At 39.7% G+C, this 72,089-nt stretch overlaps 3 protein-coding genes across 7 annotated transcripts in view; all 3 read left to right on the top strand.

Annotated features, from left to right (window-relative positions):
• LOC141611677 (putative CoA ligase CCL7) overlaps positions 1-2,803 on the top strand; it is a 4,553-nt gene extending 1,750 nt beyond the window's left edge. The window contains exons 2-6 of the mRNA XM_074430265.1: positions 897-1,086; positions 1,488-1,633; positions 2,017-2,084; positions 2,251-2,353; positions 2,526-2,803. Of these exons, the coding sequence (XP_074286366.1) occupies positions 897-1,086; positions 1,488-1,633; positions 2,017-2,084; positions 2,251-2,353; positions 2,526-2,639 (621 nt within the window). The 3' untranslated portion in view covers positions 2,640-2,803. The remainder of the gene's footprint in view (positions 1-896; positions 1,087-1,487; positions 1,634-2,016; positions 2,085-2,250; positions 2,354-2,525) is intronic.
• Positions 2,804-19,812: 17,009 nt separating this feature from the next.
• On the top strand, positions 19,813-37,929 carry LOC141613470 (uncharacterized). Its single transcript, XM_074432207.1, has 6 exons — positions 19,813-20,343; positions 20,699-20,974; positions 35,676-35,921; positions 36,527-36,636; positions 37,200-37,649; positions 37,749-37,929. Exons 1-6 carry the CDS (start codon positions 19,813-19,815, stop codon positions 37,927-37,929), a joined length of 1,794 nt encoding a protein of 597 aa, XP_074288308.1.
• Positions 37,930-45,928: 7,999 nt separating this feature from the next.
• Positions 45,929-49,341, top strand: LOC141611676 (uncharacterized). 5 transcript variants are annotated; one of them, XR_012528687.1, is made up of 4 exons: positions 45,943-46,437; positions 46,897-48,121; positions 48,223-48,965; positions 49,147-49,341. XR_012528687.1 is itself a non-coding variant. In XM_074430263.1 (2 exons), exons 1-2 carry the CDS (start codon positions 46,028-46,030, stop codon positions 47,939-47,941), a joined length of 1,455 nt encoding a protein of 484 aa, XP_074286364.1. In that variant the 5' UTR covers positions 45,929-46,027; the 3' UTR covers positions 47,942-48,186. The 5 variants fall into 5 exon arrangements, 2 of the variants coding, with proteins under 2 accessions (XP_074286364.1, XP_074286365.1); XR_012528686.1 differs by having other exon boundaries at positions 48,210-48,965; XR_012528688.1 differs by having other exon boundaries at positions 45,960-46,437; positions 47,052-48,121; positions 48,210-48,965.
• Positions 49,342-72,089: the final 22,748 nt, after the last annotated feature.

Here is a 72,089-nt window from a genome sequence, read left to right as displayed (position 1 = left end):
ATGATGGATGAATTGTCCTGAACATTTGACCAATGTTGTTAATGTGTATGCTTTGAAAATTTAGTGCTATGAATTGTGTCTTATTTTATGGGCTGATATAGTGTATCCCCTCCCCCTCGCCCCTTCCCCCACCTATCGGGTTCATATTACTTGTACTCATTTTGTGTCTTCCTTGGGGTCCTATCATCATTATCATCATCATCATCAGTTCATCACCCCTTGCATGCATGACCGTGTTAGGTTGATTTTGGTTTCTTCTGGACTGTTGTTCTTCTAGGGGTGTCTTTTGAGTCTCAGTGTGCCTCTGATTTTGTCGCTGCTGTTTGTCGAGTCTTTGTTCGTTTTTGAAGGGTTTGGAGGAACTCCTTTTCTTCTTTATTTTAAGTGGGTTGTATTGGTCAATTTGGTATAATTTTGTTGATGAGTGAATTGGGTTGGTTTGAGTTGAGTTCGAGCCTCGAGGTGGTGATGGTTGGATTGGGTGTTGTGGTTTTCTACCGTAATTCCATCCCGCTTACTCTTAGTTTATTATATTTTCTGTTCTTGAAAATAATTCCCTTTCATGGGAATATTCGATTTTGTGGAGAGGGGTTGGTGTCCATGTGCCAGACCTATGTTGGTTCTATCCTGCAATGGTCTTTTGTGGTGATTATGGCAAGGGGATTGGTTGAGACGAGTTCTTCGTTATTGTTTGTCTACTGGATGGGTTCCTTGGGCTGCTATTTTTTTGTCTGTCATGTTCGATGGCCGAGATGTATGAGAATGTTCTCCACTAGAAACAGGTCCTATCGGCTTGCATTCCACCTTTCATTTCTATGTTCTTATGGCGTTAAGTGTATCTTGTTCTTGTCACTCGTCAATGGTTCAAACTGATAATCTGTACATAACAAATCTAGGGATATGGAATGACGGAAACATGCGCAATCGTGGCCAAAGAACACCCAAAGCTCGGTGGTAGGCATTCAGGTGCAGCCGGAATATTAGCCTCAGGTGTCGAAACCCGAATAGTGGCAGTTGATACATTGAAGCCTCTTCCTCCAAATCAACTTGGTGAAATATGGGTTCGTGGGCCTAATATGATGAAAGGTGATGTACAAGTCTTTTGCTGGCCTGTCTGATAGTGATATTTGATATCGCATGTTATATGCCTTCTTTTTACTAGAACATTAGCTTTATAGCTTGTTCTATGATCTAGAACTGAAGTGGATCTTCTCTGCTCTCTCCATCTTGACATTCCTGCACACGGAATTCCAGCCTTGGGTATAATCCTCCAATGCTCAAGTCAGATATACTCAATTTTAGGGTTTTTGAGATATCTTATGAATGAAAAACCCTTGTAATTATCTTTCATTTTTAGGCTTTTGAGCTAATATATTAGCAGCACACGAAGAACCTTGTCGGGCTAAAATTGCTGTAGATGTACTTGATCAAAATTTAGAGTCTTTATTTTAGCAGAAATAAGAATCAAAGTATTTAAATGTGTGCAGGTTACTTGGGTAATCCCCAAGCCACCAAATCGACAATCGATAGGGCAGGTTGGGTGCACACAGGAGATATTGGCTACTTCGATGATGAAGGGAGACTCTTTGTGGTGGATAGGCTTAAAGAACTTATCAAATACAAGGGGTTTCAGGTATTCGACATAGAAATTTATTGTTCATGTTGAGTGTTTATGTTTTATTGCATCTCCTTTGCGTTAATAACTCCAGAGAAATTGTTGAGGGATGACCGTTACGATTATCGCCTTCTGAATTGAAGCAAATGACTTATTTCAAATTTCAAATTAAAAATGAACACAGTTGATTTAGTGAATCATTTTGTTTTATTACATCATAGTCGAAAACAGGCCAAAAAGCAGGTATTTCTTTGTTCTGTGAGAGCACATTCGTAACACAGCTCACTGGATGGGCTTAAATGGCAATCAATTCACCCTTTTAAAATTGACAGTATCAAACTCTGGTTTAAAACTTACTGATGCTTGAGAATGACTCGACTTTTGTTGTTGTTTTTTGTAAGGTTGCTCCAGCTGAGCTTGAAGCCATTCTCACATCGCACCCTGAAATAACAGACGCAGCTGTAATACCGTAAGTTTATCTAATCACTAATTAGGTACATAACACAGACACGGCAAAATTAACCTAGCAGGAATAGGCTAACGCGTGACCAAAAAAGATCTGTGTATGACTTAAAACGTGAATTGGGATTGCTTCCTTGTTGTTACTGACAGTATGACCGTTTGTGCATGGTCAGTCTTCCTGATGATGAAGCAGGTGAAGTTCCGATTGCTTATGTTGTTCGATCACCTGGGAGTTCCTTGAAGGAAGCAGATGTCATGAAATTTGTTGCTGATCAGGTTAGTAAATAGTAACCCACTATGCCTTAAAATGGCGGTCAAGAGATGGTTTAGTTATAGATTTGATGTAGTAATTCACTAATTCAGTACAACTAATGTTAATCAACAAGTCTACTACTCGTTATAACTTATAACATGATTCACTTTGTTATGAACCTATTTATTTTTCCAGGTTGCGCCATACAAGAGATTGAAGAAGGTGATTTATATAAGCAGCATCCCAAAATCGGCCTCAGGAAAAATTCTTAGGCGAGAGCTCCTACAGAAATCACGGTCCAAGTTATAAGGTCATAGCGTCACATTGCAACACTTGTATTGATTATATGTATATCTCATTTGTTTTACAGGACTATGTTCAAATTTTGTAAAGGCATGATACAAATCTCGAGAAAATAAATTTATCCTATGAAAAATACCATATAATAAAAGTTAGCTCATTTTAATGGCTTAGCATCGGTCAGTTAGCTCATCATCGAGTGACAGGTCGAATCGAGTTGTGATCGAGTCAGGTTATGAATATTATTGTATCTTATGTATCTAATTCTGAATTGATAATTACGTGTTGGGTTCATGTGAGAATCACCAACTGGGTGGGAACCTTGAGAACTCAACCTCACAAAATTTATTTTTAAAATTATGTACCAAAAAAAAAAATTATTTTTAAAATTAACGACATATTTGGCTTCGACGTAGAAGTTATGCCTATAAAACATACTCCGTACTCTATTTGTTAGTGAAAAAAAAATAAGCTAGTGACGAAAACGAAGACAAAATATATTTCATTAATATTAAGCCGTTTTTTCGACTTTTTAATCAACTCAATTGAATCGAATGGGGTAATCAATCAATTGAATTGAATCAATCAATCAATCGAATCGAATGGAAATGAATCAACTAAAGGCGATTGAGTGAAATTAATCAACCAAAATAATAATAACAATAACAACAACAATAACAACAACAACAACAACAACAACAACAACAACAATAACAATAACAACAACAACAACAACAATAATAATAATAATAATAACAACAATAATAACAATAATAATAATAATAATAATAATAATAATAATAATAATAACAATAATAATAATAATAATAATAATAATAATAATAATAATAATAATAGATCCGTATTTCATGGGGAAGGAGGTTGATATCGGTTTGGTTGATGGGCATGGTGGCTCTCTTCGTCCTGCGGATTTATTGCTTTATTCTTGGGACGGGGGCGTGATGTGTGCGTCGACCGACGGGTTCTTCACCTTTGACTCGATCAAGGTTAGCGGATTTTGTGTTGGGCCGGGTTGTCGGCCGATCTTTGCTCAAATGAAAGTGTGCTAAGTATGGGGATTTGTGCGCCGTAGCGGGTTATGGTTTCCTACCTTTCTCTTTCTCTTCACTTGGGAGTTGAGTTCGGATCTTTGTTGCCTTGCTCAAGCGGATCCGAAATTCTCGGTATCTCGGATCTTTGGGGCTCGGGTAGCCGCTTACATTTTTACTCGTATTAGCTTTACTATTGCTAAGGGTGTGGGAGCCCAGCTTGTTTCTCGGCTCCCCACCAATTTCATGTAAACCTTTTATTTTTTTATTTTTTTTATAATGAAAGCTGCGCGCATAATAATAATAATAATAATAATAATAATAAATAAAAATAAAAGAAAAAAATTTAAAAAAAAGGAAAAATAAAAAAAAAAATAAAAAAAAAATAATAAAATAATAATAATAATAATAATAATATTTATTAATATTAATATTATTACTATTATTATATTACAATTATTACTATTATTACTACTGCTACTACTATTGTTATTGTTATTTTTATTTTTATTTTTATTGTTATTATTATTATTATTATTATTATTATTATAAGAAGAAGAAGAAGAAGAAGAAGAAGAAGAAGAAGATTAATAATAATAATAATATATATATACTAGGAGTAATAATTATACTAATTTGAGTGTTTAGGTAGCTATCACAAACCACCTTCTATCCTAATCTATAAAATCTTATTAAAAGGCTAGTCTCAAAAGGCCACGCAGACAATGCCACGTAGGATGAGGAAAAGCCACGTATGCACACCTATTAAATGTCACGTAGACATCGACTAAAAGCCACCTAAGATTATAAATGTCACGTAGACATCGACTAAAAGCCACTTAACAATAAATTATTTTTTAATCCACTCTTTTTTCCTTCTTTAAAAAAAAAACCAAAATCGGATTAGCAATCCCTGTTCTTTTACTCCACCCACATATGAATCAACTACATATATACAATTTTCAAAATATCATCTTCCCCAATTTTTTTGCCAAAATGCCTTTGGATTGTCGATGTCCGCTTTGAAATATATTTCTATTTATACAATATAGTTAAATGACTAGCTAAATCATCTATAAGATACCATTAAAAGACTAACTTGAGTAGTATTTAATTGCCATGTGACAACTCTCAAAAACCTCCTAATAAATATGATATAATATTTCATGTCTAATTAAGTTCTAATAATAATAATAATAATAATAATAATAATAATAATAATAATAATAATAATAATAATAATAATAATAATAATAATAATAATAATAATAATAATAATAATAATAATAATAATAATAATAATAATAATAATAATAATAACACATTCAAGATGTTTTTATTATACATTTACTCCACTTTTGTTTTTCCTCTTCTCTCATTCATTGTAAGTTCGTAACCTAATTTCAACCTTTCATCTTCCTCTTGAATTCTTAATCTTAATGAATGTTATAACAATTTATATATATATATATATATATATATATATATATATATATATATATATATAGATAGAGAGAGAGAGAGAGAGAGAGAGAGAGAGAGGATCATGTAAGTCCACCTTTTTTGGTTGAGTCCATAAGTCTTAATCTAAGCCTTTGGATGAGAAAGATAAAGGGCTGAGATTAGATCTAAGAAAGTGAATGAATGGCTCAGATTATAATAAAATATGTGGACTACAATAACCCTATATAAAGAAAAAAACCCTATTTTTTTCCTCATTTCCTGCCTCCCTCTTTCTCACTCATCTCTCTCTAAACCTTCTCCTCTCTACAAACCCTAATCTCTCCTCCCCCAACCGCCTCCTGCCACGACACCACCGCCCCCTGCCACGACACAATCACAAATATCCACACCCACGGCTGACATCCGCCCCCTGCCGCTTTCGGCCACCACCCGACACCGCCAATACTCCTCTTCTGCCGCCGCCATTCAGCCGCCTCTTTCCATTCCCTTTTTTTTTTGTGTTTTTCAGATCTGAGAAAAGGTGGTGATGCCGAGGTGGGTGGTGGGTCAGGCCGCCGCCGCCGCCTTTCTTTTTCTTTTTTTCAGATTTGTTTTTTTTTCGTGTTGGTGGTGGTGGTGGTCAGAGAAGGACCGTGGTGGTGGTGTTGGCAGCCGCGGTCGTGGGTGTGGGTAGGTAGGTGGTGGGTTTTATTTTTTTATTTAGTCTACTGTTTTTTTTTTCCTGATTTCCTCCATTGGTTGTGGTGGCTCAGGGTGGATGTTTGTGATGGCGGCACGATCTGTTTTGTTTTTTTTTTGTTTTTTTTTTAATTTACGGTTGGTGGTGGCGGTCACAGGTGGTTTTACGACGGGTTAGGTGGTAGTGGTCCTTATTCAATAAAGTTACAACGCTAAATGTCTAAAGTTACGCTTATATGGACTGGAGTTACAATCATAACATGATAAAATTACACCTATATTGATTAAACTTTCACCCCCATGCTAAAGTTACATTCTTGAAGGGCAAAAGTTACACTTTAAAGGACTAAAGTTACAATAATAATGTATATTAATTCAAGTTTCTACCTACAAACCACCATATAACTAAAGTTACGACTTCAACGACTAAAGTTACACTTAAAAGGAGTAAAGTTACACTAGTAAAAATATATAAATTCAAATTTATGCATAGAAATCATCCTACGACTAAAGTTACACTCACAATGACTAAAGTTACACTTGTAAGGCAGTATAGTTACACTCCTAAAATTATATAAATTCAAATTTATTTATTTAAAATATTATTTTTATAACATAAATTTAAATTTTTGTGAATAAAATGTTTTGAAAAGGTTAAAGTTACACTCTAAAAGTTAAAGTTACACTAAAAAGTCATTAAATGAATAAAGTTACACTCATAATGCAGTAGAGTTACACTCAAAAAATATGTGGCTGAGAATAGGACTTAGGGACTCAACCAAAATGAGGGACTTACACAACATATATATATATATATATATATATATATATATATATATATATATATATATATATATATATATATATATATATAAACTTCATCTCTTAAAGTGAAATTATATATCTTTTGTGTATATCTTGGTATTGATTTTTTTTTTATGGTTTTTATTAACATTTCTATTAGTAAATTAAGTCTAACCTCTTTATTTTGTTGTGTTTTATAGGATTCAATGTCATAATCTTCTTTGATGTGAACGCTTTATTGTTATGTTGTAAGTTACTACTTTCATTCGCCTATTGTTTTATTTTTCCATTTTTTTAATTTGTTTAACCCTTTAATTTTCATATTGTATAGTTTCTATTCTTACCAGCTTTGAGTTCAACATGACAAACAAAACCTTATATTTCACCTCATTCATAAATTTTTAATAAAAATTAAAAAATATAAGTTGCAAACACACACAAAAAAAATTGATGCAAACCTTTTATCTCCCTCCCATAACTTTGTGTTCCGGGTGTAATTTCGGAGCAGTGTTTTGTGACCACGTAAGCTTGTGGAATGATGTCGTTGCTTGTCTCTTCCTTTCGCTCTCTCCTGTAAAAGATGAACAAACTGAGGGCTCGGTTTGGTACCGAGCGTACTCACTCCGACGCTCAAGTCAGTAAACTTAAAGAGATAAGTTGTATGTTACTTGGCCAAGTATATTGTAGAGAGATAAGGGAGTTTATACCAGATTATGAGATGTTTAGGTTATATTTTCGGATGAATTGTGGATTATTGGATCGTTTTCTCAATGAGGATTGAGGAGTATTTATAAACTTTCACCTTTTGTCACGTAGTGGCCAAGTGGCAGAGCAGGTGGAAAGACTGTTCTACCCTCGGCCGAGGGACCCATGGCAGGCCGGCTGGCCTGGTTGACTCCATGCCGAGGGGACTGGATGTGAGTACGCGGATATGTCTCCCGGCTGGCTAGTTGCAAAGCCGAGACCCAAGTGACAGACCGATAGGCTGCGTCGGTTAGGCTGTCAAATACGTTGACTTGTTGTCTATTAGCTTTGACCTTCCTCAATATGTTGACTCGGTCAGCGGGTGCAGAATATGCCCCATCAATTTGCCCCCAGCGTAGTCTATGCCGTGGTATGGACCTTCGATGAGTGTTGAGCGTATTCTGCGCAAGTTGGACTTCTTCTCCGGCTTCTTCTTCCTCAGCTTGGTTTTGTTCAGGCCGTACCATATCCCCCCTCCACATGGATGTGTAATGGACATCAAATGTGGAAAAGAAAAAGGCGTTGGCCGAGACCAAGGTTGAGGGCCGTGTGCTTTTGATTGCCCCCGGCCGGTGTTGCCAAGCTTGGTTGATCGGCTGGCCGTTGGTAAGTAGATACCAGGAAGCGTGTCAAAGAAGAGTGGTTACTGTGTGTCGATTGACATTTCGTGGCTGCATGCTTGACACGTGGCTTGGCATTGATTGGTGGACGTTTCATGGGCTTTGCCCTGATTGGTCCGCCTCATGGGCTTTGCTCTATAAATAGAGCAGTGTGCCCCCTTTTTTGGCCATCAAACTTCATTTTCTCAAAAAAAAAAAAAAAAAAAAAAAATTCCTCTCTCTTAGTTTTTCGAAGAAACTTCTCTCTAACTTCCGAAGCGTTACTCGGCGTAACACTTATTTCCAAGGTAAACAAACAAATTTTTCCAACTTTTAATGGTTAAGTATTTGTTATCATGTCTTCTGCTGATGCTGGACCCAGTACCTCTGCGCCGGGGGGAGAACCGTCGCATCCTTATGAAGAGGAGCCACTGGTTGTCACCCCGATAGGGTTTGGGGGTCCCAAGTCGTCTTCTCCTGAAATTGATGAGCAATTTTTGGAGGGTATTGATGATGATGATGAGGAAAGGACTCATTCTGATGAGGAGAGGCCGCATCTCTTGGATCACGGCGACGCCTGTTCAATCAGTCCTGATCGTGCTTGGACGAATAAGTTCGCTAGTTGCTCCGGTCCTGATCTTTTTGAAGACCATTACTCCTTCGGTATGGGGTATAAAATTGTTATCCCTGAGGATGGTCAGGCGGTCTGTTGCCCCCCCGAGGGCTGTATCGGCGTATACATCAGACACCTGGAGTATGGGCTCCGGTTTCCTCTGAATGAATACGTTGCTGCCATAATTAAGGCTATGAACGTCGTCGTGGCACAACTGCATCCGTTGGCCATCAGGACGATTGTTGGCTTTGTATGGTTGTGTCTTTTTAAAGGGGAGGCCCCAACGGTGAACCTCTTCCGCCGGCTTCATCATCTTCGGCCGTCTACCCTCGACGGCACGGGGTGGTACAGCGTGCAGACGGAGCCGGGTTATGTTACCGTTTCCAAGCTGACATCCTGCAAGGACTGGAAGGGGCGGTGGGTATACGTCGAGGTTCCGGAGGATTATCCACTGCCCCGGTCCTTCCAAAGCTGCGTCAATTTGCGGTGCGAGAATAAGGGGGAGCATGACAAATATGTCTCCCGGAGTAAGCTTAAGATGGACGCCCAGAAGGTCTATCTTAATGAGGATGAAAAGCGGGCAATGCAGCTGTTTGAGGCTGAGAAGGATGGCACGCCGAAGGGATGGATGCCCCCGACGCAGATCATTCTTCAGGATGAGGTGCTCTGCCACGTCGGCCTCATACCGGCCCTCAGCCAGGGTGAGTGGGGTCGGTATGAGGCCCATATTTGCTTTTTATGTTTCTGTATTTTGAACTTGGCTTATTTCTTTTGCTTAACTCCTACTTCGTTTCTTTTGCAGACCGATTTGGCCCGGAACTGTCTGCCTCCGTCCTCAAGAGGTTGGGACTTGACGAGAACGGGAGAGTTCTTGAGTTGCATCCTAAGGCCTTGCCACGTGATCGCAGACCGACTCCTCACGAACTTATGGAGCAGCAGTTGAAGGCACTGGATGTGACGGCGGCTCAGGCGCAGATTGCCGGTAACGTGCCGCGCCGGAGACCAAAGACAACGTCTGCGGCGGCGACAGCGTCAACTCCGGCTCAGTCTTCAATCCCCGTGGTCCAAAAGGAGCAGGTGGTCGTCGTCGACGTTGAAGAGGAGGTCACCGTTGTGGAGGGTCCTCCTCCTTCAAATAAGAGAAAAGAGGCCGAGTCTGCCACCGCTGCTGTTACCGAGGCCCGGAAAGAAAAGGGGCCAGTCGGCCCTCTGTCTAAGAAGGCCAGGACCGGTACGGATCTAACCCAGGGCTCGGATTTAGCGGGCTCTTTAGGCATTCCTTATGACAGGCTCTCTGATATGTCAATGAATGTTGACATAGATGCTTTGTCTGAATTTTTTGTAGATCAACCGCCGCCGGCTGTGGCTCTTACTGAACGGCAGTTGGGGAAGAAGCCTGTGCAGACGGGCAATCAAAATGTCACCGCCGACTCCTCATCCCTGAAGGTTTCCCCCGCTCAGATTGCGGCGGAGGGTGCAAGGTTGTCCAAGAGGCTGGCGAAGTGGACTGAAATAGCCGGCGCTCACATTATGGAGCAAGAAAAGCTCATGGCTGAGGCTGCCCCTGCGCTTGAACGGCTTAAGCTCGAGCTTGCCGCTGCTAAGAAGGAAGCCGAGAGGTCGAGGGAGGCCGCCACGAAGGACCTCCTCGCTGAGCGAAAACTTAGGGAGGACGCTGAAAAGGCGGTCCTAGCCGAGAGAGCCAAGGCCGAGGTCGCGGTGGGCCGACGCCGCTAAGCTTTGGAGGAGAAAGCCAAATTTGAGGGCGGCTATAATGCCGTGGTCGAGCAGAAGGAGAGGTGGAAGACTCTGCATTCGGCTGAGGCGAAGGAGCATAGGAACACCAAGGCTGTCCTTGCTCAGAGGGAGAAGGACATTGAGACGCTCCAAACTGTCATCATCCCTGACATGTGTGCTCAGTACCGGGACCAGGCTGAGGATGCTACCAGGGATGTAATTAAAGAGCTCTTTCCTGAAGGCTCCTTCCCGTGGCAAAAATTTGACCGGCTTCTTGATGAGAAGGCGGCTGCTGCGGAGGCGAAGGCTGCGGAGGAGGCAAAGGCGGCGAAGGCCGCTGAGGAGGCTGCGGCCAAGGCGGCCCATGCCGAAAAGGTGAAGGCGGCCAGGGAGGAAGCTGAGAGGGCGAAGGCAGGTGAGGCTGCCAAGTCGGCTTCTGGGCCGTCCACTGATGGTGATGCTGCTACTGCTGCCGGTGGCGAGCAGAAACAGGCATAGGGAGACGGGCGGTCGTCACCAGATTCACCCGGCCCTTCAGACAGCTTCAGCTGTTCGGGGGCCAACTATTGAGCCTTTCCTCCCTGCCATCCTTTTGGCGCTTCAAATCTTATGTCTGTAACCTTTTGTTGTACTTTTTGTTAAACTTTTGGTAGGTTGTGTTTAGGCTATCCCTATGGGGATGGCCGTCGCCTTTGTTTTGCCTCATCCTGTAAACATTTTTTTTCAATAAAGTTTGTTTTATTTCGCCTCCATTAAGTTGTCTTCTTACGTTTCAACATATTGAGTGCTTTTTCGTTTTTACTTCCGGCTTGGCCGAGGCAGTTAGAAGGCGCATCTCAATTGTACTTAAACGTTTAAACATGTTGGCATGTCGGTCGCTTCCTCCACCACCCCCGGCCTTAGCCGAGGCGGTCAGATTTACGCTTCCCAACCGCCGTTGTGAACATGTTAGCGTATCGGTCGTTGTGTCCTCGTCGCCCCCAGCTTTGGCCGAGGTAAAATGAGGTTACGGCTCGACAGCGTTCGTATCTGTAGACATATTGATCGCTTCCTCTGCCGGGCCTTCGGTTGGCCGAGGCGGCTAGATTTGCGTCTCAACTATACTTATACGTTCCTATTAGCGTATCGGTCGTTGTGTCCCCGTCACTCCCGGCTTTGGCCGAGGCAATCGAGGTTACGGCTCGACAGCGTTCGTATCTGTAGACATATTGATCGCTTCCTCTGTCTAGCCTTCGGTTGGCCGAGGCGGCTAGATTTGCGTCTCAACTGTACTTATACGTTCCTAAGCATGTCGGTCGCTTTCGCGAGTATCAACTGCATTTGGCGTGGCTGCCCGGCTTTGGCCGTGGCGTCTATTCTGGCATGACTATGGAGGGGACAAGTATTTTGATGGAAAACTTGGATTATTCTTCATAAGGTATAACCAAGCGTTGGGGTGCCCACAATGGTTTCGGACACCTCCGCCGCTATACAAAGTATTTCCTTAAGTTGTCCGTGTTCCAGTGGCTCATTAAAGGAACACCCTCCATGTCTGTCAGTCGGTATGTCCCCGGCCTCATTTCTTCAACCACTTTGTAGGGTCCTTCCCAGTTGGCCGTCATTTTACCATGGATGTTTCCTTTGTTTGTGGCGGCCGACTTTCTTAGGACTAGATCTCCTACTCTTAAGTCCCTTTTGTGGACCCTACGGTTGTATGCTCTTCTCATTCGGTTTTGATAAACTGCCAAGTTAAGCCGTGCCGTGTCTCGACTTTCTTCGACCAGGTCTAGGGAGGCTCTTAGGCCTTCCTCATTTTCGACTGGGTCAAAAGTTTGCGTTCTGAATGTCGGCACCGTTACTTCAATTGGCAAGACGGCCTCAGACTCATAGACTAGGTGGAATGGACTGTACCCCGTTGCTTCTTTCTCCGTGGTTCTAAGGGACCACAGGACGCCGGGTAGTTCATCGGCCCACCTTCCCTTTAGATTTTCAACCTTCTTTTTCAGCCCGTTCAGGATTGTTTTATTAGCTGCTTCCGCCTGCCCGTTGCTCTGAGGGTGGCAGACGGAGGAATATGCAAATTTGATACCGAACTCCTCCAACCAATTCATCACCATGTCACTCCAAAACTCTCGGCCGTGGTCAAATACCATGACTTGGGGTAGCCCGAAACGAGTTATGACGTTCTCCCAAATCACTTTTCTTACGGACGCCGTGGTCTTGGCAGGTACCGCGACAGCTTCGACCCATTTGGTGAAGTAGTCAACGGCGACAATCAGGTACTTTCTTCCTCCGGAGGCCGTCGGAAATGGCCCTAATAAATCCATCCCCCACTGTGCAAAAGGAAGGGGACTAAGCACCGGTTGCAGGTCTCGGGAAGGTGCATGTATCACCGGAGCATGCATCTGACAATTCTTGCACTTCTTGGTCTTAGTTCTGGAATCCTCAAGCATGGTAGGCCAGAAGTAGCCGGCTCGGAGAGCTTTGTGGGCTAACGTTCTTGCCCCCATGTGATGTCCACAGATGCCTTCGTGAATCTCTGTCAGTATTAGCTCCGCGTCGGCTGGGCCGACACATTTCAAAAGTGGTCTTATCACGGACCTTCTGTATAGTTCTCCTTCGAACACTGAGTACCTTGCGGCGATCCTCTTTATCTTCTGTGAGAGACTGCGGTCCTCCGGCAACTCATTTGTTAGTTTGTATTTCATTATCGGAGTCATCCACGTCGTCTCGGCTTCGATGTCGCCCACCATGCCGACGGTCTCAGTGATGCTTTTAGCATTCCTGATATCCACCAGCACGGTTCGACTGACATTCTTGATGCTTGAACTGGCAAGTTTTGAGAGAGCGTCGGCTCGGTTGTTCTCAGACCTGGGGATGCACTGTATTTGGAAAGATTTCAATTTTGCAATGTCGGCTTTTACCCTTTCCAGGTATCTCACCATCCCGTCGTCTCGAGCCTCATTCTCTCCTCTGATTTGATTAGTGACTAAGAGTGAATCTGTTTTCACCACAACATGCTCCGCCCCGGCAGCTCTGGCTAACTCGACTCCAGTTATCCCCGCCTCATATTCGGATTCGTTATTTGAGGCCGAGAAGGTAAACTTCAAGGCGTACTCAAACTCGTCCCCGTTAGGGCTGATGATAAGGATGCCGGCTCCTGAGCTGTTTGCCGTGGAGGACCCGTCGGTGTATACCTCCCATACACCGGGATGTGATTCTTCTTGGTATGTGCACTCGGCTAAGAAGTCTGCAAGTGCTTGCCCCTTTATCGAAGGCCTTGGTTTGTACTGAATGCCGAAGCCGGATAGCTCCACTGCCCATTTGATAAGTCTGCCTGATTTTTCGAATTTTTCTAAGGCTTTCTCCAATGGCTGGTCGGTTAAGACCGTCACGGGATGTGCGTCGAAGTAAGGTTTTAACTTCCTTGCGGCAACGACGACGGCGAAAGCCGCTTTTTCAATCAGTGGGTAATTTCTTTCGGCGGGCAGCAGCGTATGGCTGATAAAGTAGATTGGGTGTTGCTGCTTGTTTTCTTCTCTGACGATTACGGCACTGACCGTGGCCGAGGTAACTGCTAAATATAGGTATAGCGTCTCCCCCAGCATCGGCCTGGATAGGGTCGGGAGTTTTAGAAGGTGGGCTTTCAGTTGCTTGAAAGCCGCACTCTGTTCCTCCCCCCAGCAAAAGTCTTTATTCCCCGTCAATACTTTAAAGAATGGGGTGCTCTTGTCGGCCGACCGAGAGATGAAGCGGGCGAGAGCCGCCATCCTCCCGGTCAGCATCATAACCTCTTTTCGATTCCTCGGCTCCGACAGGTCTAATATTGCTTGGACTTTCTCTGGATTGGCATCAATTCCCCTGGCGCTGACAAGCACGCCGAGGAACTTGTCGGCCCGGACACCGAAGTTGCATTTCATTGGGTTAAACTTCATCTTATATTTCCTTAGTGAACAAAATGTTTCGCTCAAATCGGCCAAGTGCTCGCTGTCAGACTTGCTTTTTACAATAGCATCGTCGACGTAAGCCTCGATGTTTCGCCCTTTTTGATCTTGAAACACTTTGTCCACGAGCCTAGTGTAAGTTGCGCCAGCGTTTTTCAAACCGAACGGTTTATACATATATGTGTCGTGTATGGTGATGAATGCACACTTAGGCATGTCTTCCTCGGCCATGAATACCTGATGGTACCCTGAGAAGGAGTCGAGCAGGCTCAGCATAGTGTAGTCTGTCGTTGCGTCAATTAAAATATCTATTCGAGGCAAGGGATAGCAATCTTTGGGGCATGCTTTATTAAGATTTGTAAAATCAACACACATCCTCCACCCCCCTGATGACTTCTTTACCATTACAACATTTGCTAGCCACCCAGGGTAGGTACAAGGCATGATAAAGCCCGCCTCTAATAATTTGTCTACCTCGGCCTTGATGGCCTCATCCTTTTCGGCCGAGGAGTTCCTCATCTTCTACTTGACAGGGCGAGCAGTGGAGAGTACGTTCAGCTTGTGAACGATCACTTCCCGGCTCACGCCTGGCATCTCGGCGGCTGAGTACGCGAAGACGTCTTTGTTCTTCCTCAGCAGGTCTACGAGATCGGCTCTGAATTTTGGCTCCAGACCGACACCGATAGTTACGGTGCGCCCTGGGTCAATTTCCACTTCCTCGGTCTTGGCTCCTTCGACCATGCCGACGTTGTTGGTGCTCATCGGATCACCCTCCTTTTGTAAGGATGGGCTCTTCCCTTTCTCTGATTTTTTCGCCACTTTGAGGGATTGCATGTTGCACCCTCTGGCAGATACTTGGATGTTAACGATTTCATCTCTCTCGTCCTTTGAGATGAGCTTTTTTGCTTCCCCCCGGTCCAAGACATACATCAATGTCAGGGCCCGGTTGGACATCACAGCATCGGCCTCGCTCAAAGTGACCCGGCCTATAAGAACATTGTAGGCAGACGAACCGTCGATCACCACAAACTCAGATAGAACATTTTTAGCCGCATCGTCTTGGCCGAACATCACCGGCAGTCTGATTGACCCCAGGGGTACCAGGCCGGCCCCAGAGAAGATGTACAGCGGGTTAGTGCAGGGGTTCAGGTCTTCAATCATCAGACCGAGATTGAGAAAGCATTCCCTGAACATGATGTTCGTGTACGCGCCTGTATCAATTAGGCACCTCTTGACCAAGTGGTTGGCTATGTCTAAGTGGACTACCAGTGGGTCGCTGTGCGGGGCAACGACTCCTTCGTAGTCCTTCTTTCCGATGGTTATATCGGGGACGGTGGAAGCGGGGATCGCTGTGGTGGGCACAAAGTTGATGGCTTGGTAAAGCTCATTTAGGTGCCGTTTGTGCCCATTAGCTGACCCGTCGTTCTCGTTTCCTCCGATGACAACCTGGATCACTCCCATCCTCTGGAATACTGATTTTCTGTTCGCCCCGTCGGAGCTTGTTTCTAGGCCTCCAGCTACATACTTGCTGAGGGCCCCCTTTCGGATCAGCTCCTCGATGGCGTTCCTCAGATGCCGACAGTTGTCGGTCTTATGGCCGGGTTGGCCGTGGTAGTCGCAGAACTGGCTGAGGTCGCCGTCCCCCCTCGCCTTGGGGGGCCTTGCCCATTTCTGCCCTTCGTTCCTGCGTAGGGCAAAGACCTCGGCCGGTGATTTGACCAGGGGGGTGAGACCGCTGTACCTCTTCGGGGTGTATGGTCCCGAACTCCCCCCGGCGCCCGCCGAGTTCTGTTTCCTATTAAATCTTTCAGGCCGTGACCTATTCATGTCACGGCGTCCTTCGTCTACGTTGTCCCGGCGGCTCCTCCTTTCTGGGTGCCCAGCTTCACTGTGGCCTACCCAGGTCTTGTGATAGTCCTCCACCTTTATGGCTCGGTCGGCCATCTTTCTGGCGGAGTCTAGGTTGAGGTCCTCGCACTTGATGAGCTCATTTTTGAACTCGCCTTTCGGCAGGCCTTTCATTAGTGCGAAGGCCGCCAGCTCGGCTTTCAGCTCACGAATCTGCTGAACCTTAGCGTCGAATCTCTTGACGTAGCTCCGGAGGGACTCGTCCTCCGCCTGTCGGATAGTCAGGAGATCTGATGTCTCCACGGCCCTTCGCTTGTTGCAAGCGTATTGGGCTATGAAATTGTCCCTTAGGTCGGCATAACAGTACACCGAGCCATTAGGTAGCCCCTTGTACCAACTCTGAGACATGCCATGGAGGGTCGTTGGGAAGACTCGGCACCACACCTCATCAAGTTGCTCCCATACCGACATGTACGACTCGAAAGCCTCGGTATGGTTGGTCGGGTCGCTCTCCTCTTTGTATGATAGGGGTGGCAGCTTCATTTTGGTCGGCACCAGGACTTCGAGGACAAAGGCATTGAGGGGCTGTCTGACCACGTGCCGAATGACACGCGGCGATCGGCTCCTCGCAATCCTAGTCCGGCTTCTCTCCCCGTGGCGGGAAGGGCTTCTTGTTGTCCGACTTTGGAGAGTCGGACTTCTTTCTTCATTTCTTCGGGGGTGGCCTCGTTGTTGCCGCGGCGACGCTGTCCTCCCACGGGTGGGGGAAGGACTTTGGTCTGCCACTGGCAACACGGGCACCGCCGGCGTCCTTGCATGCCCTGCTCCTTGTAATACTCCGGTCAAGTTAGTCGGAGTCACTTTGTGGGCCCTGGTCACCAGTGGAGGCGCTGCCGCCCCTGTCGCCGTGACAGGGGTAACTGGCGTACCCCCCATCAGGTCCAGGAATAGCTTCAGTTTGGCTGCATCGACCACATGTCCCATGACAGTGACTTGGCCGGTCGGCAGCGGTGTTTCTGGCTCTCTTGGCATCCCGTACTTCACCGGCTCAATCACTCGGCCGGTGGGGGACTGCCCGATCTCAGAATTAGGGAATGTCTCATCCTGGTATAATTCAGTTTCTACACTCACAAGTTCTGGCTGTTTTGACATCTTCTTAGCTCTTTGAATGGTTTTTTTGGTTGTTTTTTCTTTTGTAAGGGAGGTGACTAGCTTTTAGTATCTTTTTCCGACAGACGGCGCCAATCGTTCCGGGTGTAATTTCGGAGCAGTGTTTTGTGACCACGTAAGCTTGTGGAATGATGTCGTTGCTTGTCTCTTCCTTTCGCTCTCTCCTGTAAAAGATGAACAAACTGAGGGCTCGGCTTGGTACCGAGCGTACTCACTCCGACGCTCAAGTCAGTAAACTTAAAGAGATAAGTTGTATGTTACTTAACCAAGTATATTGTAGAGAGGTAAGGGAGTTTATACCAGATTATGAGATGTTTAGGTTATATTTTTAGATGAATTGTGGATTATTGGATCGTTTTCTCAATGAGGATTGATGCGTGCATTTTACATAGACTTTTACGGTCTCTTTTGGCACGCATCTATGTATTTGAGTGATATTATGTCATTTTATACCCCGAATAGTCTACTTTGTTTTGTTTTGCATTATTTGCAGGTACGAACCGGAATGACTGGAAATCAGCCTAATTGTGGTCCTCCAAGCTTACTTAAGAGAGTCGGCGTGAAATCTTACCGTCTTGAGATGCGTGAAGGCATCCAAAGGAATAAGAGAATACTCAAGAAGTTAAGACCTTTCGATCGAACTCCCAAATTAGCTCGATCGAGAGGCATGAGTGTCAAGAACCCCTCGATCGAGATGTACTGTTCTAGATTGAGTGAACGCAAAGGCGAAGGCCTCGATCGAGATGTCCTGTTCTCGATCGATGGATATACTTAGAGAAATCTCTCGATCGAGTAACTGTGGAGCTCGATCGAGAGGCCACGCGCTGATAGGCTTTGGATTGGCTGTGTTGTTATTTTATACGCCTTGTTTCTTTACTGTTGTTTTGATATAAATAGGCAAGAAATACTAGAGACCTAATTATCAGATTGAGGACATAAAAACGGAGACTGTTGCTTTAGTTTTTGGATGGGAAATACTTTTCATTGCCATTTCTCAATTCTTCCTTCATTGAACTCGGTATTATCTTTAATATAGTTTCAGTTCAGTTTCATTTATTATGTTATCTATTGTCATTTGTTTGCCATTATTGTCCTCTATTTCGATTATGAGTAGCTAATCGCATTGCTAGGATTTAGGGTAGCTATGGCGTAGGAAGGACGAATTAATTAGAATACACGTAGTCTAGTTGTATGCATCTGCTGCTTTAATATCTTTTAAGTGTTTGACTCGACGCACTCAATTAACTGTCTCGATATCCCCTTCTCCTAGATCGAAAGGTTGGAAAAGGAGTAGTTCTGCAGCGTTTCATTAGGACCTTTGCTAGCTAGGGCGAAAGCTAAACTAGTATTGCCTAGGGCGAACTAAGGACCGAAAGGTGACGTTTATTACCCACAGCGTGAACTTAGGGCATTTACGATTTAGTCCAGACTTTAGAAGCCATGGTGAACCGACAATCCTAGTATCTTTCTCTCTTATTCATCTCTACTTTATTTCTTTCTCGTTCCTTTTACTCTCTCCCATGCTCGTAGTTTCTAGAAAAACAAACCACAAACCCCCCATTTTGGTTACTTTCGACAGACTTAGTTGACTATAGGATTCCCATCTCCCTGTGGATTCGACCCGACTTCCCTAGCTATTTATAGTATAGGCTTGTTGGCATTTATCTTTGGTGTTGAACGACACGCATCAAATTTTGGCGCCGTTGCCGGGGAGACGGTGCAATTTTATAGTTTCTTTGTTTGTCTTTTGTCTCAGGGAATTTATTCCTTGAGACAGTTCTTATTCTTGGCCCGAGTGTTTTTGTGCTTACAGGTTATAGTTCAGCCATGGAGGTATTTTGTGGAAGATGTGGCGAATGGGGACACAATCCCTTTTCATGTATGGCTACGTCCGAAAGCGTTCTAGCCTATCGGAAGATTAGGCAAGGAGGCTCTTTCCTCGAGCTTTATGATGACAATGTTCAGGTCGAGCACAACCTAAAGGCCGCCATTCACACGCAACATCTTGAGCAGGAATCTGGTGCGGATTTCTTCCGTAAACTGCTCGAAAAGTGTGAGTCAATGTGCTTAGAGGAAGACCCGGTCAATGCAATAAGTTTGAGGAGTGGTCGCACTTATGACGGACCAGAACATACTCCAGAAAGTTCAAACGCCGAGGCAAGGATCACTGCAAAGCAAAATGACGAAGAATTGCTAAAAGGTGGTCGATCGAGTGAACTTACCTCTCGATCAACCAATGCTGAGGAAGCAACCACTCGATCGAGAGACGGTACCTCTCGATCGAGTAACCTGCACGATGAAACCTCTCGATCGAGAGAGGTTAGCAAGAAAAGCTCTCGATCGAGCACTTCTGAGCCTCGATCGAGAGAAGCTGAGCATGCGGACACGCATTCTAATGCTGACCGTAGTGGGGTACCCTCCTGTGCTGCGAGGGTGTCGAGAACTGATAAAAGAAAAGAGAAAGAAGAGGACCCACTTCCTATGGTTAAGGTCCCTTACCCGAGTCGATTACGCGACACAAAGACGGAGAGACAATTCAGCAAATTCGCAGATATGGTAAGAAACATTCAGGTAACTATTCCTTTTGCTGGGTTAATTACCCAAATACCTCCTTACGCAAAATTTATGAAAGATATTATTACGCGTAAGAGGGAATTTGGAGAAACAGCTACTGTCGCTTTCATGGAAGAGTCTAGTAGTCTAATTTCAGGAAAGTCTCCCCCTAAACTGAAGGACCCGGGTAGTTTCTCTATTTCTTGTGTTATAGGAGATGTGGTGATAAATAGGGCGCTGTGTGACCTTGGAGCTAGTGTCAGTGTCATGCCCTATTCTATCTTTTCTAAGCTTAAATTGGGTCACCTAAAAATGACCAATATCACCCTACAGATGGCCGACAGATCTGTTAGACGGCCCTTAGGTATCTTAGAGGATGTGCCCGTTAAGGTGGGAAAATTCTTTATCCCAGTGGACTTTATTGTATTAGATATTGCTGAGGATACCCGTACCCAGATTATTCTGGGTAGACCGTTTTTGTGTACAGCTGGAGCCATTATCGACGTCAAACTCGGGCGGTTGACCCTAGAGGTAGGGGATGATGTGATTACGTTTAGTCTGCCCGAGACCTTGTCTAGACCGATGATAGAGGATACTTGTTACTCTGTTGACATTATTGATGAGTCTCGCTTTAATTTTGGTCGGATTCCTTAGTTAAGGATCCGCATGAGTCTTTGATGTTTCTAGATGAGTATGCGGATTTTTCGGATGACGAGGATGATGTCGAGGAGCTGCTTGGAATTACTACGATCGAGATAGAGTCATCGACGTTCACCGAACAGTAGAGAACTTGGCACACACTTTGTGCTCAGTCGAGGTAAAGGTCCCCGAGCGTAAAGCTCTTCCCTCTCACCTTAAGTATGCCTTTCTTGATGATACTGAGCAGTTCCCAGTGATTGTGAGCGCTAAGCTCAACGACGAACAGTTAACTGCTTTATTGACTGTTCTTAAGAGAAATAGGAAGGCGATGGGATATTCGTTGGATGACCTTAAGGGCATCAGCCCTGATGTCTGCATGCATAGGATTGAGTTAGAGGATGATCACAAACCTTGCAGACAGGGTCAGCGAAAGCTGAATCCGAAGATGGAGGAAGTTGTGACGGCTGAGGTTATGAAACTACTCGACGCAGGTATTGTTTATTCAGTTGGGAACTCTAAATGGGTAATGTAATACTCCGTATTTATGAGTCTTTGGGTACTCTATCGAGTAGGCCTTACTCTGTCGAGTAAGGGTGAGTTGCGTTTTAAAATAGTTTCTGACCTGTTGGGTACTCGATCGAGTAACTAGGATACTCGATCGAGTAAGGGGGCACTCGATCGAGTACCTTAGCTACTCGATCGAGTAGCTCGGTTAGCGGGTGATCATTCGACGGGTTTTGTTAATAACACGGATTAATATATAAATCTTTCCGTCACTTTCATAATACACTTTTACAAACCTAATAACATTAAAAGGGAGATTCAAGTTACGTTCTTCGCATTCATCCTTGTTGTTGACAAATCCCGGAGCTTGAGAGGTCGGATTCCATCGTTCTTTATACCTTTGTGATCCTTGCGTCGAGGGTAAGATCTACATACCAATTTTATAGTATTTCGTCAAGTTTCGTTAAACCCTAATTTTGGGATTGGGGGTTTTGTTGTAGATAATGATTGGTAGTGATTATGTGTATGTATGATAGGAGAAGGATTTGTAGAAGAGGCTTTTTTATACAGCTGTTGAGACCGTCTGATTGTGTTGCTGTTCCAGGTAGGATTTCTGATGTGAACATTATTTGCGCACATTTAGTCCCCTAATTGAGCCTATTTTGCATACTATTATAACATTCTATGGCCATTCTATCCGTCAAAACCTTCCTATTTGCTTTTCTATCGCATTTCATATGTTTTGTAGAAAAGAAGATAATAAGGCGGAAATTCCCGTCTTTCGTGCGTACTCGGAAGCTACTTGACGATACTAGATGGACTAGTATGAAGAGGAAAGCAAGGACTAAAGATCAATCCCACAAGAATAAAACGGAAGTGAACAAAAGGGAAGAAAAGAAGAAGTATCATTGCTGAAGAACAATCCGAGCGGATTGTCTCCAATCCGCCCGTCTCCTCACAACACAATCCGAGCGGATTTCCACAAAAGACGCTCGGATTGCCCCGCCAGAATCCGCCCGGATTCCATCAATTCCGCTCGGATTCCAACGCCATAATCCGCCCGTCCCGACCCTATTCCGCCCGGATTCCAGCACAGCACGGATTGTCTTCTCCAAGCTACGAAGAAAGAAGCCCTTCTCTCGGAAAATACCGGCTCCTCCTTGCTCAATCTAAAAAGTGTAATTACTAGTTTAGCCCTTAGTTAACCCTAATGCATCCACCTAATTTCCACTATAAATACCCCATCTTTGTAATTAATCAAGGGGGGTGGTTTTGAGGAGGAAATTCTCTTAGATTAGATTAGGAGTAGATTAGAATAAATTATCATTTAATCTTTCCATAAATTACACATTAATCTCTCCTTAATTATTATTCAAGTTTATTATTCAAGTTTATTATTGGGTAATTGAAGATTATTGGGTTATTGGAGGATTGACAACCCTTCATCAATCAATCAAGTTTCTTCTTTTATTCTTGCTTTATTATTTGGATCACCTCAAGTTTGGTATAATTCCTTTACCCTTTTATCTTTATTGTTCATTTCTTCATTCTATTATCATGTTTATACTTGTTGTGATGTTTGACACCATTAATGACATGTTTCCCATGATAATGAGTGAGTAGTTACTTAGCTAGGATTAGTGGGTAATTAGGGGAAACCAACATGGGATTGATTCATGCTTAATCTAATATGTTCACATGATTAAATTGCTTGCTTGTTGTGATGTCAACTTTATGCACATGTTATGTTTGATGAAATGCTAAGCCTATGAATCCTTGCATTTTTACCATCTCTTATCTACTCAACTTGACTTGTAATATATAAACCAACTCGAGTCTTGTTAGACCATGCATAGAGGTTGAATAGGAGGAAAGTAAGTCGACTTGTAGGTGTCGTACAATCTAATCGATTCGGCTCCGGGACCCAACTCTTCCTATGAACCGTAAGACATAACCCAACTCGGTTCCTCCACAACACTAATTGCTTGCATATAATTGTAAACATGTTTGTATGATCATTACCACGAATCCCCTATGACCCCATGATATCCTAGCACTTTTAATCATTTGTTTACATCTTTTCCTTTATTGCTTGTTTTACCTTGTTGTTTGCATTAGTCTAGACACAACTACAAACCCAAACAAATTATGACACTAGCATAAATTGAGATAGATAGACTTTGAACCCAAAGCACACCGTCCCATGGATCGACCTCGACTTACCGCTAACTAGTAGTTTGTTGAGTATTATAAATGTGTTTGATGGATGTGTGACGACCAACTCTTGTCCCATCAAAATGGCGCCGTTGCCGGGGATGGTGCTATGTAATTAAGTTCTTACTTGTTTGTCTATTTTTATTTGTGCTTTAACCTTGAGGAACTTGTTCCCCAAGGTTTGTTTTTTCCGTTTTCTTGTAGTTTCCATGTTTATAGTTGTATCTTTATCTTGACCATAATGATGCAAGACTTGACATATGGAGTATGTGGTGGATCTTTTGAGTATGACTATGGGTATGGGGAGTTTGAGGAGCAAGTCAACACAGACCTACCTTACAACTCATACAATGAAAATCTTAACTACTACCCCAACTTTCCAAACCAAAATAACCACATCCAATACCCACAACAACCAACCACCCAAAACTCACTTTACAACCAATTCCAAATGCCACAATATGAGCACTTTTACACCCACCCACAACAAAAAGATGAGCCCAACTTTGACATTCAAGACATGGTTCTCCAAATGATGGGAGACCAAGAAAACTTCTTCAAACAAGTGCTAGAGGAGAGCCAAAATAGAAACGATGTTCTCCAAAGCATTGTTACCCATGGTGAGGAGTTGGTAATTCAAATTGCCCAATTGAAAGCAACCCAAGAAACAACCCAAACAAACACTCCCCACCAATCCTTGAGCATTGAACATGAATATGAATTTGAGGCAATGACCTTTGTTGAAGAAGTTGAGAAGTGGGAAGAGCCAATCTTCTTGAGCTCTTGTGAATATGAAAGTGTGGTATTTGATGATGAAGATATGAGGTTGAGTAAGCCAAATACTCTTAACCTTTGTGAGTATGAGGGTGTATCATTTGATGTGAATGTTGAGGTGTTGGAGAAAGAGTTGGTGAAGAAGAGTGAAGCTCCCATTTATGATTCTTATGGAGATAGCGATGATGATGAGCCTAAGGGATGGACTTGTAATATCACCTTCCTTGAGGAACCTATCCTTGAGACCTTTGAGATATCCTATCATGAAGGTGAATGTCCTTTCCCTATCTCCCATGAAGACTACTTGACACCTACCATGGAGCCAATGATTGTTGAAGAGGATATGGTGGACCTTCTTCAAAAGGTCAAGGCATCATACAAGAGCTACTTGGTAGCAAAGCTAAAAGAGAAACTTGCACGTGAAGCTACTTGTGGAAATTTGGCATCCACAATGCCAACTTCTAAGGAGCTTGATCATCAATGTTATGAAAATTCTCCTTCTACCTTGGAAGGATTGAATAATCAAAATACTATCATCGTCACCAAAATTGAAGAAGAAGGTGGTAAGTGGAAGTCTTCGGATGGACATGAACCATACTTCATACCTAGTGTTGATAAGAATCATGGGCTTATTGGTTTAAAGCATTCGGAAAGCTCTAGTGCCAAGGACAAGGTGAAACAAAGAACTTATGGCAAGCTTCCTTGGCCTAATTTCACGTTTAAATGGAGCAACCCATACTTATGCTTGTTTGGAGCTTGTTCACAAGCTTTTGATCTTCTACTAAGAGCCTTGAGCTCTATGGACAAGAATTTCTACAATTTGAACTAGTTTGGTGGAGTCCTATCTCAAACCACCATTTGTATGATACCAATCTTTCCCTCTCTCTTTTGTATATACATGGCATTTAGTGTAGTGTTCGCATGCATTTGTATTATATTCCATATTGCATTTGCAATAGTTAGTTCATATAGTATAGTTTGCATTATATTTATCTCACATGATTCGTGTAGATAGTTGCATATAGATTAGAATTCATGCATAGTCACTAATGACCAATCCTATTCTTTTCTACACTAGAGATAGTGTTTAAATCGGTTTGGGGAGGTTTGATCATAAGTGACCATAGTTTAAATCATGCATAGTTTAGATTGCATTCATTTGTTATATATGTCATATAGAATTGCATTTAGTTAGAGCATGCATTCATTCATATCATATCATTGCATTTGTACTTTATTCCAAAAAATTCAAAAATCCAAAAAACACGTACTTTCTTTTTTATTCCTACTCCTACATGTACATTGAGGACAATGTCCAAAATAAAGTGGGGGATGGGAATTTATATTCCAAAATGCATAAAAATTGAAAATTTTCGAAAAATCACAAAAATATGTCTTTTAATTTCATAAAAACAAAAACCATAAAAATTTGAAAAATTGAAAAATCCAAAAACAAGTTCATTTCCTTTGTAGTGTAGACTTGTATATATTGTTTTGTATACATTGTGTTTGTTCATCCTTTTTCACATTGATTGACTACGCCACATCCGAGACATGAGGATATTGAAGACCGCATGGTATGATCTTTCCAATCTCCTTTTTCCTCTCTATGTTAATGACTATGTGGCTTTATTTTGATTGATGCGGTATAAACAATGTGAATTTAGGATTGCATTTAGATTATATGGCATACTAGTTGGTAGAAGCATATGCATTAGGATGTATAAATGTTAGTTGCATCATGGCATGTAGTTGCATGTTAGAAAAATTTTGCGAAACCGTCTACTTGGGAAGCTTGACAAGTGTATATAGGCCCTACTAGATGCTTTTTCTTCTTAAGACTTTGCTTGTTAGAATGCTTGTAAAACACCCTAGGATGTGTCATGCTAGTATCCCTTGACCCATGGATTAAGGCCTAGTCAAGAGTACCTTGTGGTGTGATAACTCCTTGGCTACCGTTTATTCCAAGGTGACCCTTGAAACTATGCATCCATCCATCATTCATCCATGTTCTACCACACATTTTGTCATCAAAGGGAATCGGCACAAAAAGAAATCAATTTGAGTTCAATGAAATGAAAAGTGAAAGAAAGTTTGCAGAAATGCATCAAATGAAAAGAGGAGCAAAAATAGAACTTCTAAAGTTTCAAATATAAGCCACCCTCACTACATATGGGGTGACTTTGAAAATGTTCAAAAAGAAAATGCAAAAAGTTGAAAGTTGTCAAGTGTTGAAAAGCCAAAAATCAAAAGAAATGGCAAAAAGAAAGTGTTCTCAAATGTTATATGCCACAAGAAATTGGGGGGAAAAATAAAAACAAAAGCAAACTCCCAAAGTGAAACTCAAATATCTATTGATCCCTTTATCCATCGTATCCATTTTTGTGCATGGTAGAGAGGGGACGACCCTTCTTCTTGTCTAGGCAAGAGGGGAAATTCCGCGATCCTCCAGTGTTTCTAACACCATAGGGAGGAAGTTGTGACGGCTGAGGTTATGAAACTACTCGACGCAGGTATTGTTTATTCAGTTGGGAACTCTAAATGGGTAATGTAATACTCCGTATTTATGAGTCTTTGGGTACTCTATCGAGTAGGCCTTACTCTGTCGAGTAAGGGTGAGTTGCGTTTTAAAATAGTTTCTGACCTGTTGGGTACTCGATCGAGTAACTAGGATACTCGATCGAGTAAGGGGGCACTCGATCGAGTACCTTAGCTACTCGATCGAGTAGCTCGGTTAGCGGGTGATCATTCGACGGGTTTTGTTAATAACACGGATTAATATATAAATCTTTCCGTCACTTTCATAATACACTTTTACAAACCTAATAACATTAAAAGGGAGATTCAAGTTACGTTCTTCGCATTCATCCGTGTTGTTGACAAATCCCAGAGCTTGAGAGGTCGGATTCCATCGTTCTTTATACCTTTGTGATCCTTGCGTCGAGGGTAAGATCTACATACCAATTTTATAGTATTTCGTCAAGTTTCGTTAAACCCTAATTTTGGGATTAGGGGTTTTGTTGTAGATAATGATTGGTAGTGATTATGTGTATGTATGATAGGAGAAGGATTTGCAGAAGAGGCTTTTTTATACAGTTGTTGAGACCGTCTGATTGTGTTGCTGTTCCAGGTAGGATTTCTGATGTGAACATTATTTGCGCACATTTAGTCCCCTAATTGAGCCTATTTTGCATACTATTATAACATTCTATGGCCATTCTATCCGTCAAAACCTTCCTATTTGCTTTTCTATCGCATTTCATATGTTTTGTAGAAAAGAAGATAATAAGGCGGAAATTCCCGTCTTTCGTGCGTACTCGGAAGCTACTTGACGATACTAGATGGACTAGTATGAAGAGGAAAGCAAGGACTAAAGATCAATCCCACAAGAATAAAACGGAAGTGAACAAAAGGGAAGAAAAGATGAAGTATCATTGCTGAAGAACAATCCGAGCGGATTGTCTCCAATCCGCCCGTCTCCTCACAACACAATCCGAGCGGATTTCCACAAAAGACGCTCGGATTGCCCCGCCGAAATCCGCCCGGATTCCATCAATTCCGCTCGGATTCCAACGCCATAATCCGCCCGTCCCGACCCTATTCCGCCCGGATTCCAGCACAGCACGGATTGTCTTCTCCAAGCTACGAAGAAAGAAGCCCTTCTCTCGGAAAATACCGGCTCCTCCTTGCTCAATCTAAAAAGTGTAATTACTAGTTTAGCCCTTAGTTAACCCTAATGCATCCACCTAATTTCCACTATAAATACCCCATCTTTGTAATTAATCAAGGGGGGTGGTTTTGAGGAGGAAATTCTCTTAGATTAGATTAGGAGTAGATTAGAATAAATTATCATTTAATCTTTCCATAAATTACACATTAATCTCTCCTTAATTATTATTCAAGTTTATTATTCAAGTTTATTATTGGGAAATTGAAGATTATTGGGTTATTGGAGGATTGACAACCCTTCATCAATCAATCAAGTTTCTTCTTTTATTCTTGCTTTATTATTTGGATCACCTCAAGTTTGGTATAATTCCTTTACCCTTTTATCTTTATTGTTCATTTCTTCATTCTATTATCATGTTTATACTTGTTGTGATGTTTGACACCATTAATGACATGTTTCCCATGATAATGAGTGAGTAGTTACTTAGCTAGGATTAGTGGGTAATTAGGGGAAACCAACATGGGATTGATTCATGCTTAATCTAATATGTTCACATGATTAAATTGCTTGCTTGTTGTGATGTCAACTTTATGCACATGTTATGTTTGATGAAATGCTAAGCCTATGAATCCTTGCATTTTTACCATCTCTTATCTACTCAACTTGACTTGTATGATATAAACCAACTCGAGTCTTGTTAGACCATGCATAGAGGTTGAATAGGAGGAAAGTAAGTCGACTTGTAGGTGTCGTACAATCTAATCGATTCGGCTCCGGGACCCAACTCTTCCTATGAACCGTAAGACATAACCCAACTCGGTTCCTCCACAACACTAATTGCTTGCATATAATTGCAAACATGTTTGTATGATCATTACAATGAATCCCCTATGACCCCATGATATCCTAGCACTTTTAATCATTTGTTTACATCTTTCCTTTTATGCTTGTTTTACCTTGTTGTTTGCATTAGTCTAGACACGACTACAAACCCAAACAAATTGTGACACTAGCATAAATTGAGATAGATAGACTTAGAACCCAAAGTACACCGTCCCATGGATCGACCTCGACTTACCGCTAACTAGTAGTTTGTTGAGTATTATAAATGTGTTTGATGGATGTGTGACGACCAACTCTTGTCCCATCAATTTCCTACTCAGTATTAGTCCCATAATGGGATGATTGTTGATGTGTTGAGATTGATTGTTTGATATAGTAATTGTATTGTGACGGTTGTGATTGTGATTGTGATTGTGGTCTCTGGTTCTCGAGGCGTGTCCTCGGCTGAGTGAGGTCACTTGCGGGAGTGGCTTCACGCCCTAGTTTCGCCTTCTGTGGAACCCTCCACAGAAGGGATGTGCACATTAATGGACAGGGTTATCACTCATTATGAGGAGCGGGGATTTGGTGGGTACGGCTGCGGTCCCCCACTGGCAGGGCTGGTCCAGTGGACAGTCGGTGATTGAGATTGTTGGAATTGGTGTGGTTGTGTGTGTGACGGTTAAGCTGTCTGTTTATCTTATTGTTGATATATATATTGAGTTGTGTGATTAGTACTGACCCGTTTAAATGTTTTAAAAACTGTGGTGATCCATTCGGGGGTGGTGAGCAGTTATTGAGCAGGTATGATGTGATGCGTATGGGATAGCTGGGATGAGTCATCACGTGGCAGTTAGAAGTCAGACAATGTTTTATAGCTTTGATAGTTTTAGCAGTAGACCGTCTGAGGATCTTGTATTTATTTTTATCAGTTTGGTATTGCTATGTAATCACTTTAAACTTTAATTATTTTTAAAGTTGTTTCGTTATTGTCTTATGAATATCATGCCTCGGGTAACCGAGATGGTGGCATCCTTATACCTGAGTGGTCCTGGTAAGGCACTTGGAGTGTGGGGGTCTTACAAATGGTATCAGAGCGACGATCCTGAAACCTGTAACCAATGAATCCAATGAATATAGGGAGTCAATTAAAATGAACCCGGGGTAAAGGTTGTAGGAGCTAATGCAAAGACTTGGGAGACGTCCTAAAGTCGCGAACTCGCCCTACAATTTTGAACCGGTCACTATGGGATATGAGTCGGGATCGCTATGTGTTTACCTTGTGTATTGTGTACCTATGTAGTGATGTGTGGCATGAATCAGTGGATGTATGTATGTTGAGAGTGGGGAATGTGTAGAAAAGATGGTGATGATGTGATTTCGTATGTTGTTGATTGAAAGCATGTTGCATGATAGTTGGTTTACAATGTTGGTTAGAATTGTTAGAAAAGTGTATGAGAATGATGAGTAATGTGTTGGAAATGGATGAATTGATTGGAAAAGATGGAGTAGCAATTGCATGAGAATATGAATTTTGTGATTATGAATATGTTTAGGTGACGAAGTGTATTTGTAATGTTGTTGTATTAGTAACATGGAAATAGGATTTGTAATGTATGAGAATGTTTTGTGTTACGAAAAGTTATAAAATATAAAGTATGCGGTTAGTACATGACTAATGAGTTAAATAATATATGTGCATGATGGATGTTGTTGCTTGATTTTTGAAGATGGTAACATGAGATTAGCAATACTGGTTTTATGAGTACTGAGTCGTTTTGTCTACCTTGTTGTTGTTTAAGTCGTTTGGGAAGTAAAAATCAATAGTTGTGTTTTTCGTTTATAAAGAGGTTGTCTTTAAACTGTTATAACTTGAGATGCATAAATTATTTTGATGTGATTCTAATTGGAGGTGATAGCTTGTCCTTTTACGATTCTAACGATAGGTCACACGCCCAAAACGACCAAGTAATGAGTGAGTTATGACTGTTTTACGAAACCTGGACAGTGCTGAGAATTGGGGTACTCGATCGAGTAGCCTTGGTACTCGATCGAGTAAGGGGGAACTCGATTGAGTACGTTAGTTACTCGATCGAGTAGCCCTGGTGATTTGTTTTACGTGCTTCTGATCTCCACCTACTCGATCGAGTAAGTCCCTTACTCGATCGAGTGGCCTGTACTCGATCTAGTGACCCCTGTTTTGGGTCATATGCTTATCTTTTGACTTCGTTGCATATTATGTTTAATTCAAAGATGTTATTTTACTTCTTTATGCATTGTTTTACATGTATGTTGATCCTGATGCGTAAGTTACCCAATCTTATGGTGTAGTGAGTGGCACCTGTGGTGAGTAGGAGTTCGGTGGGAGGACATGAGTTCTATGTGTTGTGATAGATAGTGGAAAAAGAAAAGGGAGATTGGTATGGCTTAATTGAGGCATAGAGCATGTTTTGCGAGACGGGATGAGTGATATGATTGTGTGTTGAGTAATGTAAGAGTAAGTGAATGTGGGCAAAGAGTGATGTAAGTTTAAGGAACGTGAGGATGAAAAAAATTGAAAGAAAGGATGTGGATAGTAGCAACCTGAGATGTATAACGAATTATGGAAGGAGATGGTTAGAAATAGTGTTGAGTAAGAATATATGTAATGAAAGGTCGTTTTAGAGGAATTGAGAAGAGTGGTTTATAGTGAACTTAATGGAGACATGTCGCGACGTGGATTTGCAGATAGTGACTGAGTTTGGAAATTTGTGTTATTGAGAGACGAAACTAATGTGTAATTTCCTTGGGCAATTAACGGTAAAAAAAAAAAAAAAAAAAAAATTCTAGAGATGTAATTGTTTGAACTTTAAATGTTGATTTTTATGGACAAATTAACGACAAGTGTGAGTGAGTGGAGTGATGAGAGGGGACACATGGTAAGGAAGAGTGAGATAATATCGATAAGAAATAATGGGATTGGAATTTTGGAGCAATGAGAAGGTGATCGGAGCACTAAAAAGTTAGGAAGAAGTAATAAGGAGTTGAATGGTCAATTGCTTTAGTCGAGTGTAAAAAGAAAAGCATGAGGAGAGTAAAAAGTAAGCTAAGGAAAATTTTCACCGGAGTTATGTGATATAAAGGTAAGGAATCATCGAAATGTGTGATATTATCATGAGGATGTTAGTTAATGGTTATATGGGAGCTTCAGGACAACATGATTAATAATGAGTTTCGAGAAATTAAGGAAAGTAAGAAGTTAGTAGAATATCTGCATGATATGAGATTTTGGTGGAGAAATGGATGATGATTCAATTAAGGAAAATATTGGGAAGAATGTTGAGGTAATTTTGTTCATGGATTCGATGTTCGTTGTTTGGGATGTTAACCAAAGATAGAAAAGAAATCATGATGTTTAGAGATGAGTGAAGAGGTTTGATGTCCGGACAGTGGTAGTGTTATGGTCTTTGACTAGTGGTTAAGGGTGAGGGTATATTAGAAAAGTGGCAATTCTAAAGAGGCTGATTTTGTAAAGGCTGAATTGATAAAAGTATGATTGTCAGGAAGTATAAGACACAGTCTTAGGAGGTGGTTTCTCATAATGAGTGTTAGCTGTATGGTTATGTATGGAAGAAGGTGCTGGTGATGCGAATGGAAGAATGTGATGAGGGGCATGCGAGTTAAGCTCGGACAACAGGTAACCTTTGTTGAGTGGTAACTTACGTGATCGGGATTGATTTGGTTGGATGTGATTACGGTCCGTGATATATAAATGTTTGTGTGAGGTTTTGACCTCACAAGACGTGGTATGGTGTGATTATCATAAAGTTGTTATTTGAATGTTCTGTCATGCATGTTGAGTACGCTAATCTAATTGAATGATACTCAAAAAGGTAATAATTTGAGTGATCCGCATGATCGGCTATACTTGTATGTATTCATGATACATGTCAAACTCGTGATATGGTAAGAGGATGATATTCACGAGGTTATTATCTGTTTAATTCATATAATATGTTGCTTGTGATTTAGTAAAGGGGATTTGAGTAAGTTTTTCTTGTTCGAGAAATTATGTTGAGCCAGTACTTATGGGATTGTGTAAGTTGTGATGACTATCGATGTGGTTGTGGTGCCTCGGATGGTGATCCGGACACGATATTTAGTGTTGTGATGCGGGTATTTTCGCATCATGCGTGTGGCTTTTGGTGGCGGTGTTGTGATGCCGTCACGGATGTGGTGGAGTAGGCGGGATGTTTATGATTCGAGTTTCAAAGTACATACCAGCTTATACATAGATTGTTGTTTTGTTTGATGTTGCTCCCTGCGAGTTCCGTTGGGCCAGATAGACAGTTGTCTTGTTTATTGATGTTTCTTACCAGTTCAGTTTTGGTATGAGAGTAGAGTATGATATGAAGAGAGTTGTATATGTTTTCGTTGTTGTCATGGTATAGTGACATTCTATTGATGGGACACAGTCGTCAGAAGTTGTTACAGTACTTTTGATCTTGTTTTAAGATGAGGCTTTAGACATAGTCATGGTAAGTGATCGGTGGAACATGTGTTGTATTGATCCGGACGCCAGCAGGTGGTTCATAATCAGATTTTGGGACAGTGAGTGTAGGGTGTTGGGAATTAGTGTCATGTTAAGTTTTGTATGAGTTTTGCGGTAATAAAGAAAAGAACTTGAGGATTTGTGTGAGTGTACGTAACAAGTGTGGATCGTGAGTTATGCTTTTGACAATAAGAGTTTTATGTAGTTTATATAGAGAGGTGTGTCATGTTGCGGTAATAGGGAACAAGTGAAGTTTTGGATTAAGTTAAGGATTTTGTGGTATAGGTTAGGTGGTGTGACGAGTGAAGTGAAGTATGAGAGTTGTTTAAGTAAGAGAGCCTTGGATATGTGCATGGCGAGTGTTTAGGTTCTAGGTGGTTATCTTTGACATGCGGTGGTGATGAGGATAATGAAAAGATATATCTAGGATTTAGTATTAGTGAGTTACGAGGACGTAACATTTATCTTAAGAGGAGTAGGATGCGATAAAAGAGATTTTGATGGTTGTACATTTGGTAGTATATTTGGAAGTAGAGTGTTAGTGTAGCATAAGATATGGATTTGTATATGTTGTGGTTGATAGTGTTAAAAGGTCATGGACGTGCTTGTAGTAGTTCGATGTTAGGAATGCGAGAATACTTCAATAGTGTTGACAGTTGGATGATGAGGTTATGAGTGTGAGTAAACTTCGAGGACGAAGTCCCTTTTAAGGGTGGTAGAATGTAACATTCCGTTTGATGTTTATGTAGTTGGTTATGTATGGAGTTAGTGTCGGGAGAGTTTATGATGTAGTTGATACGACATCGTGAGCGAGGTGTGGAGGTAGGAATAGTTGGTAGAGTTGGTGTTAAGAGTTCATGGTTTCATGTTCTGTAAGTTGGGGTTTTTGTTTTGAGTTCTTAGTAGCTTTGTTGCGTCTTGACCGAGTTAGTATGTTTGTTTTTATGTATGGGTTGAACTTCGGGGACGAAGTTCTTTTTAAGGAGGGAAGACTGTAATACTCCGTATTTATGAGTCTTTGGGTACTCTATCGAGTAGGCCTTACTCTGTCGAGTAAGGGTGAGTTGCGTTTTAAAATAGTTTCTGACCTGTTGGGTACTCGATCGAGTAACTAGGATACTCGATCGAGTAAGGGGGCACTCGATCGAGTACCTTAGCTACTCGATCGAGTAGCTCGGTTAGCGGGTGATAATTCGACGGGTTTTGTTAATAACACGGATTAATATATAAATCTTTCAGTCACTTTCATAATACACTTTTACAAACCTAATAACATTAAAAGGGAGATTCAAGTTACGTTCTTCGCATTCATCCGTGTTGTTGACAAATCCCGGAGCTTGAGAGGTCGGATTCCATCGTTCTTTATACCTTTGTGATCCTTGCGTCGAGGGTAAGATCTACATACCAATTTTATAGTATTTCGTCAAGTTTCGTTAAACCCTAATTTTGGGATTGGGGGTTTTGTTGTAGATAATGATTGGTAGTGATTATGTGTATGTATGATAGGAGAAGGATTTGTAGAAGAGGCTTTTTTATACAGCTGTTGAGACCGTCTGATTGTGTTGCTGTTCCAGGTAGGATTTCCTACTCAGTATTAGTCCCATAATGGGATGATTGTTGATGTGTTGAGATTGATTGTTTGATATAGTAATTGTATTGTGACGGTTGTGATTGTGATTGTGATTGTGATTGTGATTGTGGTCTCTGGTTCTCGAGGCGTGTCCTCGGCTGAGTGAGGTCACTTGCGGGAGTGGCTTCACGCCCTCGTTTCGCCTTCTGTGGAACCCGCCACAGAAGGGATGTGCACATTAATGGACAGGGTTATCGCTCATTATGAGGAGCGGGGATTTGGTGGGTACGGCTGCGGTCCCCCACTGGCAAGGCTGGTCCAGTGGACAGTCGGTGATTGAGATTGTTGGAATTGGTGTGGTTGTGTGTGTGACGGTTAAGCTGTCTATTTATCTTATTGTTGATATATATATTGAGTTGTGTGATTAGTACTGACCCCGTTTAAATGTTTTAAAAACTGTGGTGATCCATTCGGGGGTGGTGAGCAGTTATTGAGCAGGTATGATGTGATGCGTATGGGATAGCTGGGATGAGTCATCACGTGGCAGTTAGAAGTCTTCCGCTGTGTCAGACAATGTTTTATAGCTTTGATAGTTTTAGCAGTAGACCGTCTGAGGATCTTGTATTTCTTTTTATCAGTTTGGTATTGCTATGTAATCACTTTAAACTTTAATTACTTTTAAAGTTGTTTCGTTATTGTCTTATGAATATCATGCCTCGGGTAACCGAGATGGTGGCATCCTTATACCTGAGTGGTCCTGGTAAGGCACTTGGAGTGTGGGGGTGTTACAGGTAAGTCCCGTTCAGGTGGTACCTAAGAAAGGAGGTACCACAGTTGTCCGAAATGAAAACAATGAGCAAATACCTACTAGACTAGTGATCGGGTGGCGGATGTGTATAGATTATCGGCAATTAAATGCCGCCACCAAGAAAGATCATTTCCCCCTTCCTTTCATTGATCAGATGATAGAGAGATTGGCTTCTCATGAGTTTTTCTGTTATCTAGATGGGTACTCAGGGTTCTTCCAGATCCCTATTCACCCAGATGATCAGGAAAAGACTACTTTTACTTATCCGAAGGGTGTTTTTGCTTATCGCAGGATGCCTTTTGGTTTGTGTAATGCCCCTGCTACCTTTCAGAGGTGTATGATGGGGATCTTTTCTGAGTATATCGAGTCTATCATGGAAGTCTTTATGGACGACTTCAGTGTCTATGGGAATGACTTTGATAATTGTTTAGCTAACCTTGATAAAGTTTTGCAGCGATGTATCGAGGTTAATCTGGTGCTAAACTGGGAGAAGTGCCATTTTATGGTAAATGAGGGCGTAGTCCTTAGGCACTTAGTCTCCAACAGGGGTATTGAGGTAGACAAAGCAAAGGTGCAAGTAATCGAGCAATTACTCCCTCCAATTAATGTTAAGGGGGTGAAGAGTTTCCTTGGTCACGCTGGCTTCTATCGCCGGTTTATCAAGGACTTCTCAAAGATTGCTCGACCACTTACACAGTTGCTTTTAAAGGATGCTCCTTTTGATTTTAATGATGAATGTCTTTCTGCTTTTAACACTTTGAAGCAGGCTTTGGTCTCTGCACCCATCATCCAGCCTCCAGACTGGAAGCTGCCCTTCGAGATTATGTGCGATGCCAACGATTATGCACTAGGAGCGGTGCTAGGCCAGCGGAAAGACAAGGCGCTGAGTGCGATTTATTATGCGAGCCGAACTCTGGATGAGGCTCAAGTGAAATATGCTACTACGGAGAAGGAGCTCTTAGCTGTTGTGTATGCGCTAGATAAGTTTAGATCATATCTGTTGGGTTCTAAAGTTATTATTTTTACAGATCATGCAGCGCTGAAACACCTTCTGAACAAGAAGGAGGTTAAGCCCAGATTGCTGAGATGGATACTCCTTTTACAGGAGTTTGACTTGGAGATAAGGATAAGAAGGGAGCAGAAAATGTCGTAGCTGACCATCTGTCGCGTCTGACGCAACAGGAGGGGGAGGATTCTCTTCCCATTAATGATTCTTTCGCTGACGACTCCTTATTTTCTGTTGATGTTTTTTCTCATACCTCTGTGAATTCTAAGGATGGTGCTGAACTTTGGTTTGCGATTATGCTAACTTTGTCGATCGAGCATTGCCACCGGATTTATCTCATCAGCAGCGTAAGAGATTCTTACACGATGCACGGCAATATTTCTGGGATGACCCTTATTTATTTAAGGAGTGCGCAGACGGTCTCTACAGACGGTGTATTCCGCAGTGGGAGACCAAAGCTATTCTAGAAGGCTGTCATTCGGCCCCTTGTGGAGGACACCACGGTCCATCGCGTACCGTGGCTAAGGTATTGCAGTCAAATTTTTATTGGCCAACTCTTTTCGCTGACACTAAAGTTTTTGTTGCTAGTCATGATGCTTGTCGAGAGAACGGAAACATTTCCAAGAGACATGAGATGCCTCAGAACGGCATCTTAGAGGTTGAGATTTTCGATGTATGGGGCATTGATTATCAAGGGCCATTCCCGTCTAGCCAGGGTAACAGGTATATTCTGGTAGCTATTGACTATGTGTCCAAATGGGTGGAGGCAATTGCCACTCCCAATTGTGATGCCCGGACCGTGATTAAGCTGTTTCGTAAGATTATTTTTCCCCGTTTTGGTGTCCCTAGGGTCGTCATTAGCGATAGGGGTATGCATTTTAGAGAACAACAGTTGACTGCTTTGTTGTCTAAATATGGTGTCAAACACCGTAGAGGTTTGGGGTATCACCCTCAGACTAGCGGACAGGTCGAAGTCTCTAATAGGGAACTAAAAGAGATTTTGAGTAAAGTAGTGTCTAAATCACGGAAAGACTGGAGTGCTAAACTAGAGGACACGTTGTGGGCTTATAAGACGGCTTTTAAGACACCAATCGGTGCTTCACCATATCGTTTAGTGTATGGAAAGTCTTGTCATCTTCCTGTTGAGCTAGAACATAAAGCTTGGTGGGCTATCCGCCAGCTTAATTATGATGCTGACTTGTGTGGTGAGAAGCGTTTATTGCAGCTAGATGCGCTGGAGGAGTTTCGGCTGAACGCTTATGATAGTTCCCGAATCTATAAGGAGAAGACTAAGCGTTGGTACGATAAGAGGATTGTACCCCGCGAGTTCCATGTTGGGCAAAAGGTGTTACTGTTTAATGCCCGGTTGAGACTATTTCCTGGTAAGCTAAAGTCCAGGTGGAGTGGTCCGTACACGGTGACTGGCGTCACTAAATTTAGATCAGTTGAGTTAGAGGACTCCGAGGGGAATCGCTTCAAAGTTAATGGTCATCTCGTGAAGCATTATTATGGGGCCGATGCTGTGATTGGACGCGTCGAAGTTCTCTTTTTCGACGCGATGGCGGAGAGTGATGTTTGACGCTTATAGGTCGTGCGGGACCTCATAAACCTGCGTTTTTCGGGAGGCAACCCGATTGTATTTTGTTATGTTTGTTTTTGCAACTTTTGACATTCTTTATTTCTGTTTGGTGTGCATTTGAACAATTTTAATAGAGTTTATGCGTAAATTGTACAGCACAGGTACCGTGCTGTTGCTTACTGATGCAACAGCCCTCGATCGAGTAGATTTCTTGCTCGATCGAGTGGTCCTTCCCCTTCAAAGCCCTCGATCGAGATGTCCTGTTCTCGATCGAGTTTGTGCGCTGCTAAAAGACTCGATCGAGTGTTGCTTGTCTCGATCGAGTACCGTGCTCTTCTCGATCGACCTGATCCTTTGTCGATCGAGAGCCCTACTAACCTCTCTTTTTGGTTCGGTTTGGGGAGGTCCGTGGTCTGCGCGCTTTTGTAAGTTTTCGGCTTTCCCTCTCTGTAGTTTGCATCTCTTTTCCTTTACTTTGTACAATGGGGACATTGTACAGTTTGGTTTGGGGAGGGTTTGCATCCATATCGTGTCTGCATGTTGTTTTTACTGCATTTCTGTTATCACGTTTCCTTACGTTTGAATTGTATTTTATTTCATAAAAATTTATAATCTCATAAAAATTAAAAATTCAAGAAAAATCATGTTTATTTCTGCATTTTAGGTTTGAGTCTGATAGGAATTTTTCATTGCTGATGATTGTCTTTTTGCTTAAGCCCTGCATTGTTTCACATCTTTTAGCAATTAGTCTTTGCAATTTCCCGAATTTCGTTTCAAAATGCGTTGAACAAGTAGACTTGACTTGAAATTCTGGCAAACTACAATATCTTTCTGAGGTTTAGAGCTTTATAACTGGTGTCATCCATGACCAGTTCATGTAGGAAGTGAGTAGTTACTCCTTATAAGGCATGTAACATCAAATTGCATAAGCATGAGTTTAGTCTACTGAGTACCTGTATGCATTCGGGTCTGTGGTTGGTGACACATGTTTGGAGAGGCAACCCCTTTATTTCATTTTACCCATGAGCTCCACATAGCCAAATTGCCCATTTTGTCCCTATTTAGCTACAATCCATATTTTTCCTACCCTAGCCGAGCTAGTAATGGTAGCAATGTTGGAAATGTGTTGATTTGCAGTTGGTTATTATATCTTTTCATGAGATGGATGGGTGAGGGAAATGAAGGAGGAATATTGAAAAAGAAGCGAAGAAAAATGAAAAAAAACAAAAAGAAAAAGAAGAAAAAAAAAATCAATCAAAATCATATGCGGAAAATAAAAGACTATATGTTGTGATCTATACTCCCATGTTAATCTATATCTTATGGGGAGTTGGCAATTTTATGGTGTTTAGTGAGTTGTGTGCATTCATTTTGCATTGTTCTGTCTTGATTAGTTGAGTATGAAGTCGGGGAGTTTTATAATTTGGATCCGTTGTTGCTAGCCTGGCTATTAACCCCACATATCCAAATTCATTTTAGCCCTTTCTTACCCATTACCTCACTTACCCATATGTAAGTCCTCGGCATGTGTCTTGGTCATCAGTTTGGTTGGAATGCATATGTACGGTTGTAGAGACTTTATTCATGTTAGATTGCATGCATGTACTTATAGGTTGCAGTTAGGTGAGTGTTCTTTATTCTTTCGATCTTATTTCACATATCACCTTATGCCTATTTGTGTGATTGAGCGACCCGTGAGAGTCCATTTTTAAAAGTCTTGCAAGGTCGAAAGTTCAACGTCTCCTTGAAACATGCATAAATTCGTTTGCCTTGATGTCGAGCTACTAGTAGTTGATTCTTATGCATTAAACGGTTTGAGCCGACGGTCCTCAGCTTGTCTATGTTCTGCTCCTATCCATTTCATCCTAGCTAGTTGCATTAGTTTGCTTGAGGACAAGCAAAGGTTTGGTTTGGGGAAGTTTGATGCGTGCATTTTACATAGACTTTTACGGTCTCTTTTGGCACGCATTTCTATGTATTTGAGTGATATTATGTCATTTTATACCCCGAATAGTCTACTTTGTTCTGTTTTGCATTATTTGCAGGTACGAACCGGAATGACTGGAAATCAGCCTAATTGTGGTCCTCCAAGCTTACTTAAGAGAGTCGGCGTGAAATCTTACCGTCTTGAGATGCGTGAAAGCATCCAAAGGAATAGGAGAATACTCAAGAAGTTAAGACCTTTCGATCGAACTCCCAAATTAGCTCGATCGAGAGGCATGAGTGTCAAGAACCCCTCGATCGAGATGTACTGTTCTCGATTGAGTGAACGCAAAGGCGAAGGCCTCGATCGAGATGTCCTGTTCTCGATCGATGGATATACTTAGAGAAATCTCTCGATCGAGTAACTGTGGAGCTCGATCGAGAGGCCACGCGCTGATGGGCTTTGGATTAGCTGTGTTGTTATTTTATATGCCTTGTTTCTTTACTGTTGTTTTGATATAAATAGGCAAGGAATACTAGAGACCTAATTATCAGATTGAGGACATAAAAACGGAGACTGTTGCTTTAGTTTTTGGATGGGAAATACTTTTCATTGCCATTTCTCAATTCTTCCTTCATTGAACTCGGTATTATCTTTAATATAGTTTCAGTTCAGTTTCATTTATTATGTTATCTATTGTCATTTGTTTGCCATTATTGTCCTCTATTTCGATTATGAGTAGCTAATCGCATTGCTAGGATTTAGGGTAGCCATGGCGTAGGAAGGACGAATTAATTAGAATACCCGTAGTCTAGTTGTATGCATCTGCTGCTTTAATATCTTTTAATTGTTTGAGTCGACGCACTCAATTAACTGTCTCGATATCCCCTTCTCCTAGATCGAAAGGTTGGAAAAGGAGTAGTTCTGCAGCGTTTCATTAGGACCTTTGCTAGCTAGGGCGAAAGCTAAACTAGTATTGCCTAGGGCGAACTAAGGACCAAAAGGTGACGTTTATTACCCACAGTGTGAACTTAGGGCATTTACGATTTAGTCCAGACTTTAGAAGCCATGGTGAACCGACAATCCTAGTATCTTTCTCTCTTATTCATCTCTACTTTATTTCTTTCTCGTTCCTTTTACTCTCTCCCTTGCTCGTAGTTTCTAGAAAAACAAACAACAAACCCCCCATTTTGGTTACTTTCGACAGACTTAGTTGACTATAGGATTCCCATCTCCCTGTGGATTCGACCCGACTTCCCTAGCTATTTATAGTATAGGCTTGTTGGCATTTATCTTTGGTGTTGAACGACACGCATCAAGGATTGAGGAGTATTTATAGACTTTCACCTTTTGTCACGTAGTGGCCAAGTGGCAAAGCAGGTGGAAAGACTGTTCTACCCTCGGCCGTGGGACCCATGGCAGGCCGGCTGGCCTGGTTGACTCCATGCCGAGGGGACTGGATGTGAGTACGCGGATATGTCTCCCGGCTGGCTAGTTGCAAAGCCGAGACCCAAGTGACAGGCTGACAGGCTGCGTCGGTTAGGCTGTCAAATACATTGACTTGTTGTCTATTAGCTTTGACCTTCCTCAATATGTTGACTCGGTCAGCGGGTGTAGAATATGCCCCATCACTTTGGTTATCAATTTAACCTATTTATTTAATTTTATTATTTTATTAATGATGATCTTTTTGCTTTTCTCTCACCATTATATAACAATAATCATAATTTCCATGTTATTCAAAAAATTGGTATGTAAAGTACAATATTATAAAAAGGCAAGACTAAATATTTCACTAACTCATCTCACTAAGCCATCTGTCATAAAAAAAATTATTTTTTATTATCATGTGTCTCATGCTTATTAGTAAAAAAAATTTTAAAAATATAAAGTCTCAAACATACAAAATAAATTTAAAAAAATGATTCAAACTTTTTATTTCCCTCTCATAACTTTAGTCATCAATTTACCCTATTTATTTAACTTTATTACTTTTATTTAATGATGATCTTTTTGCTTTCCTCCCACCATTATATAACAATCAAAATTTCCATTTTATTCCAAAAATTGGTATGTAAAGTTTACATAGATAACTAGAATACTTTTTTACTTTTTTTCTTTATTGTATATTGAATTAATTAGAAATTTATTTTTTATTATTTTTGTGTTTTCAAATTGCAGGAGGATGATACATACTCACATATCAAAACAACTGTTACCTTAAGCAACTTTTTATTAGTTGAATATGCAACTGTTTTCACTATGAAGTTTCATGCGGCGGCCCTAAAACCCCATCTATAATCTATACAATCTAATTAAAGGGGTACTTAAAATGACAAATTTAATTAAATGTAACATGGAAATTTAATGTGACGTGGATTATCAATTTATAGTTACATGGCATTGATTTCATTCACTCATCTATAAATAAATCTATACAATTTAATTAAATGGTACCTAAAATGACAAATTTTAATGTGACAAAAGAATGTAAATGTAATAAACTTTTTAGTTACCTCTCATCTTTATACCTATTAATAATTAATACATTCTACTAATTTAACATCTAACTTTTTTCTTAAATGATGAATTCTTGGCTTCCCTCTTCATTTATACTATCTATACACATTGTCATATTTTTGTCTACGATTATCATCTCTTGTGTTATCACAATATCTCTACTTGTCTACCTTAAACACCTTTGAGATTTTATTTTGTCGGTCTAAACACTCTAATTCATTCAATCAATAAAGAGAGCTTAAAATAACGCCTAAATATTTGTTGGAAGATAAACATTCATAGTCCATAATTTTTAAGCTTATTAAAACAATAAATTATTAACGATCCCGTGATTTTCACGGGCTCCAAAACTAGTTAGATGTAATAATGGAGCACCAATTTGTCAAATTGTTGTTCAAAACCTAGCTCGTGTAAATATCATACTAATTTGAGTGATTCGGTAGTCACCAAGGACCACCATCAATCCTAATTTAATTAATTAAATAAATAAAAGTTTACAAATCCTAATTTTATCTTTAACAAACAAATAAATTTTGAATGATTAATCAAAATCAACAAATAATATTAATAATTGATAAAAAAAAAAGTAAAATACTTTATTAATTGTTAAATTGGAATCAATCTTTTGAGTCATTTGAGCAACTAGAATAAGTTTTAGGAAAAATGATGATTTAAGAGTTCATTTGGTTGGGTTTTAGGTAAAAAAGGATACTAAATGGAATGTTTAAGAAAAAATGTATGTGAAAAAATAAAGTTCGTATTTGAAAAAAAAAACGTATTTATAATAAAAGTAATAATAGTAATATTTTTAATAATAATATTAGTTTATTAAAATTAATAGTAGCATTTATTAATAATATTATAATTAATTAATATTCATATTCATATTAATAAGAGTATTAGTAATTGTATTATTTATATTAATATCGATATTATTGATTTAGAAATAATAATAATAATAATAATAATAATAATAATAATAATAATAATAATAATAATAATAATAATAATAATAATAATAATAATTGTGATGATTAATTAATTAATAAAAATATTAATAATATTGATATAACAATTTTAATATAATAATAATAAATAAATAAATATTAAAATATTAGTAAAATCTATAAGTTTAAGACAAGTAGAAATGAAATATCTTTTGAACTTAGTGGGGTTGAACAATCGAATGAAGTCGAGCCGAGCCGAAATCGAATCAATGAAGTCAACTGAATCGAATCAATCAATCAATCAATCAACGTCAATCGAATCGAATGAATAAGTGAGCTGAAAAAAATAAGCCAGAAAGAACCGGGCCTAAGTACCCATTATCATTTTCATGTGTCTAATAATTTTCGGGTGCTGATTTTCGCAGTACACATTTTACTCATCGCAGTACACTGTTGACAATTATACCCCTCTCATTTCCTCATCCCATTTCTCTCTCTAAAGTATTCTCTCTAATTTTAAACACACATTCCCCTCTAATTTCACATACCCTATTTTCGGCGGTTGTGGCGGTTCTTATCAACGTTTTGCACCACCGTATAGTACACCACATTACTACTTTATTGCCTATTATAATATTATTTGCATTGAATTTCCGCATGGCCAAGCTTCTCCCGACTCTCTCTTCCTAATGTATTGCATTTACTACATTGAGTAATGTACGAGTACTACTTTTTGCACTCCCACGCAGCCCTCCCTTCTGCAACTCTCCCTCCCGCACATGATTCCGTCGAATGGCCACCGATGACCACATATGTCGTCCTTCCTGCCGGCGCCTGTCTATGTCACCTGCGACATTCAAGTACTCCAATATCCTACTCCCACCAATTAGCCCTTAATTAATTTTAATAAAAACTCTAATTAAATACTCCCTCCACTATTTATTATATGACGTTTTAGAGGTTTGCACAAGTATTAAGATGAGATAAGTGTACACTTTGAAAACAGGAAAATATGAAAAACAAATGCTGCATTTATTATTAGCTTACATTTAAACCAATAGAATAATAGCATGAGAAGTTTTAGTCAGAGAAATGAATAGACAATAATCTGAAATTGCAGTAAGTTTTATGGGAATTGTGCATTAGATTAACATGGGATATGGTGAAGCATAAAACGTCATGTAAAATGGAAAAAACAAAACCTTTAAAACGTCAAATAGTAAAAACAGGAGGGAGTAAGATACAAAATATAACAAAGAGTTAAATTTAATTATTTAAAATGGGTTAGTGAATTAAATATATGCTCTATAATCGAATAATCATTCATAATTGAAGAATTCGAAGAAGGTTGAAGGAGGTCAATGATTCAACAATAGAAAGAGGATGGAGAAAATTAGATTTGAGTTTTTCTAGTGAAGGGTAGACAAATGAAAAGTTTGGTACAAAAAGTACTGTAATGAGTAAAAAATGTACTGCGGAAATAAATTACGTAATTTTCATGTATGGAGTATTTAGTACCCGCTTTGGTGTGCCTATAGCCTGTTTTCGCGTAGCAACTAAATTTGTGTACATTTAAGTAATTAAGTATACATTTTGTTAATATAATCAATAAATATTGTTTAGTTATACGAAAAATGTGTTAAGATAAACTAACTAAAGGTAAATGATCCTAAGAAATTTTCGAAAATAAAATTTGGTGAATATTTGGTGAGTTTCTCACGGTTCCCAATGAAGCTGGATCCAAAATCGAACCCTAAGTATATCCTCCTAGATTAATTGAAGTTAAAACAACAACGAAATTGATTCTACCATGTCTTCTGTTCCTGTCAATCTTTCAAGTAGTATTGCTTGTATTACGTGTTTTCTTAGTTGTAATCTCACTTGGTATTGTAATGGTATTGTGTAAACTGTTTTTATTCTAATATAATATGTTATTGTTGTCAAAAAAAAACGAAATTGATTGGGTTTGGATTACTTATGAGCTAATTCGTGCAAAATTGGCTTCACTTGAATAAATAAGATTGTTATTAGTTTGACCAAAATTTTAAAATAAGTTCAGATAAGGTTGTTGGCAAGTCAGATTTGAACAAGTTTTGGCAGCTATAGTACTGGACACTCTTTTTAACCAGTCGTCTCATTGTCGGACACCGACACTTGCCTAAGCGTGTCGGACACCTATAAAGTCGTGTCTAACTTTCAACATTTATTTGTACACGTGTCCTACGCGTGTCCATGGTATTTGGGCACGAGTCCAACGCGTGTTTATGGTATTTGGACATCATTTGGAGTGAATGATCTTTAGACGAGAAATAAGCTATCGAAAGAGATTGGTTAGAAAAATGAGTTTGGGTGAAAAATGGAAATGATATAATTAAGCCCAAGTTTTACCTTCACTTGTTTAAATTTAATATCAAATTATCAATATTTTATTAAATTTAAAAATATATTATAAAATGGAACTTTGTAACTATAAAAATATACTCTATATTTTATTAAATTTAAATTAGGTGCCTCATGTCCTAAATTTCATAATATGTCGTATTTATGTCTGTGTTCGTTTTGGTGCTACCTACCTCTAGTACCAGCCAGCCGCCAGCCCTCAAGTCCTAGCAACAATGTTAGCAGACAAAATAGCTAACAAAATAAACCTAGGTTTATGTTTTCTGGGTATCTTGATTGACATTGTCGAAAATAGAGGGAAGTTGAAATGAAAGTAGAAGAATTTTTAAAAACCCTGAAAACAGCGAAAAGAGTATGCCCATCATCATCAACAACCCTTGAATCTTCCATAAATTCATCATATACACCCTTCAATACACTTATCAATAATACTTTTTCTTCTTCTTCTTCAACAACTACAACTCAATCTACAAACACTCTTGAATCTTTTCTATCCTCTCTAACTTCTCACCAACTTCAATCCTTTCTATCTGATCCAACTGTCAAAACATTTGATTGTTTCAGAATCTTCAACCTTGTTCTTCACAGTCAATCTTCTCTTTCTTTTAAACCTGGTTTTCATCCTCATTTTACCCTCCTTTGTAGGCTTATTAAGTCCAGGTTCTTCCAGAATGCTGAGTTTTTATTACACAAACTCATCCTCGATCCCAATTACAGGTAACAACCTTTCTTATTTTGAATACATAATTGCTGCAAATTAGAGCTGCCCTTTTCGAATTCAGAGGTCAAAGTTCTCTCATTTTGCTGCAAATTCTAGTTTAAATCACATTTCGTCCAATTCACACCTACCCTTTTCTTATTTTCCTGCAAATTCTTGTTTATGTCTTGTATTTTATTGAAATTGAGGTACCCTTGTCTCATTTTTGCTTCAAATTGTAGTTTAACTCGCATTTCATCGACTTCAGAGATACCCTTTTGCCAGTTTGCTGCAAATTGTTGTTTAGTTTAACTCTTGTATTTTAGTTGAAATTAGAGGTACCCTTGTCTCATTTTGCTTCAAATTTTTCAAGTCCCATTCAGAAGCTACCCTTGTCCTAGTTTGGTGCAAATTGTTAGGTACCCTTGTTTGAATTCGCCAGAGTATAATAAATGCTACTTTCACCATAACTACTACAGGTACCCTTTTACGGAATTTGTCCATCATATCGAAAAGTATTGCAATGAATCAAAGATAATTACAAAAATGCTGAATATGTTGCTTAAGAAGTACTCTGATAATGGGTTGTTTGATATGGCTTCTACCGTTTTCGATTATATGCTTGAGAAAGCAGTTGAACCTGATGAGAGGACATGTTCTGTTCTTTTACACGCCATGGTTAAAGCTGATAAAACCGATCTAGCATTTGAGTTTTTTCATCGAATGGTTAATTCAAGTATGAAGGTTTCTGTTTACTCACTCACCATTGTGGTTAATGGATTGTGTAAGATTGGGGAGTTGAAGATGGGTAGAGAATTGGTGGAAGAAATGTCTAAAAAGGGGATTAAACCCAATATTGTAACGTTTAATGCTCTAGTGGATGCTTCTGTAAGAAGGTTGGATCTTGAGGAGCTAAAGTTGGTGTTGCGCTTGATGGAGGAAGAGGGAATTCAATTTGATGACTCAACTTATAAGCTTTTGATTGAGGGTTATACAGCTTCTGGCAACGTAGAGGAGGCCGAGAAATTTCTTTTGGAAATGCATGACAAAGATGTTGAGGTTGAGGGTTATTTGTACATTACGGTGATAAGAGGCTATTGTCGATTGGGAAGGGCAAGGAGTGGACTTTCACTGTTCAGAAAGCTTAAAGAGTGGAAGCTTCTCACAAATGGCGACATTTATCGGAGTTTAATTTCTTGCTCGTGTCGGGTTGGAGAGATGGGTCAGGTGAAAGAGTTGTTGTTCGAGATGTGTAGCAATGGACATGTGCTTGATGATGATTTGCTTAATACAATAGATGATGGATATAGAAAAGCTGGAATGCTGGATGAACTTGCAGAATTACAGTGTATGCTGAAGATGAATGGCTCTCCCTTTCTTCAGAGTTCCATTGACGCTGACTCCAAAGTTGAGATGGTGATAACTGACGTACCCAAACTTGAGATGATTGTAGATGACGTGAAGAATGGCACAGCTGAGGAAATGGTTGTGGACGATGTTCTTAAAGCTTACCAATCACCATAGCACTAGGAGATATTATCATACTCTTGATTCAACTGAGTTCTTGGAATACGAATTTCAAACTTGAAGAACATATATATGTTCTGGAAGCAGAGAGTCGTGTTAACTCTATCTCACAATCAATTCCTTATGTAGTACTCATTTAGATTTAGGGTTTATGGGTTGCTCAGCTTGCTCTCACATGTAAGACCATCTCGTACAAGTTTTTGCATTCAGGAAGATATAATTTATAATGTTTCATAATCTTAGTTTTCGAGGTTGATAATCTCAGATTGATTCGCCAGGGTCATGTTGCAGCCGAACGGACAAGTGGGTCAATCAGCTCCACACAAGTACGCCTTGTATAGCACCCTTTTCAATGCACATGTAAATTATCTCTTCTTGAAGTCGTCAATAAGGCTGATAAGATAACCAATTTGGGTAGCAGCTTCATTTAGATATATTGTCCCCTACTCCCCTTTTCCCTCTTGATTTATGCCAAATTAATTGTTACCTTTCTGATTTTAGGAAAGAATAAGAGTCGACATCTTATTATGTAACTACTAGTCCCTCCATCACAGTTATGTTGTGCCCATTTTCGTAAGTCGACATGAAGTTTTATTATTTTATCGCTTTTTCTTAACCATCCCAAAAAAGAAAAGAGTACAATAGAAATGGGAACTTAGATATATTCATCATTTACTTGCATGTACTCTCACTTGTGTTTACATTTGTTCAATCCAATTTACGAACAATAATGTTTGTGTATGCATTTGTTCAAAAATCAATTTGAGAACAATGGACAGAAGTTTGTACGGTACCAGTGTAAAGAGGCTGGAACATTTGCGAATTCTGCACTTCTAACGGACCTAGCCACTCATGTGGTAATGGTCGGAGCTGGAAAGGAACTCCTTCATACCTCTGACCGCTGTGGATGTGCTGTTTGATGTGGCTTTGTAGCACACCATAACAGAGGACTAAATTCTTGTTTTCAAAGGCATGGTAACAATCACAACAGTTATCTTATAAAACAAGAGCTGTCAAACAGGTAAATCAACTCAATACTTCTATGTTTACCGTCTAATTACATACGTCTTTTCATTCATTGGATTCATAACATAAGTGAATATATGTGAGGAGTATTTTATTCAAATGGTATGAATCTAGTGAATGGCAAGAAGTATAAAATTGTCTCAGAGAGTTTCATAAGCTACGTTTTATATGTGCAGAAGTTTCAACTACCATGCCAAAGTAGCAAAAATGCCCATCCTTGGTAGAGTGCAAGTCCAAATAAACCCTACTTGGGCCCATTTTTTTTTTTTTTTAAATTTAAAGTCGCTCTTTTTAACTTTAATTTAGATTCTACAAGGTTATTTATTCAGTTCTGATGCTATTAGTCTAATTTAAATCCTCCATTCAATGCAGTTCAAATTCTTTTAAGTTCAATTTAGTGCAGATCCAATAAGTTTCGTTTACAAACTTTGTTAACTTATACTCCGTATTAGGTTATGTTAAACTTGTTGATTCAAGTTAACCTATATTAGGTAAACTTAATTCACCCACTAATAATTAAGTTAAGCTCAAATTTTATAATTTGTGTTCAGCTTAGATCTTATGGGTTCAGTTCGTTCATTTTAGTTCAGATTCTATAAGTACATGGACAATATAGTCACTCATGTTTAGGGATGGCAATGGGTAGGGTCTGGGTAGGGTCCGCCTCGACACGGATCCGGACCCGAGATTTTCTCTTTGGACCCGTACCCGACCCAGACCCGCAAGGGTCTAAAATTTGAGGACCCATACCCGGACCCTATGGGTAAGGGTAGGGTCTGGCTACCATGGGTCCGAGTTTCAAGAACTTTAAGTAATGGATTAACAATGGGGTCTATAATATTAAAAAAAATTCATACTATTTTAACATTATGAGTTTATTAATCTCTATTGTACACTACCAAATCCAATATACATACCAAAGAGATTAAGAAAGACAAAGAATACCTAAATTAATTTTACATCCAAATACATGTGAAAGAATCAAACTCGGAACCCAAAAATCAATATCGTACTTGATAGCCGTCTCCATCTGACCGTCGTTGACTGCCGTTAATGGTGGTTGTCGGTCGCCGCCTATTAGACAAGTGGTTTCCAGTCGCGTATCAGTGCCGTGGTGGTGGTTTTCTTGTGTCAGTGGTGAAATGGAGTGGTGGTATTGTCAGAAGAGTTTGGTTGGGTTTTATCACTTTATGGGATGAGGGAAGAGAAAAAAACTTTTAGTTGGGTTTCTACGGTATGCCAGTATGAATTTAGAAAAGTTGTGATTTTGATTTTTTTTTTTTTAATAAAGGGTCTAAAGGTCGGGTATGCCGTATGGGTCTCATAACATAGACCCGGACCCGAAATATTTTCTTAATACCCATACCCGACTCATACCCATTGGGTCTGAAAAAATGAGACTCATACCCGACCCATTAGGGTCCGACCCTAAGGGCCTGGGTCGGGTCCCCGACCCACTGCCATCCCTACTCATGTTGGTTATGGTAAATCAAGCTAGATCAAATCGAGTTCGGGTTTTGAGGTCATGCAAATGTCCAAGTCGAGAGTGATTGCCTGATAATCATTGAAGCGCTGAAGAAGAAGAAGAAGCAAGGAAGGAAGGAGTATTTTTCATCAAGTTTTAGACGATATTTTATCTCTTTGTAATGTTTTTAATTCCGTTATTTGGTCGTTTACGCGTAGGATTAACAATATGGTGGCACATGCTCTCGCACATGTCACACCTTGGATTTTTGGTAGGAGTGTGTGGCCGGATCAGTTACCTCCGATTGCAAACGATGCTGTACAGTTTGATTCGTTATTAATTTAATTTAGCCTTCGAGTTTTTCCCCCCCAAAAAAAAATTAGAGTTCAGGTTTTGGAGGGTCAATCCCGGATAGGAGTCGGTTTGGGTTTATGTCGGATAACATTGGGTCATGGTCGGGACGGGTTCGAGGCACCCAGGTTATTAGCATATGTTATTAGCATATGTTTAATCATATATTTTCAAATTTAAACCGTTCTTTCATGTTAGAACAATTTTTAGGTACTAATTACTTTATTTTTAAGCTTGAAAAATTAAATTGGATGTCAATTTGGTTTTATTTTGACCATTGTTAAGTTAATTTGTTATTGAGTCAAATAAGTTTAATCAATATCATGTCACGGGTCATCTCATGTCGTTTCAGGTATGGTTCAAATTAATTTGGTGATATAAACAGATTGGCGATTAAATTGGCGATCCGGTCAAATAAGATCGTCTTCAAACACTTTGGGATTCAAGATTATATTAAGGCATTAATCTGAAGATCACACTGTACATCTATCTTTGTGCTTTATGTTAGTATCCTTGTGATAATCTGATGTGACTAGAAAACTAATTGAGCAAAAGTTGACGAGGACTCCAGGCATTCGTGCAAACATCACCCATTATCTCTTTGGTTGTCAGCCATTGAAAAGGTCAACTATCGCTTAATAAGTCAACATTGCAAATTAGCAGCAAATGTAGTCTCAAGTTTTCGCTAAACTAGTTTTATACCCGTACAAAAAATGTATGGGTTGTAATAGCAGGCACTATCATTAGCTACATGAGCATATAATTGAACGTTGATTAAGTGCTCAACACCGTAATAATATAAATAGTCATATTTGGAGATTTGAATATTTGAGAAATATTAGATTTAAATAACAGATAATATACAACCGTATTTTATCAGCATTATATTAAAGGTATTTGACATGTTAGACCCGTTGAATGTATGAAAATTGCAATATTTTATGTAAATTGTGACATTTTAACTTATATTTTAACATAAGTAATTAAAATAGGAATTGGAAATATAAATAGAAATTGGGTTGAGGAGAGAGTAATTAAATAAAATAAAAAACATGGGGGACTAACATGTAGAAACTCATCCACCAATGAAAAGTTTTTAAAAAACTCGCCTTTTTTACTATGTAGATTTACCGATTCGAGTAAAGCCTTATATTTGTACAAATCAATAATAACATATGAACATTATCACCCAAAATTTTGTACTGTAGTAAACAAATAGTTTTGTGGCCGATAGAAATTCACTGGTTTCTTTTTGCTTTGCCTCTATAAGCTACTCCCTCCATATCACACCAATGGTAACATTGATTTTTTCACACTTGCCGAGACACGTTTTGTAACGTGAATATTTTTAATTATACATTATTAAAAATTATAAAAATTTAATATTGTTATAGCATTCATGACGATAAATCAAACAAAATTTTACATGACTATATTTTGACTTATAGATTAATAATAATATTGAAGATTCTCTACGACCATAAATAGTGTCGAGATTCTCAATGTTATCATTGGTGTGATATAGATGGAGTACTTCCTCCATTCAACTCCACTCTACCATAATTTTTTTTTCATCCATTCAACTCCACTATACCACTTTCCATAAAAAGCAAGTAAAATGACCGTTTTATTCTCATGGCAAAAAATTATTTACACAAAATGCCACTAGTTGGCCCACATAATTACCCACTTTATGGACAAATTAATCATCCATCCCATTTTCCTTTACTTTTATTACTACTTTATTATTTTCTTAACATTTGTGCAAATTGTACTATGGTGGAGTGGAGTTGAATGGAGAAAGTATTACATATTTACATTGGTGTAGGATAATCGTTAAGTCAAAGGGCCAAAATAGGTATCATATAAGTATTGCGTCTTAGACCAAACTTGGATTGACAAGTTTTCAAATCAACCCAAGTTCGATACGTGTACAAAAATATTTATTTAGATAACATTTTTTTTCCTTTAATGATTATTACTCGTCAATTTGTCATGCAAATTCAGACAGACTTAAATCTATATACGGAGTAATAATTTTTCTTCAATGTCCTTTAGACATATTACACTTTTTTAAGAACGTATTTTATTGATATCATCTTAAAAAGGAAAATGAAAGGGCGTCATCCGGTGACACCCAATTTGAGTGCCACCCTCTCACATGGGGTGAGTGGGGACCCCTTCAATTAAAAAGGGTTGTGAGAGGGTGGCACCCAATTTGGGCGTCACCGGGTGGCGCCCTATCACTATCCTCTTAAAAAATACTGTATATGTTTAGCAACACAAAATGAAGAATGATGACTAAAAAATCACACACAACTTTTCTGACGAAAATAAAGTTGATTCGAATAGTTTTAAAATTTAAATAATATTTTGGTTCTCATTCTTAACTGCAAGCTCGTTTCAATCCTTTCATCCGTTTCGAACTTTACAAATCGGAATATAACCACAACGTGCCTAACTTCATTTCCGATCTCCGGGCGGGGCACTTTCATGGGTGAGTGCTGCCTCGTGCGAGTGACGTGGTCCGCACATTTCTACCTTCACAGAACTATGGAGTATCTAAAATAAAATTAAAAATGGAACCCATTTACACTCCCATGTTACTTGTCGTTATTGTAATTGAAATTAACTTGGCAATATGTTGGGGAAAGACACAAAAAAGGCAAATTTCTGGCCAATTTAGATTTACTATTTTTTTTTCCCTCTCAGTTTTAATTTATTGGATTTTTTTAATGATGTAATACTACGAGCGATTGATGAGACGATTGAATAATGATAATTCTAAATAGGGATTTGTGATAAGAGAAAATGGTCTAGAAGATAAGAAAGGGATAAAAAAAACACAAATTTTCGTTGAAGACAGACACTATCCGTCATAAGCTGGAAGACGGATAGTGTCTCTCTCACAAAATGCAGGTGGATAGTGCAAGTGGGGGAAATGGATACTCCCACTTGCCCTCCCACTTGCATTTTGTGAGTGGACCACCATCCATCTTCAGCTTGTGACGGATAATGACCGTATTCAATGAGACAGACCGTAAAAAAAAAAGATCCTAACTTGTCCCTGTCATACAAAACGATACTCCATAGAACACATAAAGTATGAAATCCAATTGAAGCCGGCGAATATGAAACTTTGAGATTGACTAATAACACTTCAGCTACCTCAACTTTACTCCATGTCTTTTTCTGTTGTGATCTTCAATTATTACTTCCTCTTGGCTATCCTTAATTTAATGCCGACATGTTTTGACTCGCACCCTTTATTTACGTCTGACTACGATCAAGTATAATACAGAATACGGAGTATATATATCATATTAATACGATGCTTTTAGAACGACAATGATTCATAATAATTTCTCCCTCTGTCTCAATTAATAGGTTATAATTAGTTTATAGTATATGATTATTAAAGTAAGAAGAGAGGAATAAGTTCAATTTGTTAAAAAAAAATCAAAAAGAACTTGAAATAAGGAGGAAATGAATGGTCTCTACTCGAGTTAAGCCTAAAATTAGGACTTATACTATACGTTTTTTTTACAGTCAAGGACCTGAACGTTTGGAATTTCCAGTTAAGGACTTCGGACTAACGCCGTTAATTTATTTGGGGAAAATAAAATATGAGGCCCACACAATATTTTTAGGCGGCAAAGATACCTACATACCTCAGTCTGTTTGTATTCTTTGGAAACCTAAATTCTAAAAGCCATATGGCCATACCTAATATCAATTCATATCAATTTATTCCCAAATTATCATCTTCCTGATGAAACCTGCGTAAAGAGGGGCTTAGTTATTAATCAAATTCAATTCAAAATTCATCCTTGATTTGGTTTTATACCTGCGTAATTGTCTTTGATTCAATTAGTTGTAATATGATTCATTTAGATCGATCTTTTTTCTTTTGTTTTTCCGTATGTTTGCAACAATTTGATTGAAGTAGTAAGAGTTTGAGTTTACTATTTGTGTCGAAAATCAGAGGTGAAACATGGAACAAGCTTTAATTTCTCTTGGAGAACCCCCACATATTTCACTTGTACTAGATTGTTAGATCAAAGTTGTTCAGGCTAGCAACGGTATTTTTCGCTCATATATATGTTGACTCGTTTGTTTTGTCACGGCTCCTCAAATTGGTGTAGGACTTTGATTGATTTTGTTGTTAGTATTATACATGTTTTTATATTTACGTTTCTTTGTCGACCTTAAGCTGTATAATTGTATTATTGCTTACAGATAATGAATGAAGAGTTTGTTGTTAATGGTAAAATTTTCAATATGGATATTGAGAGTGATTCTGCTTTTGGTTTGAGTGAGTTGGAAAAGAATATATCTTTTACAGAGCTGTTAAGTAAGGCACAGCTAAATGAGATGGATATGATGAATATGGTACCGATGTGGACGATGATGAGATTGTTGATGCTAGGGCTAAGCATAGGGAGGCCGCGACATTAGAGAAAGACTTACGAGAAGAATTTGATAGGTTAGGGGAACAACTTCAGGGAGACAATTCAAGATGTGATATAGAAAACAATTATGATGATGACTCAGACCTTGGTAGTCCAGTTGTATCATCAGACGATGATGAATTTGGTTACTTAACCGCACCGATGTCTAAGTTACAGGATCATAAAACTCAGAGATCAAATCTTGATGGCTCTCACGGTAACGATAAAACATTTTTTGTAGGGAAAATATTTGAAAATGCGGTGGCGTTTAGAAATAAAATCATTGATTATTGTGCAAAAAATGGTGTAGATGTTAAGTACACCAAAAATACTAAAGATAGAGTGGGAGCTAAGTGTAAAGAAGATAACTGTGAGTGGAAAATACGGGCTTCTGTTGGAAAGAATAAAATGCAATTTGAAGTCAAGACATATGATGGAGTTCATTCTTGTGGAAGAAAGAATAAGGTGACTAAGATTACCTATAAATGGATCGCTAGACATTATTTAAAGAAGTTCAAATTAAATCCTTATACCAAGCTTCAAGACATAATACCGTGTGTATGGAATGAATATGGGCTAAAAGTATCACTGCACATGGCTTTCCGGGCTAAAAAATGTGTCGTGAGTCTGATCGTCGGGGAGTATAAATAGCAATATGCTTTACTAAACAATTATGCTGCTGAGATAATGAGGTCTAATGCTAATAATACTGTTATGTTTCAGCTTGATGATAATATATTCCGTAGAATGTACATGTGTTTTGCAGCGCTTAGGGAAAGTTTTATGACTGGTTGTAGACCCTTTATTTCTATAGATGGTTGTTGGCTAAAAGGTCCATTTGGCAGACAATTGTTAGTAGCAGTGGGAAGAGACGGAAATAATCAAATGTTCCCTATTGCTTGGGCTATTATTGATGTGGAGAATACAGAGTCGTGAAATTGGTTTCTAACGTTGCTAGCTGAAGATTTAAGGACACGTGATGGGGCCGGGTACACTATAATGTCCGATCAACAAAAAGGCCTCTTGAAAGCAGTTGGTGATGTATGGCCACAAGCGGAACAAAGGGTATGTGCTCGACATGTGTATATGAACTTTAGAGAGAAATTTGGTGGAGGCCTAGAGTATAGGTTGCACTTTTGGAAAATTACAAAGAGTACAACTCGAAATGAATTTAAGGAAAACATTGACCATATGTCTAAAATTTATCGAGAGGCGGCTGCTGATCTGATGTCAAGAAACTACGAAAAATGGTGCAGAGCGTTTTAATTTACACTCCACAATCTCAATGTGATGCCGTAGACAACAATATGAGTGAGGTTTTTAATGCATATATTTTAGATTCAAGGCACAAACCTGTAATAACAATGCTTGAAGATATTCGTGAGTCTATCATGGAAAGACTACACAAAAAGAGAAATTTATTTGGCTCAAAAATTTTTAGCATATGTCCAAGGATCCAAGAGCAGTTGGAAAAAGCGAAAGTTGCTGCACGGGGTTGAAATTGTTTTTATGGTGGTAATTTTACCTTTGGTGTAAGGGAGGGAGCGACACAAGTGAAATATGTAGTTGATTTGTTGAACCGGACTTGTTCTTGTAATGCGTGGCAATTTAATGGCATCCCTTGTCACCATGTTGTGACTACAATACGGCATAACAAAGAGAAACCTGAATCATATGTCGCCGAGTGTTACAAGAAGACTACTTATTTGAAGTCCTACGACTATCTGATGGAGCCATTGAATGGTGCGAAAGAATGGCCAAATTCATCATTATCACCAATAAAAGCTCCAGTGCTAAAAAAAGTAAGAGCTTGTAGGCCTAAAAAAGCAAGGCGACCTGGACCTGGAGTAAGTTCGAGAAACATGAAAAAGAGTAGAGTAGGTACTACTTGTTATTGTTCTATTTGTGGTCAATCCGGCCACAATATGAGAGGTTGTAAGCTGTCCGAGGCAAACCAAACAAGATTAAAAAGACAAGTTTCGGGTAAGAGAAAGGTTAACTCCAAGAGTCATCGACTCTCGGCTGACAGTCAATCTGCAAATATACCCATGCATAATAGAGGGATTGGGATGTACACTTACCCAAACGGATTTCAGAAATACGGAAATATGAGTACAAACACTTGTTTATATATTTATATTTATATTGTTTTTTCTTTCAGACAGATTATCTACTTACAATTCTTATTTTTTTAGATGAGTACAAGAGTTGGAAGCTATGCTGAGATGGAGTTGTCAGTACAACAACAATCACCCATCAGTAGTAGACAACCTCAACAACAATTGACAAATAGTGGATCTTCAATGGTGGAAATACCGACACAGGTAATACATTTTCTTGTATTACCTTTTCTAGTATTCATTTGAAAAATGTAAATGCTTTGCTATTTATTTGGTGAGTTATAATGATATCGCAGGTTCGTCAAGTAGCATATTACTCGGATTTTGAAGGCGAACAAACATTCCGTAGTATTAATATGATGCATGAGTCGACCCCATACAATCAGTCTCAAGTTATTAGGAGTGCAACTAACGGAATGCCCACTTTTACCGACTCAAGTGGAAGAAAGTGTGTTACGAGTCATATTTTACAGGTAATAAACTTATGTCAGCTTCTTCACCCACACCGATATATAATATACGGAGTACTATACGTACAACTATAAGAACGTGATGCAAAATTTTTTGTTTGTTTTTTTCAGGGTTAGACTAATAATCGCTTGTAGAGGCATATTGGAAGAAGGAAGGAGAAATTTGCCACCATCACGGTTGATTTATTCGTTGAAGATGATGGGTGTAGTATTATGTTTTGGTCAATGTGAAATATTTTGGGTGTAGCTTGGATGTGCCTAACAACGGTTCTGATTTATTTTTTTGATAAATGTTAACAAATTCCGACTTTCGTAAGATGATTTATAATTTAATATTGTAGCTTAGACATGTATGTTACTTTTGGAGAAGAAAAATGGGTTAATGGTTTGAATATGGAGGCAATATCAGTACATCATTCTTATATTGTTACATAATTTGCCGCCAATTTAGTTTGCTATAACTGCTTCTTCCAACAAGTTAACAATGTTGTTAACGGTGTTAGTAAAGAAGTCTTTAATTGGAAACTCCAAATGTTCAGGTCCTTGACTGTAAAAAAAACGCATAGTATAAGTCCTAATCTTAGGCTTAACTCGTCTCTACTCATATGGATTCTTTTATCTCTATCTATCTATCTATCTATCTATCTATCTATCTATCTATATCTATATCTATATCTATATCTATATCTATATAAAAGTATAATAGAGGAACCACTAGACACGTGGCAGCCTGACATTCACTCTCAGTAATGATTTTCCCGCCTACTATCCCAGGGAATATTTGGATATTCTTTAATAATAAATCAATATATTCACTAAAAGACGCCAACTGTGAATGATTTTTCATTTCCTTTTCTGCCAACTATGAAATCTTTCTATAATTTTTATACTCAATATGCAAAAAAAAAAATGGAAACTAATCTCCGATCAATCAATAAATTAAATGTAAAATCATCTTCCAATCCTGCGTAAATAATATCTTTAGACTCAATCAAACAATGCAAAAAAAAAAAAAAAAAAAACGGAGATGGGGTGCAAATGAAGAATGAAAAACACTACTAAAGCAAAAATTACTTGCATAGGGAGGAATATAAATTAATCTTTTATGGAGACTAATCCAATTTGTTGATGATCTTTAAATATAGAAGACAAAATATATAATATACTCCGTACAAAATTAAAAGAATGATGTATCATACAGTATATTTTATGAGCATGCTCACATTTTCAGAATATTTGTTTCCTTAATTCAGAATGAAAAATATATTATATGATACGGCGAAGATTACATTTTCAGAATATCAAGCACACCAATTATGATATATTACAGATCATTTATAAATATGACTACACATTACAATCGATTATTAAAAAAAAAGGATAAATGTGAATTGTAGGTTTTAATATGCTTTTGCCACTCTACTTCATGTTAATCTTTTAATAAATTCTCTACTTTATAGTATAATTTCACGCAGTTTACGGTATAAATGTTCTTTTGGTGCTCAAGTTTGAGTTTATTGACTATTGTACACGCCAATTACGTACCCTACTTTTTCTTAAGTACATATTTCCGACAACTTTTATGAATTCTATTTAAATATTTTGTATTGAATCGGATCGGCAAAAAATATGAAAATTTTACATAAGAGATCTTCAATGTAAAGAAATGGAGATTAATTTTTGGGAATGTGTCTAGCTTAATAACCTCTTAACTTAAGACGTTTTACATTTTATTAAAAAAAAAAATATAGATGTATGATTAAGTTGATATAGTCATTTTCATATAAGGGTAAATTAAGACGGTCTTAAATACCAGGATAGTGTTAATGATTAATATTGTTCGTAAAGTTTTTGATTTTATAATACCAACTTTCATTTTATTAAAAAAAATTATATAGATGTATGATTAAGTTGGTATAGTCATTTTCATATAAGGGTAAAAGATTGATGATTATGCACACTTGACCTTTTTTTATTGGTCTTTTTAATCCTTCATTTATTTCCTTGGAACATCGGATTTAATAATACATCCTTAAAATATTTGTTCGCATCCTACATTTATAATCTTGGGTTTAATTTGATTTTTGAAGCGCGTGTATATACCTACCAGTTTAATGAGGCGATCCTAAATTCGTAGGCTAAAACTGCTTATAAGAGAGCATTCCAGTGATCCATCAATTTGTGTTACCCCTCCGTCTCAATTATATGTTTACATTTGATTAAAAACCACTCAAAGACATAAAAAAAGTAAATAAATAATTGATAAGGAGTATATATAAGTTTTCGTAGTTGCTCTTTCATGTACGTGTTTTACTCTATCATGAAACTTTTTCCATTGCTTTTCCATAGTATGTCATTTGCCTAGAGAACTAAAAAAAAGTTCTCTCTTCTTCTCTACCTCTAACAAATTTAAAAAATACTACCAAATTCATCTATGATGCACTTAATTCATATATTGAACAAATTATTGTTCTAATTCCATTACCAATGCATCACTTTTTTGCTTCAAAATTACCTAAATTCAAATTGATTGGACTTAGTTTTACAACTAGGGTTTTATGGAATAAGTTGTGGCTGGGGTCGGGGGTGACTGGTCGTCGGGAGGACGGAGGGCAGGGCGGCGGTCGCATAAGTGTGGGGCCGTGGGATGTGGTTGTCATGGGACTGGTGTAAGCGAGGTTAGTGGTCGTGGATAAATGTTAGGCCGTAGGGGATGGTGGTGGTCGATATGAGGCTTGAAGCAAAAAGTTCAAGGCAAATGGTCGATGATGGTTGTGACACCCCGCGATAAAGCGGAAATTATAACTAATAAATTAAAGCGGAAATTTATGATATTTTAAAAACTTTTTATTACTAGTTAAAGATTAACACGCGGGTGCCAAAAATGAAATGAAACAAAAACAACAATAGGCAAACTTAGGTTATTACAACTCAAGTCTAGAAAGCGGGGAAAAGATATCCCACGAATAAACAGATAAGGGGTTTCTAAACTAGCAAACTAAGGTTCAAGGGTTTAGTTATCGCTAGCCCACGCGTCTTCCCCACGTAAGCATCTTCACCACCTGTCATTCATGTAAACATGAACGCCACAGTCAGTAGGGAGTAACTCAAGGTTCTCCCAGTCACAATATGTCGAAACACAGATAAACAGGAACATATTAGAACATCATAAATACAACCATTTGATGCAAGCACTGAGACTAACATTCAAAACATGCGTAGTAAATCATAGATAAGGCATATGATACATCCATGTGAAACAATCCAACAAAAACGTCATAAATGATAATACAACTATAAACACGATAGAATATCATATGTCACGGATAAACAAGATTGCATAATAATACATGTGAATGGAAACCTTAGCCACGAACTTTGAAAACCAAATAACATACAATACACGAAATAGGACTACTAACATCACATAATAAGCAAAGCATCCGGCTCAGAGGCTACCTTTAACGCATGTCCGAGACACAAGTTCTTAAGTACCTTGGCTCAGCGGTTACCTTTAAAACATGTCCAAGACACGACCTCTAAAGTATCTGGCTCAGCGGTTACCTTTAAAACATGTCCAAATACTACAAACAAGTGCCCGACTCAGAGGTTACCATTAAAACATGTCCGAGGCACAACACATAAAGTATCTGGCTCAGCGGTTACCTTTAAAACATGTCCAAATACTACAAACAAGTGTCCGACTCAGAGGTTACCTTTAAAACATGTCCGAGACACAACACATAAAGTATCTGGCTCAGCGGTTACCTTTAAAACATGTCCAAATACTACAAACAAGTACCCGACTCAGAGGTTACCTTTAAAACATGTCCGAGTGTAGATACCTCATTTCTGCACCTCTCGCAAACCACCCAGTGATGATTGGGCCGCATGTTTGGTACGCGGAACGATTTGTGACAATTCGTAAGATTATCGTCAAGTGATTGCTTAAATATTAATGTTTACCTCTTAGTTGTCATCTACGCGCCGATACGGTCGTTTTGACAGTAATTAGAGTACATTTGGAGTCCGGGCCTAAAACCGTCTTCATTTTCTGATAACCGTTAAATCCCGAGTCAGAATGTTCTGGAATGTTCCGGATATTTCTATTCCATATTTCATAATTTTTATCTTTTGGTAAACAATTTCCCAAAATATTCACATAAGATATTAAGGAAAACCAAATTATTCCGTCCTACCATAACTTAAACACGAAAATCTTTCTTCCGCAGGAGGAAACCACTTGGGAACAGACGCAGCAGGTGCTGCGCCTCTTCCAAGAGACGCAGTGGCTGCTGGGCCTCTTCCCAGGTCCTTTTCTGCGTATTTTTCGTATCTTTTTCATATCTTTCCGAGATTCACTTCCAAAGAGTCTCCGAAACCCTAATTCCTTCACGTGATTAGTATAAATAGGAGCCTTCGCTCCTCATATTTCTCACGCGAGTGTCCGCCCTTCTCTTCTCCCTTTGCATTCTAGACCTTTGTTCTTACTTTCTGGCGTCTACGTGCTTGAACATTCGACCACGTAAGCTCGGATCCTTCTGAGTACCAGCCTCGTTTGCATGACCGACCAATTTGACCAACTCCATAATCAATCAACTTAATTAATCTAATCGTTTTCCTCTTACGAGGGCACTTTCTTTACATTCGCGTCGAGCATCACTAATCGATATCTTAGTCCTTCTCGTTTCGTCAACATGTAAGTCTGAGGGTGTATAATCTCTCTTTTATTTATTGTATTTTAATTATTGTATCACAATTGTAAGGTTTATGCCGAAAATACCTCTTAAAACCGATTTCTAAAACCGTGCTTTAAAACCTCTTTTTACGGATTTCCAGTAGATAACCGTCGAGAAAGGACGCAGCAACTGTTGCGCCTCTTCGAAGGAGTGCAGTTCCTGCTGCGCCTCTTCGTGAGGCTGCCGCAGTTCCTGCTTCCTTTCTTCTTCGTTCGTCCTCTGTAATTCGTCATGTTTATTTGTTTTCGTTTGTTTGTTAATTCTTCGACACAATAGTCTAATAATTTCACATGTATATCATTAATCATCATCATTAACATGTTTTATTCGCCATTAGAATCCGACTTAAATCCCTTATAATCCAATATTTGCAGGTTTTCGTCATTAAATTCAATCCAGGTTGTGGAAATCCGATTTGTTTATATTGAGTTTCTGTAATTCACTTCTTTGATATATTTTCATCACATGTTCGTCATTAATTTGTCATTAATTCATCATGTTTAGCCTAATTAGCTTGTTTAATTCGTTAATTAATCGTTCATTAATCCGTCTTAAATCCGTCTCATCCATGTTTTATTGTTTTATGATCCATCAATCACATGTAAATAACCTATTAACCACTTCCATCCGAGTAAATAATTTAATCAATTATTAAATTTACCAATTGATATTAACAAAGACGCAATTAAAACTTCACGCGGAATTCAGTCGAGAACAGACGTAGCAATCTGCGCCTATTCCAAAGGACGCGAGCTCTGCTGCTTTATTCGAGTTGAATTTCGTCCCTGAACTCCGTTTTTGCCTTGCCTCAGTTTAATTAGCTTACGTATAATTAACTATTAATCGTATTATCGCCTTCTGTTTTATTCGTTAATTATTTATTCCTTTATTCGTTTTTTCTCAAATTATCCGTTTTAAAGGTATTTTCGACATAAATCGCCTATTCCATTGTAATTATTGTAATTTTCATTATTGTAATTTTCTTTTATTGTATTTATCATATTTCTTGTGTCATTTGTATGTTTTCACATGTAATTGAACATTAATTCCTACTTCGACCCAATTGTATGTTAAATTACGTGTCAACCGACTTAGTATTAATTTCTCACATGTTAGGATTAAAACTTGGATGTTGCATTGCATGCATATAATCGACGATATATCAAGTACGAATAACTTCCCTAATCATTAGTAGAGGCCGCTATCGAGGCGGGCGGGATTAGGTGTTCGATCAAAAGAGCTTCCTAATACGTACCCTCACCCCTTACTCCAGATATCCGTGAGCACCCGTGTTCATTGGCATCCACGAGAGTCATTCTAGACATAGAATGCTAAGGGTAACGATTGCTTAGTGTTCATGTCACTACTTTGTGTCTTGACATGACACGAGGTATTCGAACGGTTCCAATTCAATTTCCCATAAAAATTGGTGGCGACTCCATACAAAAATGCAAACGCTTGTTTCTCTTCTCTCCCAAGCGCCCCCGTGGACCCCCGCTGTCCACAGTTTGGCGACTCCGCTGGGGATAATACACTTACGTGTAGCAAGGGTGAAACTTGAACAAGGTTAGGGAATAGTTTGTACAAGATAATTGTCGGTTTTCATAACTCGGTCTACCTAGACCGTTTTATTCGGCCTTCCTAGGCCCAACCCAACCCATTTAACCAATCGTCCCGTCTAAACGGTCCTAATTCTTATTTGGGCCTAAGGATGGATAGCGATTGACGTTATCCATACCATGATGCTTACTCTTGTTTGTATCAAGAGCCTTCACTACTTGAGGAAATTGACTAGGAATCGGCCTTACTCTTGTTTGGTACGAGCCTCTCCACAGACTTCGGGTTTGATGGTTCGGTATGGCAACCCACCCTTTAAACCAAAACCCTTTTAAATGCACTCAGCATCCTGTTATAATGCTTGTATAAATGTTTGTACCTTACGTGATCACCATTTCTAAACAAAACCATGACGATTTTTCAAAAATCAAAACCCTTTTCTTAATCAAAATTTCGAAATAGGCCTTCAATTAGCGCAAAATCCAGTCAAAACTCTGTCCGTTTGTCGTGTCAAAATTCGGGCCACAAGCCCATTTCAAAACCTCACTTTGAGTCCACTCCTACAACTACACTATAGTTGACTAGGACACACATTTTCAAAAACCTTGTCTTTCTTCAAAGCTCACTCAACACAAGTGGCACACACCCACTTCACGAGTCAAAACATTTCTTCTTTTAGCAAGTGTGTTAGAATGGTCGATCGTGTTTTGATTCGTCGCCGATCTCTTATCCAGTTTTCAAGATGCCTGGATCCAGCGAAACAAGCCTCCACCAACTTCAAGATGGTAATGATCGAATCCTAGCCGCGCTAGCCCAAATGCAAGTTACCCAAGACCAAGTCTATGACCGCCTTGAGCTCAACGAGGGCCGTATCTATGCCGTAGAAGGGAGATTGCCTCCTCATGAAAGTGAAGTATTAGGTGACTCCGATAATGAATCCAAAGATGAAAATCCTCTCATGGGGATGACTGTAGCTGAGAAAAAACTCCAATACTTAAATGAGCAATTGATGTACCTTAAGGGGGATGACATTTATAGGGAGAACAATCGCAAGTATGAGGCCGTCAATTCCAAATTGCCAACCAACTTCAATATGACGGATATCCCTAAATTCAAGGGGCACGAGAACCCTTTAAACCACATTTGTGCCTTCAAGGATTACATGTCTATCAAAGGCATCAAACCCGAGATGTTCTTAAGGATCTTTCCTTCATCTCTTGACACCATCCCGAAGCAATGGTTCTACTCCTTAGATCATAAGAAGGTCGCTACTTGGGAAGATGCAGCAATCGAGTTTTCTAAACAATATGCGGATAATGCCGAAATTCAAGTTAACATGCGCACTCTAGAGGTTCTTACCCAAAATGACAAAGAAGGATTCACCGACTTCCTAAGTAGGTGGAGGAAGACTAGTACCCAACTAGTTGAACGCCCGGATGAGGCTACCCTTGTGGAGAAGTTTGTGAACAATCTCAAACCCATCTATGCCAATCATTTGAGGTACCAAAACATCAAAACTTTTAAGGACTTGACCGTACTAGGGACAAGGATTGAAGATGACATCCGTAAAAGACTTTTGTCCAAAACGGTAGTTCGAGGATATCAAGGTTCAACAAGTCGTTCATACGACTCTACTAGCAAGACCGATGAAGTTAACTTCTCGAGCCATCCAAGAAAAGTACCCCACCAAGGAAATTCACAAATCTTGGGGACACTTACTCCAACGCTCTAAAAAGGTTAATGAAGCAAGGCAAACTCCAACCCATTGGACCTACTCTCGAACCCGAAAGGAAATCCAAATTCTGGGACGAGAAATCGTACTGTGAATACCATAGGGGCAAGGGGCACGACACAGAAAAATGCTACAAGTTGAAAAACGTGCTTCAAGACATGATTGAAGATGGTCGATTGCCAATACCACCGGGAGGTAAACCCTACAACACTCAGAATCCTCTTGGAGTTCTAGTGATTACAAGTGACGAATCTACCTTAGATTGTTCACACCTCATTTCTCCAATCGAAGATGAGATCCACGCGATCGAGATTAAAGCCGCGCAGGATGAGATCATTACCATGATACTTCAAGACGATCGCTTCAACCCCACCGCGTTAATCACAGAAACCAACGCAAGACAGCAGAAAGGATGGAGAAAATCAATCAAGTGGACCAACAATCAAGGAAGACTCTTCAAGCTCACCACTGGAGAAGGAGAGATGTTCAAAGGAGAACCAGAAGATGATGAGTTCGAGTCGGAGTCGGAGTCAGAGTCGGAGTCTAGAGAAGTCATTAGAGAGTCTCCTCATGTCGTCATCCCCACTCCCTTTGTTTCTTCTAGCTTAGCCTCGAGTAGTCACAGTAGTTCGGGAAATTGCCCCAACCACTGTCCCTTTGCCGCCACTGACCATGGATCAGTTGGCTTCTTTGTTTCAACTTTACTCAATTTTTAATATGAATAAATCAGGTTCTGCTTACTCTTTATGTTATCTTGAGTGCAATTCTGTTTACGATGATATTGAGGATGACCAAGACCCAGACTCGATCGAAATACCTCCCTACATAGCCAAAGAAATACTGCAGGAAGGAGAAGGGGGACCAGTAATAGAGGACACCGAACCCATCAATGTAGGAACCGAACTAGAACCCCAAGAACTTAGGATAGGGACTACCTTGAGCTCTACCGAAAGGGCCGATTTCATAAACCTCCTAAACGAATTCAAAGACGTTTTCGCTTGGTCCTACAAAGACATGCCAGGGATCGACAGGGATATCGCTGAACATAAAATTCCGATTAAGCCAGGTTTCAAACCTGTGAAACAGAAGCTTCGACGAATGAGGACAGAATGGGCTCTCAAGATTAAGGAAGAAGTTGACAAACAATTCAAAGCCGGGTTCATCAAAGTTTCCGAGTATTCTAACTGGGTAGCCAACATAGTACCTGTGCCCAAAAAGGATGGGAGAATCCGCGTTTGTGTTTTTTTAGGGACTTGAACAAAGCAAGTCCAAAAGATGACTTCCCTCTACCTCATATCGACATATTGGTGGACAATATTGCTGACCACGCGTTACTATCCTTCATGGATGGGTATGCGGGTTATAATCAAATCAAAATGGCCATGGAAGATATGCATAAGACCGCCTTCGTCACTCAATGGGGAACCTATTGTTATACAGTCATGCTATTTGGATTGATCAACGCCGGAGCTACATATCAACGCACCGCAACTACACTCTTACATGACATGCTGCACAAAGAAGTTGAGGTATACGTAGACGACATGATTGTCAAATCCAAGGAAAGAGAAGGGCATATTGCGAACCTTCGCAAGTTCTTCGCAAGGCTACGAAAGTACAACATGAGGCTCAATCCTCAGAAATGCACATTCGGGGTAACATCTGGCAAGCTCCTGGGATACGTCGTTAGTCAAAGAGGTATAGAAATAGATCCTTCCAAAATCAAAGCTCTGATCGAAATGCCACAACCCCAAACAGAAAAAGAAGTCAGAGGATTCCTGGGAAAAGTGCAGTATATAAGTCGATTCATATCGAAACTTACAATGATTTGTGAGCCTATCTTCAAGAAACTCAAGAAAACGGACCACACCATGTGGGACGATGATTGTCAAAAGGCATTCGACCGAATCAAAGAGAAATTGGCTAAACCACCAGTGCTCATGCCACCACAACGAGATCAACCTTTGGGTTTATATCTCATAGTAACCGAAACAGCCATGGGTGCCATGTTGGCTCAAACTATAGGAAGTGAAGAAAGAGCTATCTACTACCTTAGTAAGAAGTTCCTGGAGTACGAGTGCAAATACTCACAACTCGAAAAGGCATGCCTCGCTCTTTTGTGGGCAGCGAAGAAGCTACGCCATTACATGCTTAGATACTCCGTCAAAATATACTTCAAAATGGATCCAGTCAAATACCTCTTCGAGAAACCCGTCCTCAACGGACGCCTAGCAAGATGGACCCTGATGCTCTCAGAATTCGACCTCAAATACGTGCCGTTGAAAGTTATAAAAGGTCGCGCCGTCGCCGAATTCTTCGCAGAAAATCCCATCAATGACACACAAACGATAGACACTTGGTCATTTCCAGACGAGGATATACTCCAAACTGATGTAGATTCCTGGGACCTTTACTTTGATGGAGCATCAAACTTGAGAGGATTTGGAATAGGAGTGTTGCTCATTTCTCCTGAAGGCGAGCATACACCAATTGCTGTCAAACTCGACTTCGAGGTGACAAACAACGCTGCAGAATACGAAGCTTGTCTCATTGGACTACAAGCGGCAGTGAGCTTAGGCATTAAAAACCTCCGAGTACATGGGGATTCATCACTTATCATGAACCAAGTCACAGGATCTTGGAAAATCCGAAGCGAAAGCCTCGCACCTTATCAAGCCAGAATAGACCAAGTTGCCCAATTCTTTGATCACGTAACCTACCTACACCTACCTCGGGAAGAAAATCAATTTGCAGACGCTCTTGCGAAACTTGCATCTTTGATTAATATGCCAGATCACATGGTGGAAATGCCTTTGTGCATCGAACGACGGTCAGAGCCGGCTTAAGTCCACCAAATCCCCGATGAAGAAGAGATCGCGCAGGAACCCTGGTTCCAAGCAATCCTGAATTTTAAGCTCAATGGTACCTATCCACCCGATATGGACAAGAGGGGACAACGTGCTATACGCTTACTCGCTTCCCAATACGTTCTCATGCAAGGAGAATTATACAAAAGAACACCTCTTGGTGTAATGTTACGTTGCCTTGATCATTCACAGGCGCGAAAGGTGATGGAAGAAGTCCACGACGGAGAATGCGGTCCTCACATGAGTGGGCCTATGATGGCAAAGAAAATTACACGTTTGGGGTATTATTGGACCAAGATGGAATCCGATTGCATCAAATATGTAAGGCATTGCCACAATTGCCAAATCTTCGGGAATGTACAACATGTTCCTCCTTCATTGCTCTATACAATGACGTCTCCCTGGCCATTTTCTGCATGGGGAATTGACATAATCGGGAAGATAACCCCAGCCGGAACAGGAGGTCACTGTCTCATCCTAGTAGCAATTGACTATTTCACCAAATGGGTAGAAGCGGCTTCCTACACCAGTCTCACGGCTAAAAACGTGGCAAAGTTCATACAAAACAATATCATCTGTCGATATGGTTGCCCACATGAGATCATTAGTGATAACGGATCACATTTCCAACCTGAGACCAAGTAATTGCTAGCCAAGTACAAGATTAGGCATCACCACTCTTCGCCCTATAGACCACAGACTAACGGCGCGGTAGAGGCGGCAAACAAAAATGTTGTCACGATTCTCAAGAAAATGATTGACAACTATAGGGATTGGCCAAGCAAGATACCCTTTGATTTGTGGGGGCATCGTACATCTGTTAGGACGCACACCGGAGCTACTCCTTTCTATTTGACCTACGGCATGGAAGCTGTACAACCAGTCGAGCTAGAAATACCATCCTTGCGTATTTTACTCGAAAGTCAAATCCCGGAAGCCGATTGGAAGAGGGATAGATATGAAGAACTCATCCTCCTGGATGAACGTAGGCTACGCGCCTTGCATAATGTCCAAACATATCAAGCACGTATCAAACGAGCTTTCAACAAAAGAGTTAGGCCAAGGAACATCAAGGAAGGAGACTTAGTGCTCAAATCGGTTAGAGCTCTTTTACCTATTGACCCACGGGGAAAATTCAAACCTAATTGGGTCGGACCATTTCTAGTCAAATCCGTACTTCCAGGGGGTGCGGTTAGAATCACAGACCTAGACGGGTATGAGTTTTCCAACCAAACAAACATGGACCAACTAAAACGTACTATGCCTAGAATAGGAACAAAAACGCGCCTCGCGTAACCCCACGTGTCGCTCTTGTGGCACTAAATAAACGGCCCTTGGCCAAGCTAAAATAAGCTAATGTCACTGTGCTCTTGCATTTTGACAAATTTGTCATCCTCGTATCATCAAATAAACTAAATTTGCACCTTCAGAGTAAGCAAAAAGCTCATGCTTATTTTCTAAGTTCATTACAAGCTCTTGCTTAAAACAATTATTCTTTTACATTTACTCGAACTACGCGCAAGGGTTTGATTTCATTTTTTTTAAGTGAATACGTAGGCAATCCTTCACAGGATTCAACCCATTATATCTAAAATGTCAATAGAAGGACATTTGCATTGCATCTGGAATTCGACAAGAATAATAAATAGAAAATCACAGCGGTTTCATAACCATTTAACCTTTTTATTTCATTCATTCTAATAAAAATAGTAAGCTACATAATAAAAATAGAATAGGCTAGGATTCTAAAAACCCCACCTTTTTATTACAACAATAATAATAATAATAAATAATAATAAAAGGACTTGAACTATTCTTCCATCTTCCCTTTGCCCTTGTCATTCTTGTCATACTTCTTGTCACGACCTCGAGCCGGACGCTCTTGCACCACTTCAGACCTAATCACCAAAGGTCTTTCTCGAGGCCTAGACTTTCCATTTTTGCCAATCACCATTTCCACGACAGGAGAGATCTTTGGTTTCTTCGAGGGATGAACGACTTGAAACCCGGCTTCTTCTTCTCCTTCTGTCAGATGCTTCTCTTTCTCTTTCTCTACCTCGCGCACCTTGTAGTCAACGGGCTCGCGCTTCCTCAATCTCTCGCGCTCTTCCGGGGTAGTAGCCTTTCTCCATCGCAGATAAGAGTCCGACACCCACAAGGTATTGGCGGAGAAATTCAAGAACCACATGTTTCTTTGGGCCAATTTAATGGCCCACTCCCTTCGGCTCTCTGTAGTAAGCGCCATAGCAGTCTGCGGGACGGTATCAAGCTTCGGGATCGTCTGTTTCAGCCCAACTTGTCTCATCAGCCTTTCCGGGGAGATGCACACCATAAACTCCAATCCAGGAATGCGCACGGACCTAGTGGGATCCAAAGAAGACACTCCAGTGACGGATTTGAGGTGCCACCACGGTACGACCCACCTAATCAACGGGCCATCATCGCTCTTTAGTTTGTTCTTCCAGTAATCACAGACCCGAGTGAAGTCCACCATATACAACCTCGTCCTCATCGCAATCGAGCGGGCATGGTAAGAAAGAACATGAACTGGGGGCTCGATCAATCGGAGCCGTTCCATAAGCCAAACCTACCAAAAGCGGGTATTAGACATCAAAAAAAAAAAACGAAAACAAAAAACGAAAAAAAAAACGAAAACAAAGAAATAAAATGAAAACAAAAAAATGTCTTTTACCTGCAGAATGACGGGACTTCCCAAATACGGTAGATCACGGTTGGATTTCCTATTATCCAAGCCCAACAAGATCTCTCCTAAGCATAAACAAGCTGGGCTCCTGCGCAGCTCCATTTGCTCAACAAGGCCCAGAAGACGGGGATCACCTCTCAAGTCTTCATCAACATGCCCTTGGAAGACATACACATGTAACAAGCAAAAGCCAAATGCCCTCCGCCTAGCAATATGAGAAACAGTGGGGTCGGCCCTGTTGATAAATCGATCTATGAAATCCAACATTCGCACTCCCTTCGAGGTCACTAGACGGTTCACCTCAAGTCTAGTTAACCCAAGCAAGAATCTAAATTTGCTCTTGTACCCTTGCGAAGTAGAAGGAATGGCAGACAAGTGTTCGCGATCCCACCCACCAATAGCAGCAATTTCTTCAGAAAATGGGCAAATATCACCTCCAGGGAACGCAAAAACATGGTAATTCGGGTCCCAATAGTCAAGACAAGCATCCAAGAACGGTTTAACAACCTTGATGAGTTTTAAACTCAACAATGATCCAAAATTATAAGAGCCCATATCATGCTTCTTCATGTTCGAAAATTCGTTGGTCCATTCTTTCAAACGAATCTCCAAAGTATTCATGATGAAAAAATTATTTTGAGAATTTTATAAAATTAGACGAAG

This window comes from Silene latifolia, chromosome 11 (genome assembly GCF_048544455.1).
Source record: "Silene latifolia isolate original U9 population chromosome 11, ASM4854445v1, whole genome shotgun sequence".
In the NCBI taxonomy this organism is placed as follows: Eukaryota; Viridiplantae; Streptophyta; class Magnoliopsida; order Caryophyllales; family Caryophyllaceae; genus Silene; species Silene latifolia.
Note: the sequence above shows the minus strand (reverse complement) of the source record. Positions and strands in the feature narration are given on the sequence as shown.

Coding starts and splice junctions, on each gene's coding strand:
- LOC141613470 (XM_074432207.1), top strand. CDS start 19,813: ATGGTAAGAAACATTCAGGTAACTATTCCTTTTGCTGGGTTAATTACC. Junction 36,637..37,199: donor AAGGATGGTGCTGAACTTTG/GTTTGCGATTAT, acceptor TGGTGTCCCTAG/GGTCGTCATTAGCGATAGGG. Junction 37,650..37,748: donor AAGGAGAAGACTAAGCGTTG/GTACGATAAGAG, acceptor GCTAAAGTCCAG/GTGGAGTGGTCCGTACACGG.
- LOC141611676 (XM_074430263.1), top strand. CDS start 46,028: ATGAAAGTAGAAGAATTTTTAAAAACCCTGAAAACAGCGAAAAGAGTA. Junction 46,438..46,896: donor ATCCTCGATCCCAATTACAG/GTAACAACCTTT, acceptor TAACTACTACAG/GTACCCTTTTACGGAATTTG.